General features: G+C 37.0%; 1 protein-coding gene across 2 annotated transcripts; it reads left to right on the top strand.

Annotated features, from left to right (window-relative positions):
* The first annotated feature begins 616 nt into the window (after window positions 1–616).
* Window positions 617–36,752, top strand: Eif4e (eukaryotic translation initiation factor 4E). Of its 2 annotated transcripts, none has more exons than XM_005374292.2 (7): window positions 617–664; window positions 18,893–18,999; window positions 26,189–26,284; window positions 30,108–30,171; window positions 30,840–30,953; window positions 33,017–33,156; window positions 35,200–36,752. In XM_005374292.2, exons 1-7 carry the CDS (start codon window positions 632–634, stop codon window positions 35,312–35,314), a joined length of 669 nt encoding a protein of 222 aa, XP_005374349.1. In that variant the 5' UTR covers window positions 617–631; the 3' UTR covers window positions 35,315–36,752. The 2 variants fall into 2 exon arrangements, with proteins under 2 accessions (XP_005374349.1, XP_013372921.1); XM_013517467.1 differs by lacking the exon at window positions 617–664 and adding an exon at window positions 6,963–7,052.
* The last annotated feature ends 24,395 nt before the right edge of the window (window positions 36,753–61,147 follow it).

The raw sequence follows: 61,147 nt of genomic DNA, 5'->3' as shown, positions 1-61,147 counted from the left end.
CGACCTCGCCGGCGAGGAGACCCGGGAGCGCGTGTTGTTGCAGCGCGCCGGAGGCTGCGGCGGGGGCCGGCGAGGAAGGGTGGGGTGGGGAGGAAGCCCGCGGGAGGGCGCGGAGTCCGGGCGCGCGGAGGTGCGACGCTGGGGAGGGGGACCACATTGTCCTCGTCCTCCTTGCTGGGGACCGGGCTGTCATGGAGGAGGGAAGGGGAGGAGCGAGGCCTGCTCGGCTGCTGCCAGCCCGTCTGCCGGCCGGACCTGCGGCGCCGCGCTCGCGCCTGTCCCATTCATTCATCCTCTGCAGCGTGCACGCCTCGGGCGCACGGGCCCAGGTGTTCTTACAGATTGTTGGAAATAGAAACTTAACATTTGAGATCACTTTTTTCATTTGTTTTTTTATTTCTTTCCATCCTGCTGCAGGCTCTCCTCTCAATGTAGGCGCCATTTAAACTTAGTTGAAGCAAACTAATTTTAGCACAGAAAGTTGGTTACCTCTAACGTAGAGGGTGTTTCTTCATAGTTTTTTCCGGCACTGGTTCACAGAAACTTCTGGGCCTTTCCATTTTAGGAATGTCACACCTATGTGACAGTACTTCAGGTACATAATTGAATATATTACCGGAAAAAGTTTGACATGTTGGAGCCAGTTCTAGACCTTTCTTGCCAGGTATTTCTGTGTCTTTTTATGATTGTTATTTTGGTATTGGTTTACCAGTTTGCTCTAAATTTTTAAAAACTTTTATAGCAATAAAATGTAGCTATAGATTACAAAAAAAATACTACATTAATTCAGACTGCTCACTCTTCCAGAATTGAAGGCAGCTTTTCTGCTTGATTGCTTGCTTGTTCTTTATTCTGACCAGTTTTTATGTTCCCAGAAATTTGGTTGACTGTAAAAATGTTTAAGTTGCTAATAAAATCAACAGACTTTTAAAACAATGAAGGATAAATGTGTAAAATTCAAATTTAAAACTCTTGACAGGATCTCATGTCCACTTTTAGCTTTAAAAAAGCACTTCTGAACAGTAAAATGTACTGTGTTCTGTGATGTTTCGGAAACATTTAGATACTTTCAATTTTGCACAGCTATGGAGTTTTGTTTCAGCAACAGACCAGAACTACAAAATAGTAAAGGACTGTTTTGAACCAGTAAATATTTATAGTCACTGATGGGTTTATAGGATGGTGTACCAAGTGTTAAGGTGCAAAATTATACAAGATATGATTCAACCTTGTTCGTACAAAAATTTTTTTTTTTTTTTTGGTCTTTTTGACTTTGATGGGACAGGGACTCACTGTGCAGTTCAGGCTGGCCTTGCACTCTCAACGATCTACCTGCCTTAGTTCATGAGTGCTGGGATTACAGGGGTGCACCACCACACCCGGCTGTATAAACTTTTAAGGAGTTTAATTTTCAGTGTTGTGGTCACTGGTATGGTATTTTAGTGTTGACTCAGCGAGATTTGGATAGTGGTGAGTTTAAATTTAGGGAGATGACAATTCCAAAACCTAAAATAATTGAAAGTAGAAACCTAAATTAAAACTGTAATTTTCTGGGACTATATGTAAAACAGTATCAAAGTATTCATTTTTTGTGAAAATTGCAAAATTTTATTGTTTTTAATCAACCTTTGACCACTGACCACAGGATAGTCATGGAGAAATCTTTTTGAAAGTTTTATTCTTATTTTTAGTGCTGAAGATTGAACCTAGGGCCTTTGGTATGCTAAGCACACCCTCAGCCGCAGCAGTTTTAAATAGATTTTTTTCTTAAACAACTGATTAGTGCAGTATCGTATTGGATTGAAGTTAAGGCGCCTCTGCTGAAGCCTGTACAAATCCTATTTGTTCATTTTTACTTTAGCTACTTGGTGAATTTCCTTAATACTTTTCTGCTGGGGAAAGAGCCATGAGTTTTTATTTAGTTAAGTTTTGCTTATCTTCCCTCCTTTTGTGGACACTTGGAAGTTTTTGTAGAAATTACATAAAATTTTTAGTTTGATAGTAATGTCAGTCTTTAAGTGTGTATAAATTTAGTTACATTAAAGTATGGCTTATAAGTATCGAGTCACTTCAAAGGGGAAATTAAGGGGAGCCATTTTACTTCTTTCCAGGTAGTATGTCAAAATTTTGGCACTTGGGACACAGTACTCTCTTGTCATTTTGTTGGCATTTGAGTTGTGACTAGTTTAAAATTACTGTTAGTGAAGATTGAAAGATAGTTTCTCTAGGACAGGCCATCTTTTTTCCCTATTAATATCACATAGTACCTAAGTGAAAGCTAGAATTCAAACCCAAGTCTCAAGCTTTTATTGTCCAGTTCAAGAAAAAAAAAAAAGAAGCATTCAAAATAAAATGTCCAGTTGTTTTTCTCTGGTAAAACTTGTACATTAGGGGTAAAAGTTATGTAAAATCATTCCTCTGAAAGTGTAGGTCATTTGGTTTGGTTGGTGGAATTAGGAATAGGGTTTTTAAAAAAATTTGAGCTCATATTTATTATTTTGGATTTGTTTTGGATTTGTAGATGGTATTTAACTTTTATTGTATTTTTACATTTTTTTCTTCAATTTATAGTATATGCTCAGATCTAAAATTTGAAATGAATACCTTGAGCAGTGTGGCTTGTTCTTAGAACTTAAAATATATATTATATAAAATACATAAGATTACAAAAGAAACCAGTGTGGTGTATAGTAAGGATAGTGTTAACATGAAACATAATAAGAACATTGCTTGGCACAAGGTCCTCTCTTATTAATGTAAAATATGTCTTACCTCTCCCCAGCCATTTAGTTTTCTCTCCAATGCACCCATTTTACTAGGTTTTTCAGGATCCATAGGGTCATTCAAGAGACCTTTCTCTGGTAATGGAAATGTCTTGCTGTACAGTACAGTAGCCACACACATGGCAGTTGAGCAATTTAAAATGTGGGTAGGTCAGTGATGGAAACAAATTTTAAATATTATTTAATGTTAAAAACTTTAACCCCCCCCCAAAAAAAAAAAAAAACTTTAACCACATGTAGTTCGGCTTCCAAATTGCAGTGTGGCTCTAGAATCTATAACTGTGTTGTATACAGACAGCAGGCATGCTTATTGTATTTAAATTTTTGTAAGATGTGATTGGATATGTCCAGTTTGGGTTAATGTTTTACTCTTACAAAAACTTCCATATTTTAAGATTTGAAAGATAACTGATTAGTATGGAATTAAAATGGTTCTATTAGTTAATTTTTGTTTTCTTAAATTTTGCAAGTAAGTCTTACAATATTTAAGATTCATATTTCGTGATAGAGTATATAGTGATGTCTTCTTCATGCTGGGTGGTATTTAGGCAAATCACCTCTTGAGGCAACCAGCAGTATCAATTTTTTATAGACTATTTTTTGTATATACAAATAGATTTTTTTTATGTAAATGGTAACTAGTTATGTACACTATTCTGGTACTTCTTGTCTAGCATTATGTATCAAACAACTTTTTTTTTAAAGGTGTATTACATTGTATGGTTTTAACGTAATTATTTCTGTATAGATCAGTGTAACATTTCTAACTATGCTGTTTCAAAAATTGCTGTGATAAATACTTTACTTTGTTTTTCCTTTTGGTATTGGAGTTTTTATTTTTTGCTTTGAGACAGCCTCCTGCTAAGTTGCCCAGGCTGGCCTTGAATTATGGTCCTTTTACCTCGGCCTTCCAGAGTGCTAGGATTTCAGATATTACGAAGCCATATATGTGGAAATAAAGTATAACATGTATGTTTTATAGTAATAAGCTAGAGACCCAGGTTATCTTCCACCCCAGTGCCTCAACTTATTTTTTATATTTCATCATCATTGTTATTTCTTTGTCCCCCTCATCCTGGTTTTCATCTTAATAATTCATCTGTTTTCTTGCAGTAATCTCCATGGTCTCTTTCAGCTGTGTGTTTAGGTGATGTGCAAAGACAAGGCAGTATTGCCCCTGTGGGATGAAAGTTACTAAGAGAAGATAATTGAAACCAACTTCTGGCTTATACTTCAGCTTCAGCTTCTAGAGTTTCTACTGGAGTTCTTCCTAGGGAAAACAGTTGGCAAAGTCATGAGCATGTCCTGGGAAACAAGAGTGCTACAGTTGTAATTGACTGGGCTGTGGTGTGGGCCGGGCAAAGAACCTTCAGTAGGAGAGTAGCCTGTGTGAGTAGGCCACTCTGCATTTTATGATTAAAGTCATACCCTTTTGGTTCAGGGAGGGAGCTGGACACCAGGGAGAGAAAAGAAACTTCATTAATGCATGGTTGAACTGAGTTACATAAGTATAGGTTAAAATCTATGCTAGATACTCTGGAGCATTTGGTGCTTTTCATTTTTTATGTGTTTTATGTGTTGCTGGGGGATGGAATCCAGGGCCTTACATGAGGTAGGCAAGAGGTTTTAACCCTGAGCCCCTCTCTGTTTTCCAGAAAAAATAGAATAATAGGCACATTGGTCATAGCAATCATCAACCCACGTTGCTCCACTCACATTCACTTGAATGATGTTGTCCAGTCTAAACTGTTGCTCTTTGTATCTGGTGTGTATTTGTCTTCCTTAGATGTCCTCTAAAATCTGTGTTGCACCCCACCGTTTGCTGTGCCCATTGTCTTCCTCTCACTTGGTTTCTTGTATCATTTTAGTAGATCACATCTCCAGTACTTTATTTGAGCAAAGGTACCTGGGAGATTTTCAAACTTTGAGAGACTGCCCATTTTTCTCTTATTCTTGCCATGGTCTTTAAACAAAGATCTCCGTGCTATAGCTTTTGTGATACTATGAGAGGGAGTAAGATTAGAATCATTTAGTTAAACATTTGAGTGCTTTTCATGCGGCAGACACACTGTTCAGTGCTTAGCCTTGCTCTTTCTTAACCTTAAATTATTGAATTACTCAATTGGAAAGAAACACATTTATATTTTAAAGCATACTCATTTACATTTTAAGAGTAACATAATAAGTTGCATTCAAATGATTTTTATAGTTTTTCTGTAACATTGGCAAAAAGTACCAGGAATAATATACCTAGTTGTGATATTAATAAGTGCCTTCCTCAAATGTCCAGAAATTATGAACCTAACGAGTAATTTGAAGGATTCATGAAAACTGTAAAATTCTGCTGAGGGATAAGGAGTTTAAAGAATTTAAAATATAGGATATTCAAGAATTTCCTACATTCACTATAAATGAAATCAAAATACAAGCAAGGTGGTGGCACCACATTTCATTCAGGGTTCTGCATACTTTAGCCTCCTATCTAAAGAATGGTTTTTACATTTTAAAGGGTTGTAGCAAAACAAACTGAAGAATAAGAGGTAGATTACCAACCACCTTAACATACTTACTGTCAAGATTTTAATAGAAAGTTTGCCAACAGGGGCTGGGGATTTAGCTCAGCGGCAAAAGCGCCTGCCTGGCAAGCGCAAGGTCGTGAGTTCGGTTCCCGGTATCGGAGAAAAAAACCAAAAAAAAAAAAGAAAGTTTGCCAACTGATGTTTTATATAATGATTGTGAAATTTATTTGGAGGTATAAGCAAGTGAGAATTGGCAAGTTTTTTAAAAGAGAGAAGGGAAATGGGGAACTTGCTATCCCATGAGGGAAAAAATTACTAAACAAAGGTAACTTTTTAATATGTGATACTGGTTCAGAAAGAGATTGGCAGATCATTAGGACACACTTGGCAGATTTTAGTATTTTGATTCTGTTTATATACAGAATGTAGATATTAAATTGAAGAATGAACATCTTCATTTATTATTGAAAGTATATATTTGAATTTCAGTGTAATATATTTGAAACATTTAGGTCAGTATGAGGAAAATGATGTACTTTCAACGGTCAGATGTCCTCTTTTAATATATTGCATGCAGCTGTTTGTAGTGCTAGGGTTGGAACTCAGCATCTTGCACTTGTTTGCCAAGTGCTCTGTGACTGAGCTGCACCTTCAGCAGCACCTTTAGTAATATTTTGTTGTTGGTGTGGATGCTGTCTTCGTGGCTTGATAGCTCATTTCTTTTTAATGCTGAGTAATATTCCATTCTTCGGATTTAGTACAGTTCATTTAGGCCTAAAGAGCTCAAAGTGCTCATTGTTTATACAGGTTTGTGTTCTGCTTTTCCCTTTATCTGTATTACCATTTTAAACTATTTTTTCTAAACATTGGATTTAGTACCTGCATCATTAATACCATCCATGTGTTTTTATTGTTTTGTTTTGTACCTTTGTATCTATTCACAGATCTATGAATATCTGTATTATTTTGTTTAGTAAGATAAAATATGTAAAAGTTCAGTTTCTTGAAAGGAACTTCTTAGTAGTCTAATTGATTAAATAATGTAGATCTTTCTGTATTTGCAAAATAGAGAATTCATTAACTTAAGCCCAGAAAGTAAAAGGATGCATATCCAGTGATGGTGAACCTTAAAGCGTTCACTGTCTGGTAACAGCCGGCTGTGGCACACTTGCCACAGGTTCACCAGCACTGCAACTTTGGGGCATAAGAAATACTGGCTACAGTTGGTTTTCCAATTTTTTTAAGAAATATTATTTCTGCAAGATACATTTTTCTTTTGAAAGGTGATTCTTAGTATATAATGTCCATATTGAAGCTACATTTTACATTGATATTTTAACCTCTTCTACCATTACTGAACTTTTAGAAAACACATTTTGTAGCATTCACTGGCTCATTTGTTTAAACTGAACAATTTTAAAACAATTTAATTAGTATCATGAATTTTAGTTATGCTTTTCGGCAAGTTTAAAAGGTATAAGCTTACACAGCTCTTAACTTTTTAAAAAGGTTTGCCTTTTATTTTTATTTATTTATTTGTTTTGGTTTTTTTTTTTTGAGGCAAAGTCTTGCTATACAGTTCAGGCTGGCCTTGAACTTTGTATCCCAGGCTGGCCTGGAACTCAACAATCCTGCCTCAGGCTTCCGAGTGCTAGGATTACAGGCTTGCACCACCATGACTGCCTTAAATTTTATTGATGAAGGTCACCCCTTTGCAGTGCTGGGGATCCAACCCAGGGCCTCCCATACGGAAAGCAAACACTCTGCCACTAAATTATAGACAGCAGGCCTATTAGTAAAGGTTTAAAGAATCTTTGCAATAGAAATTGCCATGTTACTGCAACCCACTGGTTTCAACCAGTTTTGAAATAGTTTTGATAATGTTCACCTTGTTTAAATCTGTTTTTTCTTTGCACTACTAGGATTTGAACCCAGGCAAGCACTCTGCCATTAGGCTGTATACCCAGCCCCTTTGTAATTACTGTAAAACACGAACTTTCCAATACTGCTTGATTTAACTAGTAGTGACATTTAAATTTCATTGTTAGCCTTGTTATAATTCTAGATCATGCATCTGTTTATCTGCTGGGTTTCTGTCCTCACACCTCTGCCCTACTCCTAATCTGAATTTGTAATCTTGTCCTAGGCTCTATAAAATGTGAATACGCACACAAATATACACACACAGACACATAGCTCCCTTAAAAAATAGTTTTAAAATGTAACAAGATGCTTATAGGGGTTACTGGTCTTAAAAATTCACCCATATTTTAAAATTGTATGTTACAAGATCAGAAGTTCAAGTATGGGCTGCAGGGATTTTTTTTTTTTTTTTTTAATGTATTTTAGTTTGACTATCCAGGTTACTATAGCCGACAGACTTGGTCAACTCTGTTTACGGAGTAGTTTAAACATCTGTTGAATTTTTAAGTATTTTTAGGCACAATCTAACAAGTCACAGTTCTTTCCCTCTGCTCCAGCTACCGTTTGCCATTGTTTAGATGCTAATTTAATTATCTGTGGCCATATTTTAATGTTTCATAAAGATTTAATTTTTAATAAGGCAAATAGTAAGGCTCTACTTGTTCTTATGCACTAATTATACTGATTTCCATCTGGGAAGGTGCTGTAGGAAATTTGCTATACAGCATTTAGATTTGAGAAGGAAGAGTAAAGTATGAAAATCTTTATATTAAGTAATGTTCTAAGTAATTATTTGTATCTATAGTGAGAGTTTTTGCTCATCTATATCTGTGTCTGTGGGTATTTGACTAGTTGGCATTTAATATGCTGTCTTGTGTAATAATGTAATCACATTCTAATTCTTGGCATTTATTTGCCTTTTTTCTCTACTAGTGGATTTTCATGTATAGGGACGGAGTGAGGTGTGTACTGTATCTGTCTTTTTACTGATTGGTTGGCAGTGTTGTTCACTGGCAAGATTAGTGAGGGTTTGAGCTGAAGCTGTGGAGCAGAATGTACTACATACTATAGCATTATGATGCGTGGGAAGAGTACCCTGATAACGATATAATTTATTGCCCAGTCTTGGGCACCTTTGAGAGTAAATTACTGTTGTAGAGATAATTATGCTGAAACAGGATTATGTAAAATGAGGATATATGGTATATCTGGGTATCAACCCCAATAGTCCTAGATTGTAACACAGAATATAGCAAAAGTTTGCTAACTTTTCAGGGCTTAAGTGTGTCTGAAAAGTGATAAGGAAAGTGATTATACAGGATCTCGAAGCTTGAGTATATTGAAATAATGTAGATACAAATACATAACATTTTGTCCTAACAGGTACTGCTCAATAAATTATATTTATCAAGTAAAAACTCAAGTTTGGATGAAGTATGAGGGATGATGTTAATAATTTTTAGAATCATAAAACAACATCCGTTTTTCTTTTAAACCTATCCTACTTTTAATGTCATACCTTTTACTGAATGTAGTGCCTTCACTTTAACTGAACTTCTGGGTTAGTAATTTTTAGAGGTAATCATGTAGCTGTCTTTGCAATAATAGTATTTACATTTCCAATATGACCACAGATGATCTTTCCAGTCAACTAAAGAAACACGGAAACAAGGGGAAATGTAAGGCAGTGCTATGGAGATGTTTTACTAGTCATGCCGTTATCCATTGTTTGGTGCTGTGGCGTTGAAGTTTGTACATTTATTTTGTGTTATCAAGAAGGCAGGTATTGGTATTAGAGTCACTGGGAAGTGGGAACATATGGGTAGTCATTTCCAGGTTACCTGCTAACAAGCTCATTTCTTGTATCCACTTATGTGTATGGTATCATCGTGCTAGGAGGATGTCTAGTGTAAGGATTGAGGGTAGATTGGAGCTCTTTGCCCTGGGAAGTTTAGGTTGCCACTCCTTCAGTATGTTACATACGTATGAATAATTGAACGTTTGTTCTTAGATTTCCTGTAGTAAAACTGAAAGGATTGTCCAGAACTCTCCAGAGTTCACAAATCCTGTTATTTGCCCATTCCTCCCTGCCTTCCCCAGCTCTTACATGGATAGCAGATAGTACTGATTACTAATCGTTTTAGACCATTGTTGACTAGTTAAGTACCAGACTGTTGGATTATTATTAAAAACTCTCAACTCATTAGAAACTGATGCTTACATCAGGTTTTTTTTTTTTTGTTTTGTTTTTTTTCGCCTTGTCTTAAGTCACTTAACCCCTCTTGTTGTAAAAATTTCTTCTTAAAAGAATGATCACACAGGGGCTAGAAGTGGATCTATGCTGTGGAAATATTACCTCCTAGTAGATAGGGATTGGTGAGTCTGGGATTGCATTTGTTGTTTATCATAGGAAGATTGTAGTAGTGAAGTCAGATCTTTGTGTACAAAGACTGTCAGGTGCATCATTGTTTGGAACCATAGAGGATGCTATGTGGATTAATATGTTTAATTTACAGTTTCTTTCTCTAGCTGCCTTGATTTGCTTTATTTTGATTGTTAGTGGTAATAGTTCAGCTCACTGCCACATTCTAGTCATTAATTTAGTAATTCCAAAAGTATAGTAGTTGAGGACAAAGATATGTTGCCTTCAGTAAAGAAAAGGGGAAATAATTGTTTGTACCTTTTGTAGTAGAGGAAGTTGGCTTCTTCACATGAATGTTACTGTTTTGGGGGTTAAGGGTATATGTACGAGGAATCAAACTCAGGACCTTGTGCTTGCCAGGCAGGTGCTGTGCCACTGAGCTATATCCCTGGTTGCATGAATGTTACTTTAAAATGACTATAATGTCATAGGTAACTATTGCTGTGGAAAGGTAAGGTGATTCCTTTTAGTTTTGATCTAGAAGCATCAGATAGAAATAATATAGGGAACAGAGAAAAGTTACACATATATATGTAAGTTGTTTTTTTTTTTTTCTTTGTGAAGTGAATCAGCTAGCATACCCAGCACTGTCTCTGACCATATAGTATAGCTAGAATAAATAGTTGCAGAATAGGAAGCTAAACAACTATGCATTTATATTATTTAGATTTTTTTTTTAATTGTACTGGGAATTGAACCCAAGACTTTTTATAAAAAGAATTTTTAAAAATGTGTAATTATGGAACTATGCCAATCAGAACAAAGAAATGTATTTTATTTTTATAAGAACCATAACAAATGCTTTCATATCATTCCTCTGTTAAGCATAAATTTGTACCAGATGATTTAAATGCTTTATTTATTGGCTCATTTAATAGCAGTAATAATCTTGAAACTGCTGTAATGCCCATTTTAAGATGAGAAAACTGAGGCACAGGGAAATTGTTACATGTTCAAATTACGAACTGAATGGCAGAGCTGGTATTTCTACCTGGGTAACATGGCTGTATGTAGTTCAACCCTGTGTGTCTCATATTCTAGTGAAAAACCTTTTTTTTTTTTTTTTTAAAATAGTTACCAATCTTTTACTTTTGATAAAGTAAGTGATAAAGGTAAGATGAAAAATGCATATAAAATGTGATCTGAATTTGATTAATTTCAATAGACATATACTTAGCATCAGAATGTTATGAATTCCTGTTTACTTTTCCACACCTCAGTCTTCCTTGAAGACCTTAACCAGTTGATGACAGGTACCATGCTGAGTTACTACTTCAAGTCTTTATTAGAGCCAGGGGAACTACATCTCCTGTGTTGATGTTGACATACTTCAAATGAAGGCTAAGGTGGGGGTGGTGGATAGGACCTGGAAAAAATTCCCTGCACGTTCCTGAGAGTAATGGGTTGTATAAAGGTAATAGGGGACACAGATGGGTATGTGCAAAAGAAAATCTCATTATTTCTAAAGAGATAGTTTATATGTATGTTTGGGTTGAGGGTGAGAAATATGAATGTTCAAAACCATAGCTAGCTACGTTGACATTTTGAATCTATAAAGCAAAATATATAGATTTGAACATGAGAAGAATATAGAATGTAGTAGTCAAATTTACTAGAGACATTTATTGGAACACAATAGAAGTGGTGCAAGATTTGGGAAACATTTAGCTTCACAGTATTAGAATTGCTTCACAGGGCCAATATTGTTCCCCATAATGTGGTCTGGTTTTTGCAGAATGAAGTAAAAAGCTTCCCAAGGTTCTTTGCAGCTAATTGTTAAAACTTGGCCAACTCTTGCTTGACTTTTTTTTCCTGTCAACTTTGTTCTGTTGCTATGGCAGTCCAGTGAGCCCTAGGATCAGTAAATTACAATACTGAACATTTTTATTTTAGCCTCATAAACTCAGCAAATCTAAACCCAACTTAATACTTTGCCCTTGAGCCTGCTTTTTTTATTCCTGTACTTGCCATCTGTATTTATTCTCTTTGACCTGCCAGTTAATGAGTTCCACTGCCCACAAAATGAAAGGTACACTTTTAGCCTGACCTTTGAGGCCTTTCACAGCTTCACTCCAGGCTACCATTTGGGTTGTGTCTTTGGTTTCCTGAGCCCTGTTTCAGGTGTATTGGTTATCATCCTGTAAATAAACACAGTATCTTCTCATAGTTTGCTGTGCTCTAGCACCCTGTATCACCCAACTAAAATGTTATACAGTGGTTTTTCAAGGGCAGATTGATTTTTAGGTTAAAAATGTTTGTTTACTTTTGAGAGTAGCCACGATCTATTAAATTGGCTTTACCTTTTTTGTTCTGATGATTTGTAAACCTAGAAATACTGATAATGCATGGACATTTAAGATGTAATTTCCAGTGAAATTTGCACATTGGGAGACCATCTGAGAGCAGGGAGAGGGGATAGGGTTGGGACTTCACAGTAAAGAATTTTTTTTTTAAACTATGTATATTTAACTGTCTATGCGCTATAGAAAGCAACCTTAAAAATAAGTTTGTATTATTAGAATAGAACTTGTTCGAAATGTTTTTTAGTTAACATTTCCTTATTGGTTGTACTTCCTTTATTTGCTCCTGTGTCTTGTAAAAGACATCTGATTGAAACAGTTTAAAAAAGGAAACACCTGTTAAAGGAGTGTGACAGTGTAGGCATCACATAGCCCAGCTGTATCCATTTCATGATTAATCCAAAATCCCATTTGCCTCATTAAAGTTAGGCTTAAAAGAACTTTAAGAGAGGGTCTAATTTCAGAATATTTACATATTTTATTTATTATTTGTTTATTTATTTACTTTTTGAGACAGGGTCTCACTGTATATTTCAGGCTGGCCTGGAAGTTACTATGTACCCCAGGCTGGCCTCAAACTCTTGGTAGTCCTCATGTCTCACCCGGCAGAGTACTGGGATTACCTGGTTTAAATTTTATTTATATTAAATGTGTAACAGTGAACAAATTGGACAAATTGGAGATTTGTTATTTGAAGTTTACACTTAACTGGGGAGTTACCTAAAAGCATTTTTATTATGGTTCTTTTATTTGTTTATTTATTTATGGTATCGGGAATCAAACTCAGGACCTTGTGTTTGCCAGACAGGCGCTTATGCCACTGAGCTGTATCCCCGGCTCCTATTATGGTTCTTTTAAAAATAAAGTAACATTTTTTTATTCCAATTTGACATAGTTCCATAATTACAAAGCATTTCTTAAGAATTGACTACAGTGTGTCTTTCTGGGCATCATTTCTCAATCTCTGTAATGTAGATTGAAAAGGGTTAGACTCCCCATAGAATTAGACTATCCCCATAGAACCAGCCTGAAAATTTAAGTAACTTCAACATGGATATTATGTTTATCTGTTAAATGTAAGAAAGGAAAAACATTTTAATTACTTGACTTTACGAGCTTTTATTGTAACAAACAATAATAAATTGAAGAAGATTAATAGAGAATGATTTTATAAAACTGGGCATTGTGGTACATGCCTGTAATCCTAGCTACTCCGAGGCTGAGGCAGGAAGAGTACAGATTTAAGGCCAACTTGGGCAGTTCAGCAAGACTGAAGACCATGTTTCAGAATAAAATGTAAAAAGATCTTGGATGTAACTCAGTGGTAGTGGTACTTGCCTAGCATACACAAGGCCCCAGGTTTAACCTCCAGTACTGCCAAGAAGCAAAATGATTTTATGAGGCAATCTCACTCAACAGTCAAAATTTTCCTCCTTTGCAATAAGTTATACTATAATAACAAAATCAGAAAACTTAAAGGATGAATACTTGATACTAAGCTTTTTAAACTACTGGTAAGAATGGATCATTGAGATAGATGCTTGTTGCAAAATATAAATGGGGAGATTTTGTGCTGAAAAAATGCAAAATATAAATGGGGAGATTTAGATACAGTTTTTGATACTACTGCTTTCATTGGGATTTTTATCATTAGGTAATTTCTAGATGTTACTACATTTGATCAATGGTATATGAACAGGTATTTTCGTAGAATAATATTTTGTATTTATCTTGGAAAGAATTAGCTATACTAAAACTGTTATACTAATAAAGACTGGAGAAATTCATATAAGCTTAAAAATTTGAACATGAAATTTACATTGCAGATAGTGATTTAAAAGGCTAAAAGAGAAGTTCCAGTAAGCTTTAACAGGTTTCAGGGCTGGTGATATAGCTCAGCGGCACACTGCATACCTGGCAAGTGCAAGGCCCTGAGTTCAATTCCCAGTACCAAAAAAATTTTTTTCAGCCGAGGTTGGTGGCACATACCTGTAATCCCAGCACTCGGGAGGCTGAGGCAGGAGCATTGCTCTGAGTTCAAGGCTAGCAAGACTGTGTCTCAACTCCCCCTAGAAGTTTGAAATATATACTGAAAAGATGATTGCCTATGGCCAATGTTTTTTTTTCCTTTGGTCTTTTTGAGACAGGGTCTCTTTGAAGTTCAGACTGGCCTTGAGCTCACTTTGTAGCCCAGGCTGGTCTAGAACTCGCAGCTATCCTCCTGCGTGCTGGGATTACAGGCGTGCACCACCATGCTCAGCTCCAATAAGTATTTTTTTTTTGTTTTTTTGTTTTTTTGTTTTTCTCCGGTAGCAGGAACCGAACTCACGACTTTGCACTTGCCAGGCAGGTGCTTTGCCGCTGAGCTAAATCCCCAGACCCCTCCAATAAGTATTTTTAATGGTGTTTTAGAGTGTTTCTTAATATGCAGTATGTTTCTTTTTTTTTTTTCTTTCTGGTACCGGGAATCGAACTTATGACCTCTCGCTTGCCAGGCAGGTGCTGTGCTGCTGAGCTAAATCCCCAGCCCCCTATGCAGTATGTTTCTATAATACTAAAAATGAAAATAAAAAGATTTATCTACAAAAAGTATACAGGTTTCTGTTCTTAAAGACTGTGTCACTTAAAGCAGCCCTTTTAATACAGACCATTTATGTGTGTGTGTCTCTGCATGCATGCACATGCATGTTTGCGATAGCAGTATCAAACTCAGGGACACTACCATAGAGCTATCTCCTTGTCTTGTTTTTTATTTTGAGGTCCCTCTTAAGTTCCCAGGTTGGCTTCAAATTTGTGATTCTTCTGCCTTGCCTTTCAAGTATCAGGGAGTGTAATGGTTGATACATTGTGTCAACTTTAGAAGCATAGAAGCTTAAGTAACTCAGCAGTTCTCCCTCTTGGGGTGTACAGGACATGTCCTTGGGTGGCTGTTTAAGCTCTAGGATATTGTAATGATCGATTCATTGTGTCAACATGAGAAGTTTAAGTGATTTAGCAGGGGCCAGACTCCTCACTTTCTAAACATCATGTGCAAGAGGAAGGCCAGGAAGATGATGTGAGTGCTAGACCTACCCTGGGGCGGGGGTAGCCTACATATAAGATAGGAAAAGAGCTTTGCTCTACCCCTCCTTTTTCGCTCTTGTTGCTTTTGCTGTCTTTTGCTACCTTCAACTGTTGCCCTGAGCCATGTCACCCTGCCTTGGAATCAGCCGATTGAGGAGTGAAACCTCCACAAACTGAGCTAAGTAAACTTTTCCTCCTTTAACTTTGGGTGTTGGGTATTTTGTCGCAGCAACAAGAAAAAAATAACCAAACAGGGTGTATAGGCATGCACCACCCTGCCCAGCCATTCTTTTTAAGTTCTAGGAGTGGGACATGTTTTTTCTTCTGTTCATCCACTTTTAGTTCCTGTGTTCAGACTTGATATCATCTTGTTCTAACATTATTCTTGTAATAGTGGATAGAATGGAATAATAGGAAAGAAGGTGAAGTTTTAAATGAATTGGTGAATGACATTTTTGACCCTGTGATACATGTAATTCACATTGTAAATTGCTTCTTTTTTTTCATGTGCTGCTGAAATAAAAGACATAAATACATGTATATAGTGAAGATTTTTGAGCTTATAATTGTACATTTAAGAGAATTTGCAGCACTACATGTTTAACATCCAAAACCTGAAACTTTAGCACTGACGTGATGTTCCAAGTAGAGAACTCCATTCTTGATTGTTACGGTTTGTGTCTGGCTGTCCCCCCAAAGATACTTGCAGTCATGGGGTGGGCTTTTAGAGTTTATGATTGATTCATGGTCTGATGTTGGAATTATGGATGTGAGTGCTACATCTCCCCTGTGGCAGGTAGTTTGCATACAATTAAGGGAGGAAAAGAGGCTGCTTGCCACTGCCCCTCCCTTTTGCTCTTGTTGCTTTTGCTGTTTTCTGCCACCATAAACTGTTGCCCTCTGCCATGTGCCACTCTGCCTTGGAGCCAGCCAAGTATGGACTGAAACCTACATAGACTGTGAGCTAAATAAACCTTCCCTTCCTTAATTTTGGGTGTTGAGTATCTTGTCCCAACAACAAGAGAAAAGTAACAAAGACACTGATTTTATGTCAGAGGTTGCAGTCTGCATGCAAATATACAATGCTTAGTTTCTTCAGTATCTTCTTCAATGAGGAACAAATTCTTTGAGCTTCAGTAAATTTGTGATTAATGCACAGAATTTATAATACCGTATAAAATTACTTTCAGGCTTTGTTTAGAACATATATTTGGAACATAAATGAACTTTATGTTTAGATCCCAGGATATATCATTGTGTTTATACAAATCCCACCAAAATCTGAAAGAAAAAAAAGTCCGAAGCACTTCTGATCCGAACTATTTGGATGAGAGATATCCATTCAGTGTATACTTCGGACATATCAAAAGGTGGTTTTTTTGAAACTTTTTAAAATTTTTTATGGGCATTCTCAATCTCAGTCATACACCCAGTACTGTGGTTAGATCCATCATTGTTTAAAACCCCAGTGAACTGCTAATAATTTTTTATATATATATACCATCTTGTATGTATTTCTGAAGTTTGCTCTTTTTTGCCTCTCTGGGATCTTACTCCCCCAGGTATAAGACTTTCCTTTGATATTTCTCTCATTTTGAATCCACTTTAGGGAAGGATTGAGGAAGTCTATTTTGGACTGTCTTTATTTCTCTTTCATTTTGGAGGGATATTTTTTCTCTATGTTAAATTCTGAGATAAAGTTTTTCTTTCAGCACCAAAATAACATTCTATTGTCTTGTGTGTGGGTTTTTTTTTTTTTTTTTTTTTTTTAAGGCAGTGTGTTACTATGTAATCCAGGCTGGCCTTAAACTTGCTTGTGTCGCCCAGAGTGGCCTCAAACTCAGAGCGATCCCTCCTGCTTCAGCCTCCTGAGTGCTGGGATTACAGGTGTCACCATACCTGGCTTTTATTGTCTTATCTACTCGGTAGTTTCAGTTGAGAAGTCAGCTGGTATTGTCATTTCAGTGAGAACTGTTTTCTGACTACCTTTGATGTATGCAGGTGTAGGTTTTTTTGTTTTTTTGTTTTTTGCAGCACTGGGAATTGAACTCATGACCTTGCTCTTGCCAAGCAGGCACTTATGCCACTGAGCTATATCCCCAGCCCCTAGGTGTAGTTTTTATTTAAGGGTATACGCAGTTCCCTGAGTTAAATGAATCTGAGTTTTTAAAAATCAGATTTGACAAATAATTGTCAATTTGTGCGTTGCCTCTATCCCATTTTCTCTCATAGTAAAATTTTTTAACTGTGTTTCATGTTAAAAAAGTCTATTTTTTTCTTTGTGTGCTTTTGAATGTTTTCTTTTGACCTGTCTTTTGAGTTTACAGCTCTTAATTCTGCTGAACTTAGTGTATTGTTATTCATTCAGTAAGCTGCTAGTATTAGGTATTGTTAGCAGTTCCGGGGTAATGAGTAATGTATTTGATTATTTTTTAAAAAGTTATTAATTCTCCTCTCAAATACTTCCAATGTTTTCATTCTCTCATGTCTTTTATTTTACCATGGTATTCATTGTTTTAAAAGTCTGTACTTACTCCGTTATCTCTGTGTCTTTTCCATGAACAGTTTAACCTCTTGACTATTAGTCACTTAAAAAATTCTCTGCCTATCTACTGTTTGCTAGATACTATAGTAGTAAATATTTAAAGGGGCTGAAGATTACTCTTTAAAGAATGCAGTATTTAGTGTTGGAGACAGTGGATTTATAGGTAGACCTTGATAACTGTAAAGTCTTACTTTCAGATTTGTTAGGTGTGTTTTGGTTTTGCCTTGCAAATCAAGCTTAAACTTTATTCCTAATAGCATGATCTGCATCCTAGACAATGGCTTTTCTGTGGTTTCATCCAAAAGTTGAGGGTTTTTACTCACCCTCTTTGGCTCTGAACTTGCTTTCTCTTACTGCAGAGCTTGAATTTTGACTCAGCTGTTTTCTGTTAAACACCCCACCCCCATTACACTTCTGAACATGCCAGTTTGAGTTAGCGCAGTGGTGGTGAACCTTTGGCACACAAGCTGCAGTGGGCTATTAGTTATCTTTGAAAGCTCTAAAAGGTTCATCATCACTGGCCTACTGAGTTGCAGATTACTTCTCTGCAACTCATTTTTGTTCTAGTGCCCTGCCCTCCAGGCCCCACTTCCCACTCTGTTCAGTTTTCCATATCCATTGTGACTCCCAGCGTCTGAGTGGACAGCATCATTAATGTGAAACTAGTGGGGTAGGAAATGGCATGTAGTATTGATCTGTTTGAAGACCTAAATTGACTGATGAGAAAATGTTGGTAAAAATAATTGATTTTTTTTTTCAGACATTAGGTACTGTATGTAAATCTTAGGTCTGTCATTGTTCTGTACATTTAAATTTATTAAGCCTATAGTAACCTGTGAGGTTAAGCACTGCAGTCATTGACAATACTTTGAGCAAAATTAAGACATAGCCCTTGCTCTGAGTGATTTTATAGATGAGCAGAATCAAGTCGCTGTGTATGTCGTGTGTTGTGAAAAACTGTCTTTAAAATGAATAATTATTGTGAAATAGGAAGAAAATGTTCAAATAGGGAAGGGGAAAGAGAAAAACAATAAAAGGAGGAAAAAAGAGAAAGGAGAGGGTTGGAGGGAAAGAGGAAGAAAGAATTAAGATATATCATGTACAGGTATGATGAATGTTACTATTATGAAAATCTAAAATGTATCAATAAAATTAATTTTTTAAAAATGAGTACTTAGCACCTGCCTGGTCTGAGATCTTTTTGCGCATACATCTGGTTTATATATGTTGTTATGTTAACATTTCTGTTATTGGCAGCATTGGCTCAAGTATATTAGAAAATTGCTGCCATTGATAATGTTCAGAAATTTAAAATAGTTCATGTTACTTTCCACTAGGAAACCACCCCTACTCCTAATCCCCCACCTGCAGAAGAGGAGAAAACAGAATCTAATCAGGAGGTTGCTAACCCAGAACACTATATTAAACATCCTCTTCAGAACAGGTAAGTTTTCTGACACTTAAGAGTTTTTGATTTAGGTAACAAGATGAATGGAGAACGGAGCAAGTTTGAAAAGGAAAATTAGATAAGACTAGTTTCAGATGTGCTCAGGTTTTCACTTCATGACCTTTGATCAACAAACAATTTTATGTGTTAATCTTGAGCCTATAAAGAGCTAGGTGAGATTGGTTTGAAAATTTATCAATACACTGATTATATTTAAAGCTGTGGTAGTAAATTAGTTCTCTTAAGAAGAAGTAAATGATGCAGGACAAATACCTGAAATTTCAGTACATAATGGCTTTTTTGTTGAGGGAAAATATGGAGCTAGGACATAGATATAAAGACTAGGGCAAAGTAGAACATCATGGAAACAAAATAAACTTTTTTTTTCTAAAAATAGGGTAGTCAATAGTATATGTGCCAAAAAGGCTAAATGAAGCAAAGTCTTAAAATATCCAGCAGGTTGGACAATTTTTTAAAAATGCTTCTTAAAGGAAAGCTTTTTAGTAGAGTACAGGTGATGGACTAGATAGTGGAGTAGTTGAAGAGTGAATAGGTTATAAACAGATGTATCGAGAAAGAACAGGTAACTTGAAGTTGGACTGAGAAAGGAAAGGTTGGTGCTGTGGAAGCTGGAAGTTGTTGAGTGGAATTTAAGAGACAAATTAGAAGATAAGAAGAGATAAAAGGTGAATGTGCACATGCCTGTAGTCACAGAACTTGGGAGGCTGTGAGGTAGGAAAACCATTGTGTTTTTGAGGTCAGCCTAGACTGCAAAGGGAGACCTCGTCTCAAAAAAAAAAAAAGATATTAAGGTAAATTTCCATAGAGTAGTATGAAACAGTATAGAGTAATATTTCACTGTATGGCTCTTCCCAACATAACCCAGTCCTTCTCAGTATATTTGTATATTTACTTATTATTTTTCTGGATTATATAATGGAAATTAACTTTATTCCATTGATAGCTGATGTGGAAAGAAGACAGCTGAGAAACATGGTAAAAACCTTCTGGGTTAATTGTATTATTTTTCAGGGTAGATCTTTTACTTCCCTTGCTTGAAAGAGCCCACAAGTCTGTTACAGTTGCATTTATTTTTAAAAATAAAATTTCCTTCTTTGATCTAAATATTATCATTCTTTATCATGAGAGACCTTTTGAGATATGTGATAACCCAAATATACTTTATGAAGTTTTCTTATAGGAGGTTCTGTAGTTTAAATACCCTTCAATGAGGAACACATCACTATAGGGGATGGGGCTTGTCATCTACTAGAAGGTCAAAGATCAAATAGTCCCTAAAAAGTAAAGTGCTTTCTTAGGTGAACGTCAAATTTGCATAGGTCAGTGTAACAGCACCAATATCCCAATGTCTCTGAAGGTTTTTTTAGGGGGGGGTCTTTTGGTTGGTAGTTGTTTTTTTTCCCAGTGCTATCTTCTATAAACTTAACTCTGTATACCTTCTAGTGTGTAAATATAGTTCTTGGTGTTGATGTTGTAGAGAGAAATAAAGCATGTTTAGAAGAGATTTTTCAAGTTTCATCTTTAGTAAACAAGTCTGAAAATGAAGGACTTCAGTTTCTCTATAAATTGTATTTTTTGTGTAAAATAGCAAGTAATATTTGGAAAAATATTATAAGATGCTTCCTGGTTTAAATTTGGTAGTTTCCTCATTATTTACTTTTTGTAAATATTGCAAAAGTTTTGTGTTTTCTTGATAAAGAGCCCTTAATTATAAGATTAAGTGAACAGGGTACAAGTATATAAAGTAAAAGTTCTTGGCTTTCTGAAATACTATTTTACTTACTGTCCAGGGTGCCGTTAGATTTGGTTTGTGTTATTCCAGAAGTTTCAAACATACACATACATACTGTTTTGGTTGGGTTTTTTTGTTTTTTTTTTTGGTAGTAGGAATTGAACTCAGGACCTCGTGCTTGCCAGGCAGGTGCTGTGCCACTGAGCTATATCCCCTACCCTATATACTGTAGTTTTAAACAAGTCACTCATACTATTATTTTTTTGTTTGCATGTGCAGATTTTATCTCATTGTTTTATGTGTTCATATGAATCTATTCATGTGTTTTATCAGGCTTATATTAGTGGGCATAGAGAGTTCTTCCTGTTTACTAGTAGTGCTGCAGTTTATAACCTTAACACATATTTTTGTACTCGTGAATGTGTCTGTAGGATAAGATTTCTTAGGGCAAGAGACTACACTTTTAACAACTTGAAGAAACTGCCAGGTTACTCTCCCTCATCAGTTTAGACTGAAAGTTGGAGAGGTCCTGATTTCTGTATCCTTACTAACTGGGATTATTAGTCCTTTGCATTGTTGCCAGCCAGATTGGTCCCAGTCTGATTTGTGAAAGCTTCTTATTATTTTTAATTTGTATTTCTTGTATAGAACTTTGAAAACATTATCATATTGTATTGACCATCTGTGGTTTTATCTGTAGATGGTGTTAAGTTCTTTTTATTTTTTTTGTTAGGGCTATCTTTAGGTTTATTTTTAGGCATTGTATTTTAGGTGTGTTAATTCACCCAAAGCAAAGAGGTCGGAAATTGTTAGTTTGAAATAGATTATCCAAATCATGTCTTCTAACATTGTCTGTGGAATTCTGTGTACCCTTTTCCCCTTAGTCCTGGAGATTAAACTCAAGGCCCCAACTGTGCTGGGCAAGTGCTCTCCCGCAGAGCTATATCCCAGGCCCTTTTTAAAAAATTTTTAAATTTTTGAGACAAAGTCTGAAGTTGCCAGCTTGCCCTTGAACTTGCTGTCCTCCTACCTTAGCCTCTTTGGGTTTTTTTTGTTTGTTTGTTTTTACAGAATTTTAATTTTGTTTTGAGGTCTGTAGTTTGTGCCAAACTTGAACTCACTGTGTAGACCTGCTCGTCTCAAGTTGGTGAATCTCCTACCTCACCTTTCATGTGGTAGGAGAAATCACTTGATAGCATCTCAAATTCATCAGGAATGGTTTTTTGGGAAGTTCTTATGCTTACATTAGCAAATGAAAGGTTTCTAACATTACTTTTTTTTTTTCTGAAAACTCAGATTTTAAATAACAGGCTTATTACTATGTTCACCCCCCCAAAAAAAAACATGTTTTATCAGATTTTTTTTCAAGTAAAAAAGATCTTCCATGAAAAAGTCACAAGCTCACCTAAAAAATTTAAAGTTGTCTAAAAACTGTATTTTATTAAGCATTAATAGAAGTGTTCCTCTAAGTTTTCACATGTAAAATACGAAAAAATCATGTAAATAGATTGAAATTTCATGAGAATGTAGTTGTTAGTGCTTCATCAAGGACATTCTTAAATGAAACTGGGATTGTTACTTTGAAGTAATGACATAAAACACTCAAAGTCATAGGTATGGGAGTTTCTTAAATAGAACGCAGTTGGCTTGAAAAACAACAGCCAGAATCAACAAATGGGAATACATCAAATTAAAAAGATGCTACACAGCAAAAGAGTCAGTGAATAGAATGAAAAGACACGTACAAAATGGGAAAAAATTTTTGCTAGTTACCTCAGAGGACTAATACCTATAAGAACTCAAAAAAATTAGACCACTTAAAATAAAAGATGCAGTCAAGAAATGGGGCAAGTAAAATGAGCAGACATTTCTCAGAAGAAGAAATACAAATGGCCAACAAATACATGAAGAAATGTGCAATATCCTTGGCCATTAGAGAAATGCAAATTAACACTAAGATTCTATCTTACACTTAAAAGAATGATGATCACTAAAGAAATGAGAATATTGCAAATGCTGGCACGGTTGCAGTAAAAAAGGAACCCTCCTACACTGTTCATGAGAATGTAGACTAGTACAGCCATTACTGAAATTCCTCAAAGAACTAAAATTAGAAATTCCATATGACCCAGCTAGCTGCTGTCTAGTTATCTTTCCCAAAGAGCTAAAAATAGAGCAATTATTCATAGCAGCACAATTAATAATTAAATCCTGGAAGCAGTCTATATACTCATCAACAGACAATTGGGTAAAGTGTGTGTGTGTGTGTGTGTGTGTGTATAGAGTACTACTCAGCTATAAAGGACAAATTTGAGATGTATAGGAAAATGGATGCACCTAGAAAAATGAAATAAACCAGACACAGAAACGTAAATACTGTACAGTATCTCACTTGAGTGAGGCAGAGTGCAAAGAGCACAGTAAAGGATGGATAGGAGGTGACAAGGGGATGGATCTCTTGTAGATGGGAAGGGATCTGAAAGAACATGAGTGAGAGGAGATGGGTGAGGGGAAGGGGAAATAAGTAGACTAAAGATATGCCATGTAGAGAAACCTAATAACCTCAGTGAATATATAAACATTATATATCATAAACGTGAGATAAAAACTGGGTGCAGTGACACATGCCTGTAATCCCAGCACTCGGGAGGCTGAGGCAGGAGGATCTTTGTGAGTTCAAGACCATCCTGGGCTACAAAGTGAGCTCAAGGCCAGCCCGAACTGTCGAGACCCTGTCTCAAATAGGGTCTCAAAAACACCATAAGATAAGATTAACAATATCAACAAAAACAGAGTGAGGAAAGGGAATTTGGAGAAAGTAGGGAGGTGGGAAGAGGATTTTTGTAATAACTAAGCTGTGATATGTACGTGTACCCATTCCCCAAGATGATTCTAACTGCATGTACTGCAAACATTTACTAATGAGATTTTTTTAAAAAGATACAAAGGATACACTGACTACTAGTACAGTTCAGTAAGGCTTCACCAGATTTACTCAGCATTGTTTTTGTACCACTAATGTAAAACACTAAAATAGTGTCTTAGCTTTATATGGGGGGAAAAAAATAGGTACCCTTTTTTGGTTTTTGGTTTTTGGTTTTCTTTTGGAGACAAGGTATTATGTAGTCCAGGCTGACCTTGAGCTCTCAGTTTCCTGCTTCAGCCTCTCCAAGTGCTGGATATACAGGTGTGCCATAACTCCAGGCCTCTGAGTACAGTTTTCTTTAAAAAGAAAAAAAAAAGCTAAGTATTTTTTTTCTGCCTAATTTTTTTTTTTTCCTTGCAAGTGAGTTAACAAATGCAAACATTATTCAAGTACATGTTGAAATGCATCTCATCTTTACGTCTAACTGGGATTTACAGGCATTAATCATGGAATTATGGAGTATGTGTCCAATTTGGGAAGCTTTTCAGACAATTTTACTGATGAGAAAATGGAATTTCCCTTTGACTTACCTTTTGGTGCATTGGTCCCTTCAGTTGGTTTCAGGAACTCAGGATACACAAGTCCCTTATGTAAAACAGTGTGTTACTTGCGTATAACCTTTGCATGTCCTCTTGTATACTTAACCCATCTATAGATTATTAGTAATATGTAGAGTTGTTTGTTTTGTTTTGATTTTGTGTTTTTGTCTTGTTTTTCGGGGAAGGGGTTGCTTCTTTGCGCCAGGGTCTCACTACGTAGGAGAGACTGGCCTTGAACTCACTATGTAGTCCAGGTTGGCTTTGAACTTGCGGTGATCCTCATGCCTCAGCCTCCCAAGTACTGGGTTTGTAGTTGTGTGCTACCATGTTGTCTTGTTTTTCTGAATGTTTTCCACCTTTGGTTGAATCAGGATGTATAACTTGGAGATACGAAACCCCCAAGGGCTACGTGTATTTTACTTCAAAAAAATTTTTTTTTTTAAGACAGGACCTTGGTGTGTAGTTCAGGTTGGCCTGAACTCACTGTGTAGCCTAGTACCCCAGGATGGCCTTGAACTCACAGTGGTCCTCCTGCCTCAGACTCCCAAGTGCTTGGGTTGCAGGCATCTGCCACCATGCCCAGTTACATAAAAAATATAAGGCGAATCATGTTGGGCTGATACCATTTATTGTCAAGGTTTTAGAGCAATTAATATATGTATCAGGTACTATATAAGCTATTATATATAAAGAATAGAACTCCTAATCGAGTATATACCGATGTATAGAAACTGGTATACATTATTTCAGAACATATGTTTGTAGCATTATTTAACCGTTTGTAGCATTATTTTCCCAGTTGTGTATTTGAATGAATAGAGTCACACCTAGTAGTTTTGTCTGTTTGTAGCAATAAATCCATCTCTTTTTTTTTTTGGCTAATGGCTAATTTCCTCTTGAAATTCAGTCTTGTCTTTCGTACTTGTACTCTTTTTTTTTTAAAAAAATTTTCTTAAATAACTGCTTGCTTAACTTTGTTGTAGTATAACACTGTAATTGTTTCTGCTACATTTCTGTGCAATCTCCTAAGTGATTCGATTCAGGGTCTCTTAAGTGTAGCAGGGAATCTTTTATAGAGTAGATATTAAATGTTGTTCCGTTTTTAAAGTTTTGTTTTGTTCTATATTGTGCAGGGGATTGAACCCAGGGGCTCTCACACATCCACTGAGCCTACCTATCCAGCTTACTTGCATTTTTTAAATGAAAGAAATAGGGAAAACTTACTTGTCTCTGTAGTAAGAACTACCATTTTAGGGTATGGTGACACATTCAGAGGCTGAGGCAGGAGTATTGCTGCAAGTTTGACGCCAGCCTGAACTGCATAGTGAAACCCTATCTCAAAAGCACAAAAAAAGAACTACCACTTTTAAGTTTTTATTCTAAATGTTTGCAAAAAAATACATATACATAAAATTTGCCTAGTTAGCTTTTTTTTTTCTTTTTTTTTTTTTTGGTTTTTCTCCGGTACCGGGAACCGAACTCATGACCTTGCGCTTGCCAGGCAGGCGCTTTGCCGCTGAGCTAAATCCCCAGCCCCTCTAGTTAGCATTTTTAAAGCTACAACTTAGTAATGTTCACTGTACATCCAATCTCCAGAACTGTCTTCATTTAATAAGATTAATGCTTATCTAATTCATTAAACAACAACTTCTATTACCTCCTTTCCTCACCCCCTGGCAGCCACCATTCTCTTGTCTGTGTGAATGTACTTAACTACTTCCTATAAGTGGAATTTTAAAGTGTTTTTCTTTGAGTGACTGATTTCATCCATCTTGTCTCAAGAGTGTTCTTCCTCTTCAAGGCTGGTTGATATTCCATTGTGTATCAGTACTATGTTTTGTATCTATTGATTTTGATCTATTGACTTGGATTGTGTTTTTTTTTTTTACTGTTATGAGTAATAATTCTGCTGTGAACATCGGTGAGCACAACTACTGTTTTTTTTTAATGCTGACTTTTTCCTTATAGATGGGCGCTCTGGTTTTTTAAAAATGATAAAAGTAAAACGTGGCAAGCAAACCTTCGACTGATCTCTAAGTTTGATACTGTTGAAGACTTTTGGGCGTAAGTAACTGTTTACTTTAGGATATGTATTTGTGGTTTTTTTAGTTGCATAGTTTTTCAGTTTTAAGTCAGATTCACAAAATGAATGGCTAGGTGAAGTTAATGAATATTCCATCTGTAGAACTGTCTTATGTCCATCTCACAGATGTTTGGGTTGGTGTTATGCCTCATTGGTTTTATATTTTTATTTTTTTTATTTTAAAGAGAATAAAAAATAATGTAAAGAAAACATTAGAAAAGATACAGAATTTCAAAAAAACAAGGTAGGAATTTAACACTGGTTTATTGCATATTGTTGTCTTCGAAGTAGTTGTTCAGATCACCAGATACAAGCATGTAAAACTGGTCAAAATTTTTTTTTAAACATTAACTATTCCTTTCAACAAACCAATAGAAATTAGTACAATTATCTTTGCTATCTTGTGCGTGTGCACGCTCGTGTGTGTGTGTGTGTGTGTGTGTGTGTGTGTGTGTGTGTGTGTGTATTACCCCGCTTCTTTCTTTCCTTTCTCCTTTCCCTCATTCCCTCATCCCAGTTCTTTGGTTTTAGAAACTTGAATCTGGTCATCCTTTTGGGACTGAATATTCTGTAGTCCTTGTCCTAAGATACCTGTTCTTCCATTGAGAATACTTTATTGCCCCTAGCACTTGTGGACAGCTGGTTGAAACTTGATCCCTTTTGTGGCTGCCTAGACACATTTGCCTCAAAAGTAGGTATTTTAGAACACTAGTGGGGTCACCGTTTTTATAAACTCTTTTCAGTGCAATATCTGAAATTTCCTGTGGTAGGGATTTTGAAATTTCAAAGACTTACATCAAAATTCAGGGAATATTAAGATGTATATACTTTGATAATAGTTGTTAATTTCATTATACTTTGTCATAAACTTCAAGAAAAATGGCAATTTTTTGAGGTGTTGTTTCCAGTTTAGCTGAAAATTGATTTAGAATCAGAAACATTTCCATGATTTGAAAATACAATTTAAAGTCAGAGTCTTTATTAAGAAGTTTTCATACTGATCTCTAAAAAGGATTTTCCAAAACCCCTTGTCCTTGGGATTGGCCTGGCATGTGCTAGGCAAATGCTGTACCACTGAACTACTCAGTTCCTACAAAGTCAACTTAGTGTGTTTTTACATGGAGATTATATATAGGGAGATACCGTTTTGAGAACATGAAAGGCAAAACTTAAAACACATTTTTAAGCACTTTGAATTACCTAACCTAAAACTTACAACTTTTACATCTGTATTTTAGAATCATATACATGATGATTTAGTGATACTACTCTTGTGTTTTAATGTAATTCCCTGAGTGTATTGTGTCCACATATCCAAAGCATGGATTGTCATAAAATTTATGCATACTTTCTCAAGGGCAGAAAACAATATTGTGTATATTTTCAGTGTTTAGTTGGTAACATTCAGTGTACATTTGCATCCCTGAAAAAGACAAACCATATAATCACTAGGGGGATGGTCTTTTTCAGACCAAATTCGCTGTGCAGTTCAGGTCGGCCTTGAACTCACTTTGTAGCCCAGGCTGGCTTCAAACACACAGCGATCCTCCTGTCTCAGCCTCCCAAGTACTACCACACATAGCTGAGAATGAACATTTTTTTATTAAAATCATTCTTTTTTAAAATAATAGAATTACTTTGAATAAACAGATCTAGTTGTATAGTTAAACTGAGATTATTTTGCTTTGCCTTCAAAACATCAAGTGGTTTTTCTTCCATTGCTCTTGGTCAAAATTTGAATAACTAGTCTCCTTCACAAAAAAATTGTACTCCAAGCTCCTATAGAAGGAAAAGAAATCTTGACTCCCCTGTCTTCCAGTTAGATTTCTGTGTGTAGTTTTTTTTTGGCTTTTACCAGTTTACATAATTACATTTTAATTTGTCCTCTAATTACAACATTGCCCCACACTTTAGTTATGTGTAAACAATGTCATTGCATAGTGGATTTTTACAGCATAATTTAGAGATTTGAAGGAATCCTTCAGTTTTCTATAAATATCTTAAGTTAGTTTCTTTTTTTCTAACAAATTTAATGTAAACAATCATTGAAACTTTTTGTTTTTAACCAACCTTTGTATTCTTAGGATTCATCTGTTTAATGTACCATTATGAATTCTCATTATTTAAAGATGCTTAAGAGCACCATGAAGGACGAAAGAGTCAGCAAAAAGGAATCTTCTATCTTGAATGCCACTGAAGAAAGTCACTCTCACACTATTCATTTAAATTAATTTTCACCATGAAAGTGATGGTGTTAATGCTGTAATTATTACTGTTAGTGTTTAGGACCTTTTTGATAGTCTCGGGCTAGTTTATCTATAGTAGGTTATATTAGGTGTTTTTTCTGTCCAGTGTGATGAAAGAATGCCAGATGCATCCTTAAAACTTCGTGTGAAATATTCCCAGGTTGGGTTAAAATTAGCACTAAGAGAACCTGACTAAAGATAATTGAATCATCAGTGGTTTATAGGCATATAGTGGAGTTATTTTCTACCATCTACTATTGGAGACAAATAAAGTGTTGTTATCCTATTGCCAATTTTTAAAACAAGTTTTAAAAGACTTAAGAGACTACAGGAGATCAAATGACCTACTTACTTCTACCTTTAGACAAATGAGCAAATAATCTAAAATGTTACTTTATTTTGATATTTGGGAAAGTTGTTTTTTTTTAACTTTTATTAGTACATGTTTGCAGTACATGAAGTTTATATTCACCTTTGGGAGTAGGCACAAGTACAAAACGTTGAGTCTTTTTTAATCTTCTTATCCACCTCCTTCCATCTATAGATCCCCTTTCCCTGTTTTCATTATTATTATTTTCAGTTCATGTCTGTGACAGACAATGTTTACATTCATTGTGGGTATTTGGTACCCCACCTGCCCCAAACCTGGGTTTTCTGGATGTCATTCCCATCTACAAAAGATCTAGCTTCCTGTTTCCTTCTCAGTCCTTTATTGTGGTCTTTATTTAAACTTTGTTTCACTCAAATGAGAGATACCGTGCGGTATTTGAGCTTATACATCTGATTTATTGCACTTACCACATTTTCCAAGTGTATCCATTTTCCTGTAAATGTCTCAAATTTATCCTTCATCTGTTCATCTGTTGATGGATATATAGGTTGCTTCCAGGACTTAGCTGTTACAAATTGTGCTGCTATAAACATTGGTGTGCATGTATCACTGTTAAAGGATGTCTGTCAATGTAGTATGATGGAAAATAGTTTAGAAATATAGATTCCATCCTACATGTAAGTGATTACAATCCTGAGGGGGAGAGCTTAGACCAGTTTTTTCTTGTTTGTAAACTCCCTGCAATAATTATTTTGCTGACTAATGAGTAACACTTTGTAGTTAGGGAACCACTAGTCTTTTCTATACTTGGATACCTCCAAAGATAAGGTTGACTGGGTCGTGCAATCCCAGTAGTCATGTGGTTTAGAATATTTATTAACAAACACTTGTTTATTAGCTTCATAAATTTATTTATCTAAACAACATTACCTTTATTTTCAGTTTCCTACATACACATATTTATGCATTGAGTTAACATTGTATCAAAATCTTTTTGTCAGAATAAAATAAAGTGGTACTGAAAATTATTTTATAGGTTGTATTTTGAACATAATATCTATTTTGTTTGTTTCAGAAATTAACTCTATAGCAAAACAAATATGCATGAACTTTTATCTAGTTTTAAAATTTTCTACAGCACCTAACATTACATATTTTTAATTGTCCTTCTTAATGTTCTGGAGCACCTGAGTTACATATTTTTAATTGTCCTTTCCTTTCACCTAGTTTATACAACCATATCCAGTTGTCTAGTAATTTAATGCCTGGCTGTGACTACTCACTTTTTAAGGTATGCCTTACTGGTATCTTCATGTATTTATTATAGGACTGAATCATTCAAATATTCATTAAGAAAGGTTACAGTAAACATAGGTATAGTTTATACTCTTACGTACAGGCTAATAAATTGGCTTTATTAGGTGTTAGCACTGATGTATTGGTCGAAATTGTAGAAATTGAGAGAGTATTATTCTGTATACATAATGAGATTGATTTTGGGAAGAGCTTTGATTATGCAGTTCAATTCCTCCTTTATATTTTTGAGTAACCTGAGTTTGTCAGGCATTCTTAATCATGGCTACAGGGATCCTTAAGATATTTATAAATGACCATTGCAGGTAGCAGAGCTACATGCTTTAGTTAATTCTCAAATTACATAATTTTTGCATGTATTTTTAGGAATCTTAAGTGTATATAGCTTCTGAAAGATATCTACTGCTTAGAAAGTGTTAGAACCTCCAAATTAACTAAAAGACAAGATTTTATGGCTAATAAGTGACAAATCAGTACTCTGATTGTGGAATCTTACCCGCTGTGCTTTAAAAAGTGTACTGCGATAGTTTAGAAATAAAATGTAAAAGTTAACTGTGTTGTTGTTGCTTGAATCAAGCTTGCTGATTCTAATTATCTCAAAGTGAGGGTTGTAATACTGTCTAATGTTGTATTTTTACTTTGTAGGATGGTATTGAGCCCATGTGGGAAGATGAAAAAAACAAACGGGGAGGACGATGGCTAATCACACTGAACAAACAGCAGAGGCGAAGTGACCTGGATCGCTTTTGGCTAGAAACAGTAAGCCTTTCAAATTACAGAGCAGTTCTAGAATTTTGATACATAAGTTACATTTTACTCTGATTTACTTAATGAGGAGGTAAGGATGCCTATACTAGAAAGCCTGAGTCAGCAATTTTTGTGCAGTTGTGTGAATCGTGTACTTTATATGCTGCTACTGTGAAACATTTCACCATATTATAACTCACAAGTAATTGGTATTTAACCCCCATCTTCCATAGTATGCTCACCCAATCATTTCATCAACCTCAGAATTACAGAATTTTACATTTTATATTACTTAATGTTTTGCATCCCAGTTATACAGCATTGGTATATGTGTACTATATTTTTTCCGCACAGTGAGGCAAACAGTGAAATTGTTACTTAACCCATTTACAAGTTGTAATGTAGAAAAATTTTGGTTTTGAAAGATACATTAAATATAAACTAATAGGTATTATTATAGTCATTGGTTCAAATCCCAAGCTATTAAGAATAGGATTTCTACTATGTTCCTAGCACTTGTCTCAGTGGCTTGCTTAATTGCTTACTTCGTTATATATTTATTTTATATACATATATATATTTTTGCTGCAATTTAACCCTGAGCTTCAGTCATGCTAGGGAAGCACTCTGCCACTGAGTTGCATCCGCAGCCCTTTTTATTTGGAGACATTCTTGCTGAGCTGCCTAGGCTGTCTTCCAATTCACAATCCTCTTGCCTTAGCCGCAGAGGAGCTAGGTTTATACCACCACAGCCAGCTTTAAAGTACTTACTATTGGGAACTTATTTTAATGAGTGGTTTTTTGTTTTTAAAGAGGAAATGTGTGTTAGTCACTTTCTTGTCACTGAGAACATAACACAACACCTACAACTTAAAGGAGGAGAGGTTTATCTTGGCTCATAGTTCAGTCCATGGTCATTTGGCTCCAAAAGAAGAAACAGCTTGAATGAAAACCTGCTCATGTCCTGTTGCCAGGAAGCAGAGGGAAGGGAGAAGCTGGGAAAAGAGATAAACCTGGCTCTTCCCACAGGACCCCACCTAGTAACAGCAAGCCAGCTGTAACTCCATAATCCAGTCACCTTAGAAATTCATGAGGATTGGGGGCCATTGTGGATCTAAGCCATAATGAAATTTAACATTAAAAAGTTGCGACATTTCTGGAGATGGTTGTACAGCAAGGGTAAATGTATTTAATGCCTCTGAACTATATACTTAATGGTTAAAATGGTAGGTTTTATGTATATTTTACCAGTTTTAAAAAGCAGCAAATTTTCTTGCAAAACAAGAACATGGCAATTAGGCTAACCTTGGAGAGCTGTTTCAGTTATTTCATCAATATTTGTGTACCAACTGTAAACAGCAGCAGAGTAAATGAGTAATAATTGAAAATAGTAATTCCACTCCTATATGTGGGCCTCAATTCCCCTTTTTTGCTAAAAAAGTTAAAAGTCAAGGCAAAGCTAGATGTGGTACTACATGCCTGCAATCCCAGGCTGATGGAGGAGGATTTCTGTGAGTTCAAGACCAGCCTGAACTGCATAGCAAGACCTTGTCTATAGAGAAATGAATGAATGAACGAATGAATGAATCCATGCATGCCAAAGCAAAGAACTATATATGTAATTAAATGTAGACATTAAGTCAACTCAAGATTTAAAAGCTAATTTTAGTTTTATGTGTATGACTTAATTTTCTCCTTGCTGGGGCACAATACCTAATATTGCTAACTTAAAGGAGGAGAGTTATATTTTGGCTCATGGTTTAGAAATTTCAATTCTTACATAGTTGTAGGCTCAAGGAATAGAGGGTATGGCAGACCTGAAGCAGCAGAGTAAAGGGAGGAGCCAGGGAGGTGTCTCTTCCAGGCTGAACTCCTAGTGACTCATCTCTTAGTACTAGACTTATAGCAAATGAACTGTAAGGCCCCATAATCTACAAGCAGTGCGTTTGAATTCATGAAGCTTTTGAAGCCTTGTAGATAGAAACCTTAACTATACACAATGAGACATTTGCCATCTAGTAAGTGGTTTATAATTTATCCAGTATAATGTGGAGGGTTTCTTTCTTTTTTGGAAGCTGCTGTGCCTTATTGGAGAGTCATTCGATGACTACAGTGACGATGTGTGTGGAGCTGTTGTTAACGTCAGAGCCAAGGGCGACAAGATAGCGATATGGACTACCGAGTGTGAAAACAGAGAGGCTGTTCAGCACATAGGGTAGGTGTCTGGCCTGCGCTGACTTGTTTGTAGCTATGCTAAGGTAGCTGAGACCAGAAGTTTCCCTCACTTACAGCTTAGAAGTACTTTGACTTACAAATCATGGCTTTCAAGAACAGTTTTACAATTGTGAACTCTTCTGGTGGTGCTCATTGTCTTAATAGTGTTTTGATTTCTGTGAAGTTGGTATTTCTTACCACTGGAGTACACAAGCAGTAGAGCACCCTACCTTGGCATATTTAGCGTTTCACTCATTTATTAAATGAGTGTGTAAGTATTTTTCCTAACTTTGAGTATTGGCACACGGTGCAATATGTGTATAGTCAGCATTTATGTATACTATGTACAATTTTCATTGGCATTTCATCTATCTTGTTTTTATTCCCACATTTAGAATCCACACATGTAGGTTTTTAAATATTTGTTTTGGTGAATTTTATTATTTGAAAAAAATGGGCTGTCATTTTTTTTCCCAACCTCAGTGTTAGCTCTGTTTTTCTTTTTATTTATTGCATTTAATTAGTAAATTTCAGCATTAATTTTATATGTCAGTTACAGCTCACAGAATATTTGGTTTTGACCTGTTGGGTGATATTTCAAACTTTGTGAATTGTCCTGTGAAATTCCTTTCCAGATGAAAAAGTACAAGGATTTCCCAGATTTCATTCTGTATGGGATTTCTATAAAATGTCATTGATTAGTCATTATATTCATAATCCCCCCCCCACACCAGGAATCAAACTCATGACCTCATGCTTGTGAGGCAGGCGCTGTGCCACTGAGCTAAATCCTCAGCCCCTCATATTCATAATCTTTTGTCAGCATTTGTGTTAGTATTACATGTTTTTGAAATCTCTGTAAAAACATTTTGACAGTTTTTTCAAAGAAAGGGTTTTTTAACCTTTCTAATTTACATGTGTCAGTGCATTTACTTTTTGACAATTTTAATGCCGTAGTATCCTACTATAAATATGATAGTAATCACTTTAATTATTATTAAAATTATTTTTAGATAATACTCCTATTTGGAGGAAGTTAGTAAACTGTCTTCTGAAGAGTAGAGTATGAAAAAGCTATTGTACTATGAATTAGCTCCATGAAGATGAGTATTTGGTTTTTTGCTTAGTTTTAAGTTTTTGCTTTTTTTCTCCTTCAGCGCAAAGATTCAGGTTACTAAGGTGACATGAAGCTCTATGTGACCTTTCCCTAAGACTTTGTCAGCCTTATCTTACATTTACTTAGGATCGTGGCCACAGTCTTGTTTCTGTTTCTCAGCTTTCAGACGCGTTTCATTCTCTTAACATTAGGATTTTCACTTCGCTTTCAAAGGAGAGCTTTCTCTAATATTGTAGATGAGATTAGATCTTCCAGTTCATGCAGTATCACAGCTCTTACACCTACTGCTATTTGACACGTACCAAGTTTTTTACAGCTTAGAAGTAGACATACCTTTTATGAAAATTGAGCTGTAGACTTCTAGTGTGCAAGGTAGAAGTTATGTATAAGGTAGAAATTATGCATGTTCTAAATGATCCTGAAAATATTGTGAACATTCCTTCAAAATACTCAGTTTTCATGTGTGCAATCTTGTCGGTATTGGTAATGATAAGTGTAATTGGTAAAGTGTAGTATTTTTACATTATGTAAAATATAATTGTAACATTTTAGATCAAAAAGTGAAAGTGGATGTGTGCAAAATCGTTTTAAGTTATATGTGATATAGCTTCTTCATATGTATTAATTATTATTTGACTGTGTTTTCCCTATTGTATTATACATGCTGTGAGCTGAGGGACTGCCTCTGCCTTGCCCACTATTGATTTAATAATAATTAGCATAGTACTTGACACATATCTGATTAGATCTGAGATATTTGTTACATGATTAAGTTGTGAAAATAAAGAGTAAGTTATGCTGAAAGGAAGAGGGTGTGTAATTTTCTAATTTACTTTCAAGTATTTTTTATATAAAGGCTAATAATGGTGAGTTTTTAAAATTACTTTCTGTTAGATAAAAATTAATGTCCACTTCTTTGTCTTCTAGGAGAGTATACAAGGAAAGGTTAGGACTTCCTCCAAAGATAGTGATTGGTTATCAGTCCCATGCTGACACAGCTACTAAGAGCGGCTCCACCACTAAAAATAGGTTTGTTGTTTAAGAAGACACCTTCTGAGTATTCTCATAGGAGACTGCGTCAAGCAATCGAGATTTGGGAGCTGAACCAAAGCCTCTTCAAAAGCAGAGTGGACTGCATTTAAATTTGATTCCATCTAAATGTTGCTAAGATATAAGAGAAGTCTCATTCGCCTTTGTCTTGTACTTCTGTGGTTTTTTTTTTTTTTGTTTCATTTTGTTTTTTTGCTAGAGTATCCACTATCCCAATCAAAGTATTACAGTACACATCATCCCCAGAAACCATAAATGTGTTCCTGGTTTGCTCTGTAATAGCTTAGTAGAATTACCATGACAAACACATTTTTACCCATTCACAGTACTCAAAAAAGAGCTTGTATTTCTCGAACAGGAAAAAAATTGTTATGTTCCGTTGTATGGAGGAGCATATTTTGCTGGTTTGAAAGAGTATGATGCAGACAGTTTTCTAGAAATTTTCTTTGTTTCTTTTTACAGCATTATCTTTGCTGTACTCTTGCTGGTGGCTGCTAGATTTTAATTTATTTGTTTCCCTACTGGATAACATTAGTGATTCTGATTTCAGGTTTTCATTTGCTTTGCTTTTGTTTTTTTCTCATGTAATATTGGTAAAGGATCCAGGAATATGACACAAAGGTGGAATAAACATTAATTTTGTGCATTCTTTGGTAATTTTTTTTATAACTACAAAGCTTTGCTACAAATTTATGCATTTCATTCAAATCAGTGATCTATGTTTGTGTGATTTCCTAAACACAATTGTGGATTATAAAAAAATGTAACATCATAATTACATTCCTAACTAGAAGTAGTATGTCTGTTTTTGTATCTTTATGCTGTATTTTAATACTTTGTATTACTTAGGTTATTTTGCTTTGGTTAAAAATGGCTCAAGTAGAAAAGCGGTCCCATTCATATTAAGACAGTGTACAAAACTGTAAATAAAATGTGTACAGTGAATTGTCTTTTAGACATCTAGATTTGTCCTCTTATTTTTCCATCTCTGTAGAAGGAATTTGTACTTTTTATTGCAAGGCAGTCTCTTGTGTCTTCTCTTGTAGTGTCTTCCACATGAACAGCATATATTTGGAGCACTAGTTTATTATGTTTACTACAATTTTTAATAAATTGAATAGGTAGTATATGTATGGAATTAAACTGATGGCTATCTTTGTTTTTAATAAAGTAAGGCATAGCTCTTCAGTATTAGGTAAATAAATGTACTTCCAGTGTGTTAAAAATTTATTTAATTTTTGGGATTTTGAGAATTGGGATTTTGGTGCATCACCATGTGACTGACATAACGGATTATAAAACTTGGTTGCTGAGTTGAGATGTTCTTATGTAAGTGTCAGAAGGATAGGACAGGGAAAAACAGGTCGGCATAAGCATTAAGACTTGAATTAGTGTTGAACAGGATGAAATAAAAAAACTTAAGGCATTTATATTGGTTGTATCGTTTTCTGTAAACTTGATACACTCTTTGTAGAATATCATTTGAAAACAAACTTGAAAATATTTTGTCTAATACATAATTGTATAGTTCAGATCCTGTGAAATGTGCTCTGGCTATCATAGAATAAAGGGTAAGTTGAACTGTAGATAGCAAAATAAAAATCATTATTTGAGAGAAAAATTTAAGGGGCAGTTATGAGTTGATCATATTCAAACTAATAATTTTGAAAACGATCCTTATCCAGTAAACATGAAATTAATAGTTTGGTTTCGTTATAGAAATTTAAAATAGTGGTTAAAGAATACTACAGATTATGGTCTGGGTATTGTCAGTGTCACAGAAAGCTCTTGTTCAATATTCTAGAAATACAGAATCTTGTCTTCATTACAATCTCAACACCTGTAACTAATGTTTCTTCTAAGTTTGGATGGTTGTGTCAGCTGATTCATTGTTATGTGCAGTTGTGAGCATTTCAATAGCTTGCTGAAAGTGATAGTGATCTTTTGGCAAATGAATGGAAATGGATTCTATTAGAAATTAATATTCTCATTTTCTTAATCCTAAAATGCAGTTTAGAGTCACAGTATTATTGTAAATCCCTTTCCCAGGATGAAGGGAGTTGATAAATTATTTTGAATCACTTTTGGTAGTTGCCCTTGTAGGCATCACAGCAACTTGCAATGTAGCATAACCTTACTCCATTATTCTCTCCTCTTTGTTCATGGGGGTTTAGCTCAGTGGCACAGCGCCTGCCTGGCAAGTGTGAGGTCGTGAGTTCGATATTACATGTTTTCAGAATAGAAATTGAAATCTTTAATAGATGAATAGTAATTCATTTAGGGTGTGACATTTAATGTAAATTGTACTGGTTCTACAGAAAGGTGTGATGCAGTATAAGAATTTTAATAATGCAACACTTATTGTACTAATTTTTGTGCTAGGCAGTGTTCCAGTCATTTTACATGTATATTAACCTGCATAATAATCCTTTGATATGTAGATGATATTACCTCCACTGCACAAATGAAAAGATAAGCGTTAAATATTTAAGTATCTTAATTGCTTATGTCAAGTGTAAAGTGTGAATTTGAATTGTGGAAATTTGATTCCACAGATCCTGAATCACAGAGTACTCTCAATAAGACTCAGTCTAAGGGGCTGGGGGTTTAGCTCAGTGGCACAGCGCCTGCCTGGCAAGTGTGAGGTCGTGAGTTCGATTCCCAGTACCGGGGAAAAACAAAACAAAAAAATCAGTCTAATAGGCTGTATATATGTAGTCGATTACATGAGATTGTGGTCAGTTTATAGGCCAGACAAACATTTCTCTACTTTGATAATAAAACCAATTAATTACTCTTAGCAACTACCTAAAGTAGTCAGTTGGAGTAGTTTTGAGAACATTAGAGGCAAAGTATAGGAAGTAACAGGAATATGTAAGTATTTTTATATGCAATTTTAGATGTTTCCTAACTTCTAAGGTAAATGGCAAAGCGAAATGTTTAAGTTGATAGAAGTTGAGATTCTTAAATGCTGATGTTGCATTAAAAATGATAAATTTAGTAAGGCATCGTGACAGTGCAATGTTTTACATTTTAAAATTAAAACAAGTTAATGACAAGGCTGTTACCTTTTATCTCTAATTATTTCTTGTAGACTGTCTTCATTGTTGAATAATGGGGGAAAGAACCAACATTTTCTCAGGTGACATCAAATCCTCTAAACAAATGCAAGAATGTAGGCCAGATTGACATTGAAAAATCTATTCACTATGTCTCAGGAATCTAGTACGTCTGTATTGCTATAATATTAAAGAATGGGTCTTTTTTCTACTTACTTAAAATATACATGTTTTACAAAAGTATGTTTGACATTGCAGGGGTTAAGACTTGTTCTTCATCAGAAAAGGTTTGAGAAATACTACTCCTAGGTTGGTTTCCTGAATAGCATAGGCAAGCTCATTTACCCATTGTTCCCTAAAACAACAGATCCAGTATGTGTATACTCTCATATTCTTGTGATTTCTTTCTTCCTTTGGGAGAAGCAGAAGAGTAAATTGTAGTCATGTGGTCACATGAAATTCAGAAAACCAATTTTTCACATACCAGTTTTGTCCCTTTATTCTCTACTTCAAACCTTGTAGTTGCTTATGGTTTTACACAGAAGTCATTTCCCTGCTGCCTTTAGATAGATAGATAGATAGATAGATAGATAGATAGATGGATAGATAGCACTTTACCATACTCTTGGTGCTGAGCACATAACCAGAACAAAATGAATTGAATACCTGCTACAAATTTTAAAAGTCAGTGTGTCTTTGTAAGTTTCTGTAGATAGCTTTTGTTTGTGAAATAGAACTAGACTAAATGTCCCTGAAAATTACGGAGTCTAGAGAGGTAAGTATAAAATGAGATTAGTTGTGCTGAACATGGAGCCTTAACATTGAGTTTTTAAATGGACTCTAGCATGTGTAAGTTGCGGCTTTCTCAAGACCTGCTCTGTATGACTGATCAAATAAAGGTTTGTGCTTCTTTTTTGTTTATATGATAGCACTTTAAGGCATTTTCCCATTTATTTATTTAGTATATTGCACTGTTTCAATGTAATTGTGTCCACATTAGTGTGGTTTTAAAGGTAGCAACACCTTACTAAAATACTGATCCGGAATTTTTTGTTTAACGTTTGCCAAACATGAGACATGCTTATTTTAATGTTGTTCCCTATGAAGAGTAGAAGGTGGACAGTTGCTATCTCCAAACTTATTTTTCTTTATAGTACCACTCAAATTGCTTCTAAATGTCTAAAAATTTTGTACGTGTATGCTAGATGGACATGTACACACATGTAGCTTTTTCTTCGGGCATGAAAATTGTCTTACTAGCATGTAATAATTTTGGACATTTTTTATTTCTTACCTTCGTGTTCCACTTTATGGATGTATCCTTTATTGGGATAACTTACCTATCCATCCATCTTTTTGGCATTTTTGCCTTTACAGATCCCTGTTTGTGAAGTTGAAGTATAATGAAGACAGCTTGCTTTTCTTGAGCAGTACTTACTCTACCCGTTTGACTCACCATCATGTTTTGTTACTGTGTGCTTACAAAGCAGCTTTGCAAATTTTGCAGTTTTGCTACTTTGATATATTTCTGATTGGTTTTTAATTTATTCTAATGAGCCAACATTATTAGAAGTCAGTCTTGTTAGATTTAACATTTTCTCAAAGACAGTCGGTAAGCTAATATGATTTTCATTGTAGAAGTGTTTTTGTTGAAAATGCTTAAATGAAATAATAGTGGTATTGGACCTAGTTTCATTTTTAACCCTTAGAATGAATTTAACAGTTTACTAGAAGAGCATTTCCCAAATACCTCTTGTCATACTTTCCGTTTGGCATTTGTTTTGTTTTTAAGGGGCTCTTGCCTGCCCTCCCTCCCTGATCTTCAATCTTTGACTCAATTTTGGGTGGTTGTGCATGATATGTGAGAAGTTCTGGTTTGTAGGATATGCCATAGGAAATGGGAGGTATGAGATTTCATGTTTTACATTGTCAGATTTTAGACAAATTGTTAAGCATATTGTATATACCGTTATAGGGCCTGCTCTGTGTTCTTGTGCTGCTTTTCGGATGATAAACATGGGTTAAGTGTTGTAGTGTCCTGCACTTCTCCACACTGAAGAGTTTTGTAATTGTGCCAAAATGATAGTTCACAGAATCATAACATTTCCCATGCCTTTTTCACTGTGTGTGTGCGCGCGTGTGCATGTGTGTAGTGTCCTGCACTTCACACTGAATAGGTTGTAATTGTGCCAAAATGATAGTTCACGGAATCATAACATTTCCCATGCCTTTTTCACTGTGTGTGTGCGCGCGTGTGCGTGCTCTTGTATGATGAGTGATACTGCTATCTACTAGTATGTCTACCATCCTTGGATTGTATCCATCCTGGCATTTGTTCAGGAATTTCCAAATCTCTGTCCTTAAGCATGATCTTCCTGTTGTTAGGTCTCTCTCATTCCCCACTGATTTAGGGGCTACTACAGAGTACAGCCGGTTTCCACATCTGTTGTGTAAATGTTTTATTGATACGTGACTCACCCTGTTCTGTTGTTTTTTTGTGTTTTGGGTTTTTTTTTTTTTTTTTTTGTCTTTTTGAGACAGGATCTTGCTATGCAGTTCAGGTTGGCTTTGAGAAATTTATGAGTTAATCTTTTTTTTTTTTTTTTTGTACTGGGAATCGAACTCAGGACCTTGCACTTGCCAGGCAGGCACTGGTGCTGCTGAGCTGTATCCCTGGCCCTCACCCATTGAAATACATGTGTACAGCTGTTCTTTGCCACAGGGATGGAGCTGGCAGATCTGTGGCACGTTGGCCACACACCCTAAGATGTTTACTATTCAGCTCACTTTTTATACTTACTGTAAATGTTTTGTATTGATTATGCTTTTTGCAAAACATCCAAGGCTGGATGTGTTCCTCAGTGAGAATGCCTAGGTTCAGTCAGCATTTTTAAAACGCCAAATATCCTATTAACTTTCTTTTTTCCCCCATCAAACCGTAGTTGTACTCCCACATAAATACGAAATATATTCATGGGAAACCCAAGGAATTACCTTGCCACATGATTTTATTAATCAGCTAAGTAGGACATCTGTCAAAAGTGCTGATTTTGGGTAGGTAGGTTCTCTAGATTGTAGGGATTTTTTTGTTTCGTTTTTGTCAGGGGAGGATGATAAACATTGGAAGACCTTTGCCTATTTAAGATCACAGTTCAGTAAGCCTATGTTATTTGCAGTAGTGTGAATAGTTCTTTTTATATAGTGGAAGGATCTTATCCAAGTGTGTTAACTTGTTTCAGTTTTTAAAAGGTGGAGGAAATTCATTTCTCAAGAATTGTTATCCACTAAAGGATGTTCCTTATTCAGACTTGTACAAATATTAAAGTATATTCACTAATTAGCCATTCAGACATCTGAGCTTCTGTTACATGTTGAATAGACAGTAGGAAACTTGTTCTATCCTCACGGTAAGTCTGTAATGGGTGAAAGTCTTTTTATGTGATTACAGAATGTGAAGCACTGTTTTTGTTTTGTTTTTCGGTCTTTGTTTTTGAGACAAGTCTCTCACTTTGTATTTCAGGTGGACCTTGAGCTCCTGAAAATCTTGTCTTAGCTTCCGAAGTGCTAGGAGTAGAGATGTGTGCTACCACACACACAGCCCAGGCACTCTTCAGTACTGATTAACACTAGTAAAACAAAATTTAATGAAGGTTTTGTTCTAATAGGTTTGTAGATACACTTGTTTCTCCTGTCTAAGAGTTTTTGCCTTATAAAATTCAATGTAAAGTTATTGGGTGCTGAAAGATAATTTTTATTGTTAATTATTTTATGCATTGGAAGTGTCTAAGTTTCTCCATTGCAGTAGATACTGTTAGTAGTATCTTCCCTGAACTCTCCTGTAGGGACTATTGCTTCTCCCTCACCCCTTAAAGTCCATAGGACTTCAGTGTAGATGACAGTCTTAAATGGGTAGGTTCTACTTCAGACCAATAGGATTCTCTATGAAATCTAGATATATTAGCTTTTCATTTTGACAATTTCAGTTACAGAAAGTGAATATGAATACAAAGAATCTCCATGTATATTCATTTAGATCGTGTTAGCATTTTATCATTTACAGTACTTTTTCTAATTTTTTAAAATAAATCTTTGAGATTGTATTGATAGGCTTCTTTAGCCCTAAGTATTTCAGTGTTTTACCTAAAATCTTAAATGTATATTTCCTGTAAGCAAAGATTTTTTTATTTTTTGAGTACTGTGGGATTGAATTTAGCAGTGGTGTACCACTGAGCTACATCCCCAGCCATTTTTGTTTTTGAGACAGGGTCTTGCTAAGTTGCACAGGTGGGGCTCAAACTTGTGATCATCCTGCCTCAGCCTCTTTGAGTGCTGAGATTACTGATGTGCCCCCATATTGAGGACATTTCCTATGTAATTATAATACAGTGTCAAAACTCATGACAGTATTGACATAGTACAAACTGTAGGGCAGTCTCATGGTTTCAGTTTTACTTAGTTGTTAATTCTGTCATGTTGGCTTTCAGATTGCCTTTGACTTTACCGGTGTGATCCCTGTGGAGTTGGCTCTTTGTCTTTTTGATATATTCAGCCTCACTTTTGAGCAGAAATTACTTCTGGTCCATACGGTTTTCCCATGTTTATTTTGGCTTGTACTTTTTCTTCATCCTTGAAATCAACAATTCTTACATATATTGCCGGTTTTTTAATGGAGAATTGGAATTTAGTAACCAGAATCTGGACGGTTGATACACTTAGGTTACCAGTGTTTTTGCTGTTAAGGTCTCACAGCAGACAGCTAGAAAGTATAAATACTTATGTATGCTTACATATCTATTTCTATAAGCCTCATGTTTTAAACCCATGCACTCTGGTACAGCATCACAGGGGTCTTGCTGTTCTCTCTTTTCATACATATTTCATTCTGCATACCATGAGATATGGGATAGCAGCAACTCCAGCATAATTAATATATTTGTTCAATCATAATACAAAGTAGTGTAAGAAGTGTTCACCTTTGCTAAACAGAGGTGAATAAAATTCAAACTGTGTAATTAGAGCTCACAGTCTTCTGATTTAGGGAACCTAGTTCAAATACTGTGTTCAAAACTTGAGTCCTACCCATGCTTTTAGTATGGTTATGTTATTTGGAATACTGTTTGATCCATGTGTTTCTATCTGTGTTCCTCCTTAGGGCCTGTATCATTTCTTGTAAGAACCCCCACCTCCACCCCTTATCGCTCCCTTTTTCTCTTTTGCTTGCTTTCTGTTCTCTTTCCACTTATGCCTTTTCTCTTTTCCATTTCATTTTCCTTTTCTGTTTCTCTCTTCATTCCTTCTTTGCATGTATAATGTCTTAACATAGAAAAGCTACAATGTTATAAAATACTTAGAAAAATGACATTCTCCCTCCCCCTCTAAATTTCCTTTCTATCACGTTTCAACCTGCCACCTGTATGAAACCAAACTGATTACTTTCTGTATTCTCTTGATTTCTTTTTGCACGAAGGAGTAGGTATACAAATACTCATTCCTTACACAAAGAGTAAGGTACTATGAATACTGTTGCGCTTTTCACTTGTACTCATAATTACACGCAGTTGTCGTGTGTTTCTTGTTTATCGAAAAGATTAGATTGCATTGTCTACCTGTAATTTATTCAACCACTCTCCTGTGTATGAGCATATACATTCCAATACCTGCAGCTGAACAGCACCACAATGCATAATCTTTCCTTAATTATTACATATTTGTGGTACATAATGTTTCCATTCCTCGTGGGAAGTTGGTACATGTACACAATACATCTTTTTTCATCCTCTTTCCCTTCGTTCCCCCTGCACCCATCTCTTGATCCCTTTGCTTTTTTTGTTTTTGTTTGGTAGATGTTTGCAGCACATCACGTTAGGGAAATGCTACACTTGATCTTAGCCAAAAGGTGGAGAATCGATTATGTTAGGGAAATGGATGCACCTTGAGACCATAACGTTGGATGAAATAAGGCACACGAACTTGAATATTACATGATTTTTCTTACATGAGAAACTTGGAGTATAAATAACAAAATAAAAGGAAGTAGGGAGACAGGTTTTTCTCGAAAGGGAAGGAGATGGAGAAAGCGGGAGGAAAGGGAAATGAAAAGGAGGATTGAGGTGTGTGGCGTACATCTATCAGTTCCATGCAAGGAATATAATGTATGATCTTGTGCAGATGTATTTTCAGGTATCTTCGGCATAAGCCAGTAGGAACGTGAATGTAGGGTGTGTAGTTAGTGCTTTAAGCTTTGCACAAAGATACACCCGCAGTACAGGAGTGCCTGTTCCCCTCAGCTTCTCCCACGGTCTGTTGGCAGTATTTCAGTCTTTGCCAAAGGAGAGTGAGAAAAGGTATGAGCATATTGTTTTAATGTTCTACTTTGAGGAGAATATATTTTAAAGTTTCTCCCCTCTTGAGCTTATTTTTGTTCTTGCTTTAGATTTCCATTGCTAACAATTGTCATGAAAATAATCATTTTGTTTTTATTATTAATTTTTCATGTTCTTTGACAGAATATTCTCCGTCCGTTGCTAAATTTGCTTTTTCTTTTTATTTCTGCTATCTTTTTATCTTTTTTTTTTCCCCTTCTGCAGTACTGGTAATTGAACCCAGGACCTCGTACATTCCAGCCTGTGAGCGTATCTGTGATATGTCCATTTAAAAAAAAAATATTTGTTGAAATGCAGTTTAAGTGTTCTTCACCAAATATTCTTTCTTTTTTGGTTGCTGTATCTTCTTGATACTATCTGTTTTGTACTATGTCAATCTGGCTCCCCTTTGTTCGTGCACGTGCGTTTGAAGGTGCAAGCATATTTCTGTTGTTCTATGAGATTTGCCACCTCTGACCTATCTCCCTTCATTCTTTCTGCCAATCTCAGGTGCTTTTGGCAGTGCAGATAGTGCCCAGCCTACAGTGTTTTCAACTTAGAATTTTTGACCCTTCATGGTGCAGAAGTGATATGTATAGGAACTGTATTTTGAATTTTGAACTTCTCCTAGTCTAGTGGTAAGGCAGTGAAGTACTCTTGTGATACTGGGGCAGGGACAGTGAGCCACAGTTCCATTCAGCCATACAATCATGAGGGTCAAAAACTGATAATTTACAGCTGTTTTTGATACTGTGTTTTTGAATTATATTTAGAAAACATCTCTTTGTATATGGGATATTCAACTCTTTATAAAATAGGCTTTAAGTTAAAAGTATTTTGTGTGACCTCAATTAAGGTAGGTGAGGCTAAGTGATGTATTTTTTTTGTTGTTTTGTTTTTTGAGATGGGTCTCTATGTTGTGCAGACAGATCTTGAACACTTGATCTCAAGTGATCCTCCCACCTCTCCTCAGCCTCCTGAATGCTGGAACTACAGGCATGCACTGCTGTGTTGGCTAAATGCATTTTTGGCTTTGGATATTTCAGTTCTTGACAGGTTTTTTGGGACAATTCCATCATAAACTAGAGAGCATCTGTATTTACTTATGTTTTGGGGTTTGGTTTACACTTTGCCTGTGTTTCATTGAGAAAGGTAATAGGGTTAAATCCTTCACAATATTTTTGGTTTATCCAGTGCCAGAAGGAGAAGGGAAAGAGGCTGATTGCGTAGCTCTTTCATGTCGAAGTCCTTATTCTGTTCCATCTTTATACCATTGATTTTATAAAGGAAGGAAGATAAATTTACATTAGTCTACTATTTTTAATGGGAATGAGACTTTGGTTATTTTTAACCCTTTTCAAGATCATGTCTTTATGTTGTAGCTTTCATTTTTATAGTAGATATTTTTAATTCTTCCAAAGAATTCTTTAACCTGTGCTATCAGTGCTAACTTATATTTTAGCCTCTCTTAAGGCTTCAAGTTTTACACTGCTCTGTCTGTTAAAAATTCCAAATCATTTTAGTACTTTTTTTATTAGCTAGTAACTTATGATAATATGTCCCATGTTTTATAATCACATTTACATTTAAATTTATCTCTGTTTTGTCTTATTTGCTGCCTGACTCTGATGTCATAATTTTTATTTATTTATTTATTTACTCATTATTTTTTGAGGGTTGTTTAAGATATTTGGCTGCAGTTGACCCAAATACTCAACTAAAAGTAATGTCAGTGATAGAAACTTACTAAATGTATCCAGGGTACAATAGGAAGGCTGGAAATAACAGCTGTAGGGCATACAGCAACTTAGCAAAGTTAAGCTTTGGATCAGCTTCTCCTCATTTTCTTGGCTTCTTATTACTAAAAGATGACTCTCAGAGCTCCAGTCGTGACTTCCTCAGATACCCGTCTTTAAAGCAGGAAGGACCAGGAATCAAACTCACGACCTCATGCTTGCCAGGCAGGCACTGTGCTGTTGTGCTGTATCTCCCGCTATAGTTTTTAAAATAGCTGTATTGTCAGGCATGGTGGTGCCAGCCTGTAATTCCAGCACTTGGGAGGCTGAGGCAGGAGGGTCGTTGTGAGTTTGAGACCAGCCTGGGCTACAAAGTGAGCTTAACACCAGCTCAACTGCATAGTGAGACCCTGTCTCAAAAAGAGAAATAAATAAATAAGTAAATACCTTTATTTTTATTGGATTACATAAATGTTTGCCCATTAAATATGCAAATACTTTATAAAAGTATAAAGATTATGAAGATTAAATAAAAACTATCTGGAATCTTTTACTTCCCTAACCCACAATAAGTAATGTTTTGGTAGTAAAAATGCCCATGTATTCATAAAACCCACATAAACAAGGGCTGCTTAGGATATTTGCTTGCAGTTGACCCCAGTACTCGACTAAAAGTAATGTCAATGATAGAAACTTATTAAATGTATCCAGGGTACAATAGGAAGGCTGGAAGTAACAGCTGTAGGGTGTACAGCAATTTAGCAAAGTTAGGCTTTGGATCAGCTTCTCTTCATTTTCTTGGCTTCTTATTGCTAAAAGATGACTCTCAAAGCTAAAGTCATGACTTCCTCAGATACCTGTCTTTAAAGCAGGAAGGAAATTTGCTGTTGCTTCTTTCATTCCGGAGAGAAAACAAATTTTCTAACCGCCCCTATCAGATTTTTACTTTCCTGTTGGTCAGGTTCCACAGTCATGGCTCAACTGCAAGGGAGGCTAGGATGAAGTGCTTCTGGCACTCCTATATTGAGAGCTAGACTAAGTATTGGAGAATGGTGGGTGTTATAGTTTATTTCTAGATGTATAAATCTTCGTGTGGTTATAGGTATGGACTTTGGGAGGTGACTGGATCTTGGGTGTATGATACTCAGTGGATCTTTTTGTTTTATTTTGGTTTAGGGTTTTTTTTTTTTTTTGAGACAAGGTCTAGCTTTGTAATGCAGGCTTGTCTTGAATTCACTGTGTAGCCCAGACTGGCCTAGAACTTGCAGTGATCCTCCTACCTCAGCCTCTTGAGTGCTGGAATTACAGGCACATAGCACCACACCTGGCTATCAATGGAATATTTCACTGTTGAGTTTATAGCTAAATGTGACAATGGGAGGTGAAGCCTGGTTGGAGGAAGTAGCTCACTGAAGGCGTGGCTAGGCACTGTTGGTGTACTCCCCTCCTCCTCGACCACTCTGCTTCTGCTGCCATGCCGTGAGCTGTTTTCCCTCTGCCATTCCACCCTGCCTGGGAGCCAGCCAGCTATGGACTGAACCTATACAAACTGTGAGCCAAAGTAAACCTCTCCTTCCTTAAGCTGTGGGTGTCCGGTATGGTCTCTTAGTTACTGAGAGAATAACTAATACAATGGGCAATGCTTTTCTGATGGATAATCCACAGTATCTGTCACACATTGTACATCATTGAACCAATATCATTTCCGCTAATTTTGGTGTGGTCAGTTTTAAAAAGAAAATTCCTTATTTGCTTATCATATCTAAACCCTCTTATTAATAACTGCTCTCACTTTCACTAGGCTGATGCACATGATTGTGTAGAGTGGAAGTTTAGTTGCTGTTTTATTGAATGGGCTTACATTACCCATATATACTTGACTCTTGATTTTCTTGCTTAAAATAATACAAGTCCTGCTAAAGCCACAGGCAAGGGCCCACTTTCAGCTCTTGAAAGCCTGTATAATCTGTGGTGTGTATGTGCCGCATTTTACTCAATCGTATATTTGTTTTTTTTTTGTTTTTGAAACAGGGTCTTGTCATATAGTTCACGGTGGTCTTGAACTCACTGTAGCTCAAGCTGGCCTTGAATTTGAGGGATCCACCTGAGTGCTGGGATTGTAGGCATGCATCACGACGCCTAGCCCTCAACCATATTCTTATTTATGAATATTCCTTGATTCTAGTGTTTTTCCATTATAACTGGTGCAGTTATAAACATTCTTCTTTTACATAACTCCCTATATTTTGAAGATTTATTTAGATTACAGATATGGTGACCCATACTAGGTTAAAGGGAATATTGTCGTACATGTGTATAATTTTCTACAAATTCACAAATACTACTATAAATCCACACATCTCACAAGTATAGATGAGTTCCATTTTATTAGTATCTTACTAGCGATAGGTGTTCACTCATGTTTGTTCATTTAGTAACAAGTATTTGCCATTTGTCTGGCACATGGTAGTAGAGTGAGTCCTGCATCTCACGGAGTTTGGAGTTTACTGGAGGTAACAAATAAAGAAATTGTGCAAATTTCCAGGTGTGGTAGTATACACCTATAATCCCAGCACTTGGCATGCTGAGGCAGGAGGATCACCATGAGTTTGTGGCCAGCCTGGTCTACATAAGTGAGTTCAAGGCCAGTCTAAATGATATATAAAGACCTTGTCTCAAAAACAAACAATTATACAAATTACTGTATAAATACAGTAATAATTTATACTTTTCAGTGCCTGTTATAACAAACATGTAAACAGTATTATAAAAATAACAGGTAGTGTAATGGAAAACAAAGGTGTTAATAAATACTCAATTCTTGAAACTATAATGTATGTAAGGTGATATTAATGTAAATATTAATTTTATATCCTCTATACTAGTATTTTAAGCATCTTTTCATTGTATGTATTTACTATTTATTATTTAGTATTCATATTTATTCTTCTGCATATTTATATCCTGAGCCCATTTTTCTGTCAGGTTGACATTTTTTGGTCTTTTTTTGAGACAGGGTTTTGTTATGCAGTTCAGGCTGACCTTGAACTCACTTTGTAGCCCAGGCTGGCCTCGAACTTGTGGTGATCCTCCTGCCTCAGCCTCCCAAGGACTGGGATTATAGGTGTGTGCCACCACGCCAAGCTCAGATTGACCTTTGACTATTGTTTTATAAGTTTTATTTTTTTATCCATAAATGTTTTTGAACTCCAATATATGTACGCTGTTAGTTCATAGAGGTTTATGTGCATTTTATCTGTATGAATTATACTTTTTCTTTACATGATGTCTCTGTTCTGTTAAGGGCTTTATAATGTTATATGCACATTGGCTGAGAGTAGCAAAGAGAAAAAGTTATGCCATTTAGCAGTGTGACTTTGGGCAAATTTCTTAACCTCTGTAATTCCATTCCTCATCTGTAAAATTTGGATTATAATAGTACTTACCTCGTTTGATTGTTACAAGGATTAAGTTATTTCTAAAATGCTTAGAATAGTGCCTGGCACATTGTATTATACAAGTGTCTGTTACCTAGTCAAAATATCCTTTACTTGTTGAGTGAAAAAAAATTCAGATAGGGGAATATTCCAAAATAAATAAGCCACCTGTACCATCTTAGCAAAATGTATTGCTCAAAAAAGGACTCAAGCTTGAATAAGAAAGAAACTAAACTGATTTTGCTTTGTAGTGTTGGAGAGTTTTTTTTTTTTTTTTTTCTTTCTGGAGGGGTGGGAAAGTGATAATTCTTTTTCTTTCAAACTTTTTTTCTTTCACTCTGGAAGCTTTTCTGGTTTTTATCTTTGGAATATAGTTTTATGAAGCTAAGTGTGTATCTTTTACCTAATTCTAACTGGGACTCAGTGGACCCCTTCAAGATATACATTTCCTTTTCCTTTAACTTCTCCTGGCACTCTTGTAGTTTTTTTAAATGGGAAATATCCTTGGACCTGTCCTGAGCAATGTTCATTTTTTCTTTCATGAGAACCATTCTTTTGCATGTTTCCTGAATGTTTTGAGATAGGCTTTAACTTGATCTTCAATGAACTGAAATCTAAATAGTGACCTTTCTCTGCTTTGATTTATCTGTTAACCTTTTAAATTTAAAACCCATGGCTTGTGATTTGTAATCAAGTTTCTTTAAGCACATTCTTGTTTGTTTAAGGTGGCTTCTGTGTCCTGTGGTTTTCTTTCAGGAGGTGACAGTGGTTCTCCATGTTCTGTGTGTTTCTCCTCACTCTGGCTGCTGGCTTGGGGATCATGTCCTCCTTTGCCTCCCGCTCCACTCTTGCTGAGGCCCACTCTTGCTAGAGGTGTGCTGTATTCTGTCTCCTGATCCAGTGCTGCCCTAGCAGAAAGTGGTTTATCCACTATAGAGAATGATCCGTTGGTTCCCTTGACCCCTCAGATCTGGGGGAAGGATTTCGTCAATCTGTCAATTCTCCACTGACCCACAAGAGCCAGAGATGTAAAAAGGACTGTTCTTGAGGTCCAGAATGATGTTACATCTGTGACTTCTTTCCTTACCCTCAGGCTCTTGCTCTTTTACAGGTTCCCAAGTCTTCATTTGGCCTGGAAAGGAAAGTCCTAGGTTCCTTGTATCCAAAGAGAGCTAAACAGACCTGAGCTTTAGCTCAGATGCTCCACTCCTGAGAGAGAGGAGTGGTTTTAACTCGGGTGGGAGTTGAGACAGTTGAATAGCAAGAACACACACTGCCATTTTCTCAGAAATCTAATCTTGAGCTCTTCATTTTGAATTGTTTGGTAGATGTCTTTATATGACTTTTTCAAGAAATATATAGATTATATATTTTTTCAGCCTTTGAATGTCTGAAATGATCTTTTTCTTACATGTAAAAGGATAGGGGTAAACGGCTTAACATTCTTAAATTGCAATGTTTTGTTTTTAAAACTTTATGAATATTGCTTAGTTATTTTTGGCATTTAAAATTGCAGTCAGGTCCAACCTTAATCCTAAGACAAGAATTTAAAAGAAGATCTAGGTGCTATCTAAAATAGTTTAATCAGGCTTGTAAATTTTGAATACTGTATTTCCATTTTCCTATCTTGGTAAATGAATTTTTATTACAATATTGAAAGAGATGTATAATACTGTGGTTTTTAATGTGTCAAAGTGCAAAAATAGCAGATGACTGAATTTAATTATTGTTCATATCTAAGCATTCAATAGCAATGTTCAGGTGAGTGATAAAGATATATATCTTTAATTAATGTTGCTTTTTCTTTTGCTCAGTTCTCTCAGGAATCCTACTTAGTTTGATCTATTCCTTATATATTTAGCTATTCCATTGTTTATATCCTTTCTTGTCTTTTCAGATATTTATCCTGAAGGAACTTTCTCAAGTTTGTGTTACCTTCATTCTAGTAAAATTATGAATTTCTTTCTAAAGGAATTTTCTCATAATTTGTTTTTTATTGGCAGTAATATAGAATATAAAATATGTTTATATTTAATACATTTTATCAAAAGTATGTTATTAAAATTATTTCCATGTTTTTAAAAGCTGTCTTAAAATATTTAAAATTATTTGTTAGAATAAAAAATAAATATAAGTATAAATACTGTCAATTTTAGAGAAGATAACTTTAATTTTTGAAAAAACTTCAAAGTTTATTAAATGAAATTATTAAATGGTTTATATAAATAAAACTATGCATTTCTAATGGTCAAAATTTATCTTATTACTAATGTAAAGAATCAGCATCACACTTCATGTGTTACTTCTATAACTATATACAGATTTTTATTTACTTGTTTTTTAAGACAGTGTCTTGGCTGTGTAGTTCAGGCTGGCCTTAATCTCACTATGTAGCCCAACGTGGCCTTGAACTTGCAGCATTACTCCTGCTTAAGCCTCCCAAATGATGGGATTACAGGCATATACCACATGCCAGGCTGCTGTAAACAAATTTAAGAATAATAATGAATGAATATTGCAGATTGTTGATATTTGAGTACCTGATGCCAAATAGTTTACTGCAACAGCAAACAGAAACACCAAAGCGACACCTAGGATTTGGAGGCAGATTTATTTAATGTCAGATAGGCACTGACAGGGAATCAGCTGTCCCTCAAAATATCAGGCCACAAAGGCTCAGGGGGGAAGGTTTTTATGAGATTACAAAGGGGAAGTACAGAGGCAACTAACAAACTGAAGTATACTGGCTGGGGGGCATTTTCTGTTCCATTTTTCCTCCTCTTTTAGTTTCCCCAGCAAATCTTTGTTGTGCATGTTATAGGTGATCTTTTGAGACAAGGCCCAACTAGAAACAGTAACATTAGGGTTATCAGTAGGTCTAGGCTGGGCCTTAGCCAAGGTCCCAAGATTGGAAAGCTTTCCCACCAGGAGTTTGTGGTTTATTTCCCTTATTATAGGATCTCTCCCTAACTTTTAGGAAAAGACATATTTCCCTTTAGTGGCCATGATTTACTGTTTACTCTGGCAAGGGCGTGAGGGAGATAATCAGATCTAGGAGTGTCCAATGTACCTTGAGTGCTCATCAAATCTTGGTTAAGTGTTCTGTTTTCTTGGGGCAACCATCCATAGAGTTAAGGCAAAAATCACAGCTAGTGGGGGGAACAGTAAGGAAGCAAGGACTTGGGGAAGCAGCCTGAAAAACCACACAAGTCAAGGGAAATAGGTGCGGAGCACTCCTGTGAATGGTGTCCTTAGACTTCAGCCATGCATGGACTGAAGCATACAGCAAGACAAAAGCAGGGTTTTGGGTGTGCGTCTCTTCAGAGTGAGCTTTGCAGGAGCTGTCTGGTCCAAGTAAGCTCTCCTGCTAAGGCTAGATTTCTGAAACTTTAAGAGCTGTAGAGGTAGTTAATATGTACCTGGGTCATATGTGTGTGTGTGAGTGTCTACAGGTACAGCTGGTCTTTTAGCTAGTTATATGCTGTTTCTGTATGATTATGTTTATATCTTTTAACTATTTTAGAGCTTTGTGGCCTATTTATTGTATATTGTTTTAATCTCATTTTTGAAATGCAAGCCCATTGTCACTGCCAGTGGTCAAGGATAGGCAACATTTAGGGATGATTTTTCCCAGGAGGACCCTACAAACTTTTATTGTCTTCTCAGTGGGTAGGGAATGACCTGAGGTAGCCTGAGTGGGTGTAGATGAGCACTTAGTCTGTCTTAGTATATCTTTAAATGGGGGAAGTAATGACCAGTGATACAGATACTGAAGCCTGAGCTGGCTGCAGGCGTATGGGTGCCAGTGCTGTGACTTGAGCTTTCAGAACATATGGTGGGGACACGTCTGGCTTTGATTAAAAATTATTTTGGCTAGGGTTGATGTTTTAGTCAATTGCATCCCTGGAGGGTGCTTAGGCCTCTGGACTGGGTTATTCTGAGTGCAGGTTTGGCGTCATTGTGGCAGGTTTTGGTGGGACCATGCCTGCAGAAGAGCTTTTGCCAAAATGGCTTTGTCCAAGGTGACCACAGCTTATCTAGCCTGTTGGACTCCATTCCTAACAGAGCCATTTCCATCTGTAAACAGGGTGTACTTGGCATCTGTCAGGGGATTCATTTTTAAGTCAGGTCAGCTTAAGAACAGTTTATCAGTTAATGACAGGTAGTCATGGTCTGGTAGGCCTAGCTTGGTGGGCAGGTATGAAGCAGGATTGAATGGTTTATTGCCAGAAGACTCAGGTGAGGATTTTTGCATAAGAGTAGATCCACTACAGCATGTGGCATGCAGACAGGTCTTGGCCTAGGGTGAGCTTGTCAGATTTCTTGATCAGAAGACAGTGTAGTTGTTACAGCATTGAGGTGAAGCGGGGAGGTAGCCCTTAGCAACTGGATCCAAGTGTTTGCACAGATAGACCACTGGGCACTCCCAGGGGCTAACAGTCTGAGTAAGAATCTTTGGCAAACAAACTGAATTCCATTTATGTTTGGAATTTCCAAACTGGGGGCCTTTTAATTTTTGTCCTTTTCCCAAGGCATCTTGTAGCCAGTTTCTGCCAGATATTGTAATAGAGCTTTTGTGTCTTTCCAGCAGGCAGCTTGGGTGTCATTAATCAGAAATGCAGTGCTAGTTTTTGCTGGAAAACTAGCAAGGTCAGCCGTGAGGGCTTCTCTAAAAAGGGTAAACAAGTTTTTAAACCTCTGGGAAGTTGAGTTCAGGTTAGTTGACTTTTGAGTCCAGAACTGCAGCATTTGCAAAGAGGGGCTGGCTGACAGGAGCCAATCAAAGATAGAAGAAGGCATTTTTTAGGTCCAGACAGGTATACTAGCAGGCTGTGGATGGCAGAACACTGAGGCAATGTATGTAGGGGGCAATCATGGTAGCATTGGCAGGTTGGAGATCTTGAACAGGCTTTATAGGCAGGATAGTTGTATTTTAATTTCTAGCAGAGTGTCTCATGGCACAGGGTACTCTTTTCTTGGGGGACCATGATGGAGCTGGAAGGGACAGAGAAACAGGTTGTCCTGGAGAGACAGTTAAGGGAATTTGGCCAAATCTATTGCTAGGGCTTCCTTAAAACTAATGGGAGAATCATAACCTCTTGTGGGAATTGAGTCCATGTGAATTGCATCTTGTCTCAGGATCTTCCAAGTTGAAGGGGCTTATGGGAGCAACTCAAAAGCAGAGGAAGGCACCTTTTAAATCTAGACATGTAAGCCAGGTGGCATCTGGAGGGGACAGTCCAAAAAGTGTGGATGTGTCTGGAACTGCGGAGTTCAAGGTGATGGCTGCTTTGTTGATGGCACAGAGATCTTGCACTGGCTGGTAATTTCCATTGGGCACTTTTACCAGGAGAGAGGAGTGTTCCAAGGTGACTGACAGTCCATAGGATCTCAAACTGCATTAGTTGGCAAAGATGTGGCTGGATGCCTACGTGCTTCTGTGACATAAGATACTGTCTGATAGCAATGAGGGTCATGGTGAGATAGTATGGTTGATGGCCAGGGCCAGAGGTGAATCTTTGGCCCTATTGTGGTTTGGAGTTTTTGCAAGGGCAATAATATAATATAGGACACATATTTTATAAGGTTATTTTATAATGGTCACCCAACAAATCATATACAAAGAGAGTGCAGGAAATCTGTCCACACACTTAAAGACCAAAGAATCCAGCTGAGGGCCTGGATCCTGTGACAATGTCCTGTATGAGTTCAGCTGAAGACCTAGAGCCCATAACAATGCCTCCTATGGGTCCAGCTATAGGCCTGGAGCCCATGACAATGTCTCGTGCAGGCCTGTTTCACAGATCTGCCCTGGGTAGGCCAGAAAGTTTGTGCCAACAGGAAGAAAGATATGCGCTAGCAGGCTGAGGGATCTGAACTGGAGCGAGGAAGCAATGTTCAAATTAAGGACCGGAGCTCCCCTTAAAGGTACCACAGCCATCTTTAGCAACAGTGATATGCCAAGCTCATCTAATGATAAGGAAATCTGAGTTCCTATCAAGAAAGCCAATGTGACAAGCTTTTTCAGGAGACTGAGTAGTGCACCAACTTCTCTGGAGCCACGAAACAATGCTCAAAGTGAGGACCAGAGCTCTCCCAAAGTGAACCAAAGGCATTCTCCATGACAACAATGTCCTGAGCTCCTTGGACAGTGAGAACAGTGGAGTTCATCAGGAAAGCCAGCATGACAAGCTCCTCCAGGAAAACCAACAGCTCCTTATAGCTTCCAGCATCTCCCAACATCCTCTTCTCCAGTGCTGCCTCTTATGCTGCTGGTAACAATCCTAAGGTGGGTCTCCCCTACCCAACACCATAGCTGGGTGTTATAAGTTGACCAACAGTTGTCAGTCCACCACAAGCCCATACCTCTGGGAGGAGAGTTTTCAGAATTTCCGGATTGTGGTTATCAGTCTCAGGCTGATACAGGTGTGATCTTCTCAGAGAAAGTGCAGGGTTAAATGAGAAGAAAACTGACTGGCTTGGTGACAGGAATTCATGCTTGGTAAGATATCCTCACAGGCTGCAAGTATGTGCCTGGCAGAAGGGGTGAGAGGCAAGAGTCCCACTTGCCCCAGTGATGGCAAACTTTTTCTGACATAGGGGATTTTTGCTTTTCGTCTTCCCTCTTTGATGTCTTTGAGAAGCACCCAACTGATTTTATGCTTCTAGGTGGGGCAACCTTTGGGAAAGCCCATGGCAACCCATTCATCAGGACTGACCATCCAGTTTTTCCTCAAAATGTGGAACTCAGAAGGAATTGTTGACAGTCCTTGGGTGGGCATTAGATGACACCATCTGACCAGGTTAGGAAGCAGAAGGCTCTGGAGGGAGGGTCCCTGTGGCCAAATGCAGGCAGTGATCAGCTGGAACCAGTTCAGTTGGCTGGAAGTAGATGAGTTGGGAATGGGGAGTGAAGCTATAGGTTGTTGGCAGCAACTGCAGTGGCCAATGAGGGCACCAAGGCAGAACTCTCAGGAAGAATGGGCCTCTTTTTTCCTTTTTTTTCTTTGAGCAGTTTGCTTTCAATTTTAACTCTGTAATCTTAGATAAACCCTTTTCCTGCAGTCAGAGACTCTGGGTTTTGACTAATTAGTTCCCATTTCTGGCTCCCTACATGCATTTTGCATCCCTTGAATGATGGTGCAACAGATAAAGGATAAGTTCCCCTCAGTGAGAGATGATTCAGATGCCTACCAGGCTGTGCCCCTCACAGAGACTTAGGCATGACTTAGCTAAGGAAGATGTGAGGCCTCCATTATGCCATATGTCAATCTCCACGAAACCACAGGTGTGGGCCCAATCAGCCACAGTGACCAGTGCTTCCCAGTCTTGGTGCACAGACAGAGCAGCCTATTGCTTATGCTGTCCATTCCAGTCACTCATGCATTCATACAGCAGGCACTCAGAGACTAAAAATCCAGCCCCTTTCATTGGAGAGTTGATCAAGCTTTCCTTCTGCTCAAGCTTAACAGGACTGACAGACTAACTGGTGCATCCATGGGGTTCTTACCTTATCTGATGACCAGACCAGACTGCATCCTCCTCCCTTTTGGGTCTGTTGTATGCTGCTCAGTGGGGAGTCAGGAATCTTCCAGACCTCCAGGAGGACTTGAGAAATCTCAAGGGCATGCCTTCCTGTTGGGACCTGGAGAAGTCCTTGCTTCATCCACAGGGCTGTGACCAGTGACCAAGGAGTTCAGCATGGTCGGTCTTCTCAGCCAGCACACCAGAAGCAATGGCAAACAGCAACACCAACACAAACCCAGGATTTGGAGGCAGATTTATTTTATGTTGATGGGCACCAACCAGGATTGTTCCCAAAATATAACGCCCTGATCCTTGGTAATTTGGGGCTTATATGGGATAAGCAAGCAGGAAGTACAAAAGCAGAATACTTAGCTGTCTTCCATTGATTCTTACAATATGCATCATAGTTTTCATTGGTTCTTACAATATGCATCATAGTGACCAGCCATTTCTAAGAAATAGAAGTAATAGAAACTGTAGCAGGAAGTATAAACTGAAGTATACTGACTGACGGGGCATTTTTGGCTACATTACTATATGTCTTTTAAAAATCTAATCCTATTTAATCCTTTTAACCTCGAATGGGATGGCTGCTTTTCCTTCTTGACACTGCCTATTTAAAGAAACCAAATGAGCTGGGCATGGTGGTGCATGCCTGTAGTCCCAGCACTGAGGAGGTTGAAGCAGGAAGATCTCTGCAAGTTCAAAGCCAGCCTGGGACTACAAAATGAGTTCCAGGATATTCTGAACTGCATAGTGAAACTCTATCTCAAAAAGGCAAAGAAAAGAAAAGAAAGCCAGACAGAATGAAAGAAAGTTGAGTTGTCTTGTAAGATGATCATATCCTGAATTAGTCTGGGTTTAACTTGTTCTTCTCTCTCAGCCAATTTGTAGTCACAAACTGGAAATTTAGCCTAAAGGCTTGGCTAGAATCGTGTTAAACTTTTTAGTGCTTTGTGGCTGGTGTGTGAGGGGTAGTGTCTCATTAGTGAGGACGGTGACCAACTTGACTTCCTGGTGGAGATGGTTAAGTCAGATCTTGCCAATGTAGCTGTGTTTTTCCCTTCACAACAAGCAAGTGCTCCACAGGGTGATCCTTTGGTTCTGCGCCAATATCCTCTTCTCCAGCAACCCTTTACCTAAAGTTGTATTATCCTTGCCTGAGTTATTTCACTTAGATTTGTAGGGTTTCCAATTAAACATTTTCTTCTAGATGTATTAGCTAACATTTTTCTGTAATGAAGTATTTTCCTTAAAGAAATAGTTAACTATAAGGAATAAAGAGAGCATGAGGAGGGAATAAGATTGGAAGCAGGATTTCTCTAAGTATAATTTTTTATACAATTTTGATTTTCTTTTATGTGGTGTCAGTGTTGTTGCTGTTCTTATTGTTTGTTCTATTGTGGGTTGAACTCATTGCCTTTGTACTGAACTAAATCTCCAGCCATTTTTCTAGTTTCTGAGATAGGGTCATCTCCCTAAGTTGTTTAGGCTGGGCTTGAATTTACAATCCTGCTTCCACCTTCTAGAGTGCTGAGATTACAGGAGTGTACCATCACTGTTTTATATATTTAAAAAATAATTTAGAAAGAATAAAAACATCCAAAATTAACATGAACAAAAAAGTCTGTGGTGGGTTTGTATGTTTTGTTTTTGGCCTTTTTTTTTTTAATATGGGGGTCTCTATGTAGTTTGGGCCAGCCTTGAATTCACTAGGTAGCCATAACCCAGGGTGGCCTCAAACTTGCAGTCATGCCCCTGCATCAGCTTCCCAAGTGCTAGGATTACACTCCTCTGGCAACAGGCCCAGCTAATAAAGTTTGTTTTTATTTCATGCTGTTAGGAGCTATGCAGAGAAAATCATTATTCCACATGACTATTGAATATACTTCTATGTCTGCACATCTGTGGGGAACCACTTGCACCTCAAAGCTCTGGGGCATTTAAGGACACCTCAGAATGTGACCCTGCTTTCTAGCATAAGCACACAGTGGGACACAGTTATGTAACCATTATTTAGCTCACATGTGCAGGTTAGAGCACTATATAAGAATGTAAATATGACATAACAACCTGTATAAGAATTACACAATAAAGATGCAGGCAACCCTTGTGCTCTTGCACTCTGCTCCATGCTGCCTGCTACTGTTGCTAATATTTTGCACACATGTGTTCTTTAACCTGGGGACCTCATCCACAAAAATCTCTCCTGGTGCCACCCCTAGCAAGTTGACAACTGGCATAGGTAGTAGTATGTTGAGGCAAATGGTCCCATGAGGGCTGGGGAAACAGCACCCAAAGGCAAGGGAGAGGCCTGGGGAATGGCTGATAAGGAACCCCCCAACCTCTCCATGGCTAACTATAGCCACTTTCTTGGCAGCTTGGAAGGCCCCAGAGGAATGGGAATCAGTCCATCTGGAGAACAAGGATATCTTGTAAACTTTGAAGGCAATAGAGAGGCAAATTTCTCCCCTTCACCATGAAACGTTGGTGTGAGTGGCTTGGCTGTTCTTCACACTCTTCTGCCATGTACATCAAGAAATGGATGGCCTTGTTGAGCAAAGCCAGTTGCAGCAGAGAGACCAGTTGCAGCAGAGAGAGGAGAACCTTGAGCAACAGCTGGCTGCTGCAGGGCTCCTCTTGCAAGGTATGGGAAACACTGCCTCCTTCAGAAATGTCTCCGGAAGCAGAAGTCCTCCTGTCTGAGAAAACTCCCAGGAAAAATCTCCTGGTTTTCCACACTAGGCAGGCTAGTTGTCAAAAAGGAGAGGTAGAGGAACCCCTAACCTAGGGAGGAGGATCAGCAGCACCGCCTCTATGAGATGGGTTCTGCAGGATGTGCAGAGGATGGCCCCAGAAACAGGTAATGAGATTGTGATAAATTGATTGATGGCAGGAGCTTGCCTGGTCTGGGAAAATCCGGCTGACCAACCAGAGCAAGTCACTAAATGGACAACCTGTATAGACTTGATAACTGTGCTACAAGAAGTGGACTTGCAGCAAATGATGTTTGCACTACAGTACCATAGCCCAGACGAGGAGTGCTGATGGCACACATGAAGGACATGGTCCTGGTGATCAGGCCAGCTAACACATTGGGGCCAGTTGCAGCCCTTTTAGCTCCCTTTACAGATCACCTAGTGCATGATGCTGTGGATGTGTTGGCTAGGCTGGGAGACAGGGAAGTGGAGCATCAAGGTAAGGTGACATCTGTAAAAACTGTACCGGCAAAGAAAAAAAGAAGGGGTGCCCTAGGCAAGCAGGGTCATCTCCCTAAGAACAGGCTGTGGGGTCACTGAAGGTTGGTGGGTGCCAGATCTGGATAGACATGTTGGCTGCCAACCTAGCCACCAATAAGTTAGACTGGCAGCTTTTGGATGTGTAGCTGACCCTGTGGAGACAGTTGGGCCCTGGGGAGCAATACTGGCTGATAGGCCAGGACCAGAAGGCCAAAACAATGCCAGTGAAGCAGGAAGAAGTGACACTGTCCTCTTGCCTAGTTAGGAGTTAGGCTGAGGTACACAGGTCTTGGGGGTCCCAGGAGATTGGAGGCCACATGTGGAATTGACTATTTACTGGTCCCCAAAAATGTGCAACATATACTAGCACTGGTCATACTAGAGCCAAGTCAATGCTAATATATGGCAACCCAGACCATTTTACAGGACCTACAGCATTCATAGAAGGGTATGGAGGTCACTACA

The sequence above is a fragment of the Chinchilla lanigera genome, unplaced genomic scaffold (genome assembly GCF_000276665.1).
Source record: "Chinchilla lanigera isolate Chin_1 unplaced genomic scaffold, ChiLan1.0 scaffold00004, whole genome shotgun sequence".
NCBI lineage: Eukaryota > Metazoa > Chordata > Mammalia > Rodentia > Chinchillidae > Chinchilla > Chinchilla lanigera.
This window is presented reverse-complemented; position numbering and strand designations above follow the sequence as displayed.

Coding starts and splice junctions, on each gene's coding strand:
- Eif4e (XM_013517467.1), top strand. CDS start 6,978: ATGACTGCCTTAAATTTTATTGATGAAGGTCACCCCTTTGCAGTGCTG. Junction 26,285..30,107: donor ACTGTTGAAGACTTTTGGGC/GTAAGTAACTGT, acceptor CCTTTCACCTAG/TTTATACAACCATATCCAGT. Junction 30,172..30,839: donor GTGACTACTCACTTTTTAAG/GTATGCCTTACT, acceptor TTTACTTTGTAG/GATGGTATTGAGCCCATGTG.